This window comes from Vicia villosa, linkage group LG6 (genome assembly GCF_029867415.1).
Source record: "Vicia villosa cultivar HV-30 ecotype Madison, WI linkage group LG6, Vvil1.0, whole genome shotgun sequence".
NCBI classification, from domain to species: Eukaryota; Viridiplantae; Streptophyta; class Magnoliopsida; order Fabales; family Fabaceae; genus Vicia; species Vicia villosa.
Genome location: NC_081185.1, coordinates 157,940,460 through 158,012,548, shown reverse-complemented (window position 1 = coordinate 158,012,548; position 72,089 = coordinate 157,940,460). Strand labels below are relative to the sequence as shown.

General features: G+C 33.8%; 2 protein-coding genes, 1 non-coding gene and 1 pseudogene across 5 annotated transcripts; all 4 read right to left on the bottom strand.

The window, feature by feature from the left end:
* The window catches only part of LOC131615120 (glutamate receptor 2.9-like), a 6,657-nt pseudogene extending 3,238 nt beyond the window's left edge, over window positions 1–3,419 (bottom strand).
* Window positions 3,420–37,152: 33,733 nt separating this feature from the next.
* Window positions 37,153–37,237, bottom strand: TRNAM-CAU (transfer RNA methionine (anticodon CAU)). Its single transcript is given in 2 exon segments — window positions 37,153–37,188; window positions 37,200–37,237. It is a non-coding gene; the product is annotated as a tRNA-Met (tRNA).
* Window positions 37,238–38,919: 1,682 nt separating this feature from the next.
* Window positions 38,920–47,520, bottom strand: LOC131610771 (probable protein S-acyltransferase 12). 3 transcript variants are annotated; one of them, XM_058882814.1, is made up of 7 exons: window positions 47,122–47,520; window positions 46,775–47,021; window positions 46,068–46,159; window positions 45,573–45,708; window positions 45,380–45,465; window positions 44,865–44,930; window positions 38,953–39,869 (listed from the first exon to the last, which is right to left on the bottom strand). In XM_058882814.1, the coding sequence occupies exons 1-7, from the start codon at window positions 47,305–47,307 to the stop codon at window positions 39,753–39,755; spliced, it is 930 nt and encodes a 309-aa protein (XP_058738797.1). In that variant the 5' UTR covers window positions 47,308–47,520; the 3' UTR covers window positions 38,953–39,752. The 3 variants fall into 3 exon arrangements, with proteins under 3 accessions (XP_058738798.1, XP_058738797.1, XP_058738799.1); XM_058882816.1 differs by lacking the exon at window positions 38,953–39,869 and adding an exon at window positions 39,876–44,527; XM_058882815.1 differs by lacking the exon at window positions 44,865–44,930 and having other exon boundaries at window positions 38,920–39,869.
* A 7,789-nt stretch (window positions 47,521–55,309) lies between these two features.
* LOC131615119 (uncharacterized) lies at window positions 55,310–57,297 on the bottom strand. The gene is made up of 2 exons (XM_058886620.1): window positions 56,463–57,297; window positions 55,310–56,079 (listed from the first exon to the last, which is right to left on the bottom strand). The coding sequence occupies exons 1-2, from the start codon at window positions 57,295–57,297 to the stop codon at window positions 55,310–55,312; spliced, it is 1,605 nt and encodes a 534-aa protein (XP_058742603.1).
* Window positions 57,298–72,089: the final 14,792 nt, after the last annotated feature.

Here is a 72,089-nt window from a genome sequence, read left to right as displayed (position 1 = left end):
AATTTTTCATTAATGAAAATATTGTAAATTATACAATTTTAAAACTATTTTTATGAGTCAGATTAGCAAACAAGTTTTTTTTTTTCAAAACTATTTTTTAAATTTGATTTACAAAATAATATTTAATTTAAATATAAAAAACTAAAACTCATTCAAACAAACCCTAACTCTTTTTTTTCAGGTTCAAAATGAAAGGGAGATGTTTTTCTATGCTAAGTAGTATTATTTTTGCCACATGTATGTAATCATATATGTCACTTTCTGAAATCCTATTTCATTTTATATTTCCCACTTTCTTATTTTTAATTACTGTCAAAAAAATTCTAACTAACTCTTTAGTTTAATCGATCATATATGCCCCCTCCTTAAACATGTCAACAAAGGAGGAGATAAGGTTGCGTGAGTTAATTGAAATGATGTTTGTAAAGTAAAAAAAGGTAGGTGGTTTTAAGGTGAAGGATCATATATTTGTTAATCCTGCCTTGCTAACGAAGCGAAGGTGGATGGTTCGTTTTAATATGTTTTTTGTTTTGGAGAAACTTTAGCTTGGCAAATTAGTATGATTCTCAGGGTTTCGCTTCCTCTATTGGGGGTAGGGAAGGAGGATTTAGGAGGGTGTGTCTCTTTGGTGGAGACGGGTTTCTGTCCTTAGGTCTTCAACTTATTAGAAGACTAACTGATTTGCCACTTGTGTTTAAGAAGGTGGGGGATAGTGAGAAGACTAGGTTTTGACATAATGTATGGGCGGGGACCGCCCATTTTAATTTGTGTGTCTCTTTTAATAGACTTTTATCTTTTCTATAAGAAAAAGTCTCTGATGGTAAGTATTCGGGGTTCTTGGGATGTTGATGTTTAGGTGTGGATTTTTTTTGTGGAGGCAGCCTTTTGTTGTTTGAAAGGATGAGCTTTTGGAGGTTTCACTCAACCTTGTTTTTTGGGTGGTTAGGCGTGGTCAGATAAATTTTTGGGTTTGGAAACTTGATTTGGATTAAGGATTTTCAATTATATCTACTTATGGTATCCTTTTGGAGTTGGCTAGGGGTAGTGAATTTATGTCTGAAAGGGTGTTGGGGGGATTTCTATGGTTTGGAAGTGTTGGGCGCCTTCTAGGGTGGCTGTGTTCTCATGGCAGTTGCTTAAAAATAGGTTGGCAACTAGGTCATGGACCATGCCACATTCGATTCTAGAGGTGTTTGGGTTGTTCCACGATCTAGGTCATGGGAAATAGGCGTCTTTAGGCTTGACTTTGATCTAGCATTTTATTGTCTAGACAATTAGAAACATGCGTAGTAAAATTAATTTTTGTCGGGTAAGCTTGGTCATTAATAACGAGATGTATGTGATTATCAGCTTGGTATGGAAGTGGATTTCTGCACATGCTCTGGGATTTAATGTTTCTCTGACTTATTGAGAACAAAACCCGCTCAAGTGGCTAGGTATTTAGGGTTGTGCTGGGTGACCATTTGCCCTACTTTTATTTTGTACAGAAGGTCGTATGTACCTCATTCCAACTCGTTCTCTCTAGAAGTTTGGTGAACCCAAATTTTTAGGATAAATTCTACATTCAAACGACTCGGACGCTATGCAACAAATTATCATAATCAATATTTTCAATAATTTTGTTTCATATTTCCTTTCTCTTTTTTTTAATATTTTCAAAAATGTTAAATCTTTATTATTTTATGAATGGAAAAAATTCTACATTCGAACTACTCAGACTCTGTAAAAAATCATCATAGTTAAAATTTTCAATAATTTTGTTTTATCGTTCCTTTTCTTTCTTTTCTTACTCCAAATTTAATGATATAACTTAATGGTTTGAGGAATAAAATACAAATTTTATATTATATTGACTTACATAAGTGGCATAATTATATTTGATGTGACATAATTTAAATAATATGAACAAGAATTCGCGACTCTGATTATATAGATGTGGTTAGAAAATAACTCACCTCTTGCAATTCAAGCATCATTTTTGTTTTTTTTTTCATTTTCAATAAATAGTAAATTTATTTAAAATATAAAAAATTCTTTTGTCTTTTATATATATTTAAAAATTGTGCAACTTAATTCTCTATAGATTCAACTTAAAGGCTATGATTTAGAGTAAATTAAGAAAATTTACTCTTAGAGTAAGTTGAACCTCTCTCTCATATATATATATATATAAAATAACGATTTGCAACAATTAAAACGGTCGCGACAAAATGATATATGCAGGTGTCAATATCAATATTGTTATTCATCATTTTTATGTTAAATAATAAATTGTGGTTACTTTATATTGTGACGACCGCAATCACTATCGCGATCGTGATACCTATATCGATTAAAGTCGCAAAAGTCTTTACGCAACTGAAATTCGACCGTGGCCGTTTTATAAAACCTTATATATATTATTCGACAATGTACTCGATCTCAACTTATAAAGATATGTTAAAGCCATATATTATTTGATTTGGAACTCTCAACATACACACTCAATCCTTATATTGTACACTTGGAGCATGAAAATAAATGATGGGTCACTCTCTTACTTTATTGCGGAAATTTGATAGTTGGTGATCCACCGAATCTTAAACTATACTTTGATACCATGTTAGAAAATGTGGTTGCATTGTGTCTATCTTATTTCTACAAAACCGACTTGTAGAGTGAAGATTGTTCTCACTTATAAAGACATGGTCATGTCATATATTATTCGATGTTAGATTTTTTATTGTTTTGTGGATTTTTTATTGTTTTGAGATTTCAGCAGTTAGACTTTATATATATATATATATATATATATATATATATATATATATATATATATATATATATATATATATATATATATATATATATATATATATATATATATATATATATATATATATATATATATATATATATATGTTTGTGACAAGACAAAAAGCTGGAAAGGAGGATAATTACCACTTGAAATTACTTGAGCAGAATTTCCATGCGAGTCTTTTATTTGCAAATCCATCTTGGAAGAACTGAATTGGTTAATGTTGAACTCTTCCACAGCAATTTCCATTGCTATCTTCTGTTGCTTTCCCATTAATGAAACCAAATCAAGCACACCACCTATGCTAATATTAGTAGACCTTTTTAACAGGGCGGAGCCAAGGCCCAGCTAGCCCGGGCAGGCGCCCGGGCTCAACCCCTATTTTCTTTGTACTCTCCCTAATTTAGTAGTCGATTTTTAGACAAAATCAGGGGCAAAATTAGTAAAAATATGGTGTAAAAATTAAAACAGATGAATAATCAATGGTGTAAAGTTTTTGCCCAGGCTGCCTAAAATTCCTGGCTCCGCCACTGCTTTTTAACCCCATGCAGTGGCTTGTTTGCACTCTTGACCATGCAACCAAGTACAGGATAATGAGTTGCAATGAAAAATTCCTCTCCATTCCAGAAATATCTAGGTAGGGACAAAGATAATGTAGAATACAAAACCTAAAAAATTTGTATAGCAGAAAAAGTGGCAAATTGAATTTTATAGGGCAAAATCTAAATCTTACATAAATTAGTTAGAAAGCCTAAAACTAATTACAGATAGTGATACTCTTTATTTTATAAATTAATTTTATAAAGATAAGATAAATCTAATATTATACAGAGTAGTTTATTATGTACATGAGTTGAAACAGTTACTCTAAGTAAATTATTTTTATAACAAATAAACTTCAATGTTTGAATAACGAAAAGTCAACAGAAGACTATGCATGAGTAATGCTGTTCAAAATTCTGATCAGAGCAATCACATAGAGATTTCATAAGTTTTAGCTCATTCTTGTTAAAAAAAATTGACTTGTATATTAAAAAATATCATTTCCAGTACAAGTCTCTTAAGACTCTTATCCTTGCAAAATAAACTTGTAAGGAGAATTGACTATTATCTATAAAAAAATCTTTTCAAGTTTTACATCTTTTCGAGGAACCTTAGAACTAAGTTTTCCCCCAATAATATTCAACTTTCAATTTACTGTCAATTTGAAGTGTCAATGACATGCATGCATATTGGAGTTTAATATTATAAACAAAGTAATGTCAACTTTATTAAAAAAATTGTTATTCTTACACCATATTCCTACACTTATTATATCGTATTTTACTATTCACGAGTACGGTAAATAGTGAAATATTATAATAATAATAATTTCTTTTTTAATTATTTTTATTTTTTATTGTTTAAATTTTTTTAAATTCAACAAGTACAACAACAAAATTATGTAATTAACCAACTTCATAATTTCATTAACTAGCATTTTAAATTTTATTAATCAATTTCATAACAACTACAAATCTGGGAAGTCTATTAACCATCTTCATAACTTTATTAACCAATATTTTATATTTTATTAGCCAACTTTATTTTACTAAAAATTATTTTTAATATCTAAGTATTTATTAAACAACTTCATCACTTCATTAACCAATTTTTAATATCATTAACCAACTTTATTTTTCCTTTAAAAAATATTGTTTATATACTATTTACGAACATTGTTCATTAGCACTGTTCACGTACTGTTCCTAAAATATATATTTTTATTTAGAAAAAATGTTGTTCACGATATAAATACGGTGATCAGTGTTTAGTATAAATATATTGAGTGTAAAGTTTGGTGTAAAAATAACACACCTCCTTTATTAATTCGACGGTATAATAAGATACATTTATAATGACATTAGTGTTCACAATAGCTTATGAAGAGTATTAAAATTGAGGATAGAACCACTCTAAATGAAAATAGTTTGAGTAACCACTAATATGAATAACATGTTTATTTTGGTTGGTTAAAGTGTTTTATTTCGGTTTGTTGAGGGAGGTAAAGAAGGGTGTTACGGAAAATACGCTATATTTTCTTTTGGTTAGAGTACCAACTAAGAAGATAAATTTATTGGTCATGGATCTCCAGCAACTGGTTTTTTTTTTAAAGTGTGCACAACTTTATCTCTTGATATTTTTAATACTCGAGGAAAAAAAGTTAGTATTTACCTTGATTGGCAAAAACTATTTTTTAAAATTACATCATTTTCATTTGGATATATATATATATATATATATATATATATATATATATATATATATATATATATATATATATATATATATATATATATATATATATATATATATATATATATATATATATATATATATATATATATATATATATATATATATATATATATATATATATATATATATATATATATATATATATACTCCCTCCGTTCCTTTTTAAGTGTCATTTTAGCAAAAAGCTCTCCAACCAAGATAGTGGATTATTAGAGTTACTTTTCCTATCATACCCTTATTTATTTTTCTCTTTCTAAATAAATTCATTCATACATTCTCTTTTTCCAATAACTAATTGAAAAATGTGAGGTAGAGTTATTGAGAAAATAAGGGTATAATTGACAAATTATAACATTAAATTATAAAACGACACATAAATAGGAACAAAAAAATTCTTCTAAAACGACACTTAAAAAGGAACGGAGGGAGTATATATATATATATATATATATATATATATATATATATATATATATATATATATATATATATATATATATATATATATATATATATATCCAAATGAAAATGATATATATATATATATATATATATATATATATATATATATATATATATATATATATATATATATATATATATATATATATATATATATATATATATATATATATATATATATATATATATATATATATATATATATATATATATAGGGAGCATATCAAGTGAGAGCATTTTTTAAATGAGAGATGAGAGAAATATATATATATATATATATATATATATATATATATATATATATATATATATATATATATATATATATATATATATATAGAGCATATCAAGTGAGAGCATTTTTTAAATGAGAGATGAGAGGAAAAAATATCAACCATTGGATTCATCAAGAGAGAGAGAAATTAATGACCTCATTAATGTATTAACATTCTCTCTCTTGTTGAATCTAATGGTTAATATTTCTTCCTCTCATCTCTCATTTGAAAATGCTCTCACTTGATATGCTCCCATATATATAGGGAGCATATCAAGTGAGAGCATTTTTTAAATGAGAGATGAGAGGAAGAAATATCAACCATTGGATTCATCAAGAGAGAGAAATTAATGGCCTCATTAATGTATTAACATTCTCTCTCTTGATGAATCCAATGGTTAATATTTTTTCCTCTCATCTCTCATTTGAAAATGCTCTCACTTGATATGCTCCCATGAGAGGAAGAAATATTAACCATTGGATTCATCAAGAGAGAGAAATTAATGGCCTCATTAATGTATTAACATTCTCTCTCTTGATGAATACAATGGTTAATATTTCTTCCTCTCATCTCTCATTTGAAAATGTTCTCACTTGATATGCTCCCATATATATAGGGAGCATATCAAGTGAGAGCATTTTTTAAATGAGAGATGAGAGGAGGAAATATCAACCATTGGATTCATCAAGAGAGAGAAATTAATGGCCTCATTAATGTATTAACATTCTCTCTTGATGAATCCAATGGTTAATATTTCTTCCTCTCATCTCTCATTTGAAAATGGTCTCACTTGATATGCTCCTATATATATAGGGAGCATATATATATATATATATATATATATATATATATATATATATATATATATATATATATAGATATATATATATATATATATATATATATAGACATAACTTATATTCACATGTTGTGACACAACCTATATACACATGTTTTCAACAGGCAGCATATCAACTAGACAACAACTTTACACATTTTGGACAAATACCTATGTACACATTTTGGACAAAAACCTATATACACCGGCATCACATATACATTATTTACATTCAAGTCAAAATAGCACACATATATATCTACATCATACTTATATAGGTTACTAAGCAACACCTGAGAAATTAAGGAAGCAATCAGCCCAACGTTAACATATATTATCTATAACTTTTTCTGTGAATGATGTTTCATCGTTAAACTCTTATAATTTGAACAAAATTCAAATTATGTGAATACAACAACAATATTTAACTTTCAATATCCACAACAACAATAACGTACATAAACATTTTACTAACTAACAACAGCATTAAGTTAACTTTATTATAAATAAATTTCATACATATGAATAAAGTGATTACCTTAACCCATGAGTCTGTAATGTTTTCGGAGACATTATCTAACATATATTTCATAACATAATATTCACACTCATGAGTTTGGCCGTTTCTGCAACTACAAATAATTTGTATATAGTAATTTATATGCACAAACCAAAGTAATATATTAGAGAACATTTAAAGAATGTCAAAAAAAATATCACTTATTTTGGGAAAATAAATTTGTCTTTTTACTTCTTATATTTCTACATATAATATTGTATGATTTGTATCCCTCCATACATCTACATGTTAAAAAAATTACACTAAATAAAAAAAAAAATCAAAAGTAAAGTAACTTTGTAGTATTACAAAGTATATTATTTACGAGTTAAGAATTGCTTTCATCTTTGGATCAAGATTGTGGTGTCATAGGCATAGCATAATTACTAAACTTTTTTGAGAACAAATAATTATAAATTTTGCCAATGATCACAGCATAAACATCCAGAATAGTTAATAATTGTTAAAAATTTAAATATTAAAAAAAGATAAAACGTAAATCATATATACTTACAAATTGAGAAACAGTCCTAGTAATAATCTCTTTTCTCTTCAATTAACTTATTTTGTATATACATTTGTTATTATTTGATGAATGTTGGACAAAATAAATAACGAACGGATCTAATAAACCATACTTTTGTAAACTTATGTGTGCATAAAACTGATGCATGTACTTAAATGATGTTAACGTAAAAGTTGACATTAAAAGTAAATTATAACAATGAATAAATTTTGAAATTACCATAAAAAATGTACTTACGTACATCATAATTGAAGTACGGTTATGTCAAGCCAACAAAAACCCTCCACAATTTCCATAGTACAATCCTTTGCAATATAAAAATGATTTTCTGGATCATGTTCTAGTTATATTTGGAAGGACTCTCCAAGATCAACTATCATGCTTGTAAATCTTTGCAAATGGATCTAGTTGAGACTGTAGGGTCTCAATCTTGTTAAGAGGGACTGAAGCTGAACCTAATTTCCTTTATATTATGAAATCGTTATGTGTGTGAACTTATTTGATTGTGCAAAGTGCTTATTGCTTTATCTATCGGACAAATAGATTTTTGATTTACGGTTAAGGGTTAGGTCGAACAAACCACCTTATCGCTGTTTGCACAATAATATTACGGTTGTTATTGCTTAGGAATGAGGATTCTCCGTAGTAACCGTAATAATCTTGATAAATTATATTGCGCTTGATCACTTCTTGAATTGCTAAGGAATTAGGATACAAGACAATATCAAAAGGTTTTCCGCTAAGGAATTAGGGAAGATAACTCTTGAGATTTGGTAATAGTTCATGTACACTGATATTTCGTAAATAAGGATTAAAGGTTGTTGCAAGGCAATTCATACACTTTACCCTAGCATAATTTCTCATATTGTTTTAAAGTCATTTTTACGCTTTCTATTAATTTGTTATCATCTATCGTTATCTCCAAACAAACAACAAAACCCCCATGTTCTTTTGTTCAATTGAATCGTTGCGATAACTTATATTTCCTACGCAGTCCGCGAGTTCGATACTTGGGGAATTTACTCTATTATTACTACATCGGTAAAAATAGTACACTTGCTATTTTACCGGTCAAGTTTTTGGCGCCGTTGCCGGGGACTGCCAAATTATAAGTTAAAAAATAGTTCAATTGAATTTTTGTTGCTCTGCAACTAAAATTTTTATTTTTATTTGTCTGGTATTTCATTTGCTTATTACTTATAATCGTCTAACCTTTGTATGCGAGGTAAAGCCTCAGCAGAATTTATTTTTGACGCAGAACCAGAACGATCATTGCGAGCTAGGCTTCGAAAAGCGAAGCAAGAACGACTGGAAGCATTAGAAGACATTCTGACAGCTTCGGAATCTGATAACGAGGAAATTCTCTCTATTCATTTTGAGCATTCAGATTCGGAGGCTGAAACGATGGCAGCTCCCGTAGAAAGGTTGTTAGGTGATTATGGTGGAGCAAATGCACCAGCTGGCCGGATGACAATTGTAAATCAACCGGTCGATGTTGCTCACTTTCAGCTACACCCAGCAACGATTCGACAGCTGGAGAAGAAACCATTTTCAGGAAGAATAAATGAAGATGCTAATAAGCATTTACAAAGGTTCCTTACTATGACAACATCTCTGAAGATAGAAGGACACTCTGAAGAAGCCAAGAAGTTGGTTATGTTTCCATTCACGTTAGCGGATGACGCTGAAGAGTGGTTCTACTCATTACCTGCAGGGAGTATTACTACATGGCAACAAATGGAGTCAACCTTTCTGAATGAGTATTTTCCCGCTGCTGTTTATATCCGTAAGAGGTATGATATTGTTAATTTTAAACAGAAGGAAGGAGAATCACTTGGAGATGCTTATAAGAGATTCAAGAGGTTGTTGGTGGCATGCCCAACTCACAACATGGATGTCACTGAACAAATGCAGAATTTTCTGAATGGTCTTAAAATGAAGACTAGGCAATTGATTGACACAACAGCTGGTGGCTCATCCAACTTTTCAACAGCCACTGGTGTTAAAAAAATCATAGAAGCTATTGCGGCCAATGAACACTTGGAGTTATATGACCGTAGTGTTAGCCAACCTGAAGGATTAGTGGATATGAAATTGTCAACGCAAGTTGTGAAAATAGAAGATCAGGTAGCTGCGGAAGTTGAACGGAGATTGAAACAGATGGGTCTTGAAAAACAAACATTAGCACAGGTTCAACCGGCTCAAGCAAGTCAACTGGTGGGGTGTGAAATATGTGGAGGACCTCATTTTACTGTTCAGTGTGTTGCTACAGCTCAGCAAGTGGAGGAAATAAAGTTCTTGAAGCAAAACAACCCCTACTCAAATACCTACAATCCGGGGTGGAAAAATCATCCAAATTTTTCATGGAAGGATCAACCAGGGAATGCTCCTAAACAAGAGGTTATTTCATATCAAGGTCAGCAGTCGCAGCAACAGTATAGACCTCCTCAACAACATTATCAACAACCTCAGCAACAGGCCCCCAGAAAAGCAGATTGGGAGATTGCCATCGAAAAAATGGCAGCTCAAAGCTCTCAGTTTCAAGAAGAAACAAGGAGTAATTTTCGAAACACGGGTGCATCCATCAAAAATCTTGAGGTTTAGATGAGTCAGATAGCACAAAAACTCGCCAATGCTCAACCACAAGGTGCCTTACCTAGTGGAACGGTTACAAACCCAAGGGAGCATCAGAATGTGAATGTCATCTCAACAAGAAGTCTGAGGAGATCAAAACCAGAAGAAAAAAATGAAACCGAGTATGATGATATCATCGAAGTAGATCTAAAAGTGAGAGAAAATCCGAAAGAGCCTGAAATAATGATATCACCGGTTAAGTCGCTGGAAGAGAAAAATAAGAAAGAAACTAAACCGGTGGTCAAATTACCATTCCCCTCTAGAGTGGCCAAGAAGGATTCCAAAGAGAAGGATTTTGAGAAGTTTGCTGCAATGTTCAAGAAGTTAGAGATTAACTTACCTTTCTTTGAAGCACTTGAGAATATGCCTTTGTACAAGAAATTTATGAAAGAGGTAATTTCTAAGAAGAAACAAGTGGGAGATGAGCTGAAAGTTAGAATCGAAAAGTGTGGTAGAGTCTCGCCAGAAAGGAGGATTCCAACCAAGAAGAAAGACCCTGGAGCAGTGGCAATTCCTTGCACTATCAATGATAGAACGTTCAAGAAGGTGCTAATTGATTCTGGTTCTAGTGTAAGTTTAATGCCATTGTCTATTTTCAAAAAGCTTGACATTGGAAAGATAAGCGAAAGTGAGACAAAATTGAAATTTGCTGATCACACGATTAAGCAGTCATATGGTATAGCTGAAGATGTATTAGTAGAGATCGGTAAGTTTATCTTTCCAGTTGATTTCCACATCATGGACATTCTCGAAGATGAAGAAACTCCTATCCTTCTCGGTCGACCATTTTTGCTTACTAGTCGCTGCAATTTTGATATCGAGAAAGGGACACTGACGGTAAAGTCATTTGATGAAGAGGTAACATTGAAGGTGTTGGAAGTCAATAAGCATAGTGTAGATGGAAATAATAAACTTTCGGTTCGCACAATTAAAACTGAAGGAGAGAGCAAAGGTCCAAAACCTCTCCTACCAAAAGTCTCAAGCATAGTCTCTGAGGTGACCTTATCGCATGCATCTGTCATAATTCCTAAGTTCATTCAGAAGGTCAAGAAGAAGAAGAAAGAGGAAAATCAAGGTGAGGAGATGAAGGTGGGTAATGATTTGAAGAGAAAAGTGGTCCATGCTTTTTGTCTTCCTGAGTTCGTGGTTGCGGAGGTGACAAGCAACCAGGTTTGGAGGAGGAAGTACCCTCCCTAATAAAGGATAATGGACCGTCGAGCCATGCGACGTTAAACGAAGCGCTTCGTGGGAGGCAACCCACGGGATTTCTTTTTAATAATTATTATGTGTTTTTGCATTTTATTATGTAGGTACAAACTGTGTGTCTCTTGCGAAACGAGAAGCGAGTTGAGAAAACAATTCAATTTGGAGGAATTCAGGGGTCTGACACGGGCACCCGTGTCCTGTGACACGGCCGTGTCACAAACCCTGGAGGATTTTATTTTTGAAACTCATTTTTGGAAGGAAGGCAGAGTCCTGACACGGCCACCCGTGTCACGTGACACAGCCGTGTCAGGCAGGGGCGCTGATTTTTGGTGAAATTTCATTTTCTTTGTGGTGAGCCCCCTATCAACCCTCCACCTCCGCCTCAGTGAGCACTGTAAGTCTCCCTTATGCTTGCTTATACATTGAGGACAATTTTAAGTCCAAGTGTGGGGGAGGTTCTTTCATTTTAAGTTATTTTATGTTATTTCCGTTTTTGTTATTTCCTTATTTTATGTGTGTTTTGAGTTTTCTGTGCACCAGGATGAATGTGATTCCAGAGGAAAGTATCATGGGAATTAAGGTGACAAAGGGAAAAGACGCATCTTAAATTGGCATCCGGGACACCTGTGAAAGTTGGCACAACTGGAGAAAAATGCTAGACGCAACTTGATGGTGCCAAGTGAATGAGTTTAGAGCAACCCGAACCGGACATGAAGTTGTACAAAATGGAGACCATTTTTGAATCTGTATGCAATGCCAAACCTGTGAGGATATATAAAGCCAAACACTTCAATTCATCATGAGAGAGCATCGGGTATGGCATCATCACTCTAATTTTGCATTTGTTCTTCATATAGTACACACATCGATCACACACACTGAGGCATTTATTTTTTTTCTCTTTAACCCTGAGCCTTTCGCACCCAACCTTGTTGTTTATCATCCTTTGTAACCATCTAAAACCATCATCCATGTTTTCTTTTTCGTATTCACAATCCCTTTTGTTTCCTTTATTTTTGGTGTTAACTATAAGTCCGAGTCCAATAGAAAAAGTTAAGTTTGGGGTAACCAAGTCCGGTGACAAAAGAATGAGGCAAGTGTGAAAAAGAAAAGAAAAAAAAAAGAACACATGAAAAGAGATGTGTTGTGAAAAAAAAAAAGAGAAAAAAATGATTTCGATACACACTTGCCATCATGTAAAGAAGTTAAGAGTCCGGAAAGCGAAAAAAGCGCTAAACACCCCAAACATGATGTAATGTGCAAAAAGATATCGGACTAATTAGTTAATACCGAACCATAAACCATAGTACCTACTTTCTTTGTTTATCCTACCTACCCCAAGCCCCGTTACAACCCATAAGTCCTCTAAAAGTGTGTGTTGTTGATATTGTGGAAGTATGTTAGAATGTTTACAAAACAAAGAGTAGATATGTATGTCTTGATGAGCGAGTGAAACACTTAACCCCGAGAGAAGTTGTGAGAGTGTGATTGAGCTTGCAGGTAAAAGAATGAGTCAAAATTGAAGTACAACGGAAAAGTTCGGGGAGGGGGATCGAACACTTTGACACGAAGTAATTATCAAGTGTGGAAGCATCAGTTGTGTTGTTAAAAAGTGTGGAAGCATCAGTTTTTGCCAATGATCACGGCATAAACATCCAGAATAGTTAATAATTGTTAAAAATTTAAATATTAAAAAAAGATAAAACGTAAATCATATATACTTACAAATTGAGAAACAGTCCTAGTAATAATCTCTATTCTCTTCAATTAACTTATTTTGTATATACATTTGTTATTATTTGATGAATGTTGGACAAAATAAATAACGAACGGATCTAATAAACCATACTTTTGTAAACTTATGTGTGCATAAAACTGATGCATGTACTTAAATGATGTTAACGTAAAATTTGACATTAAAAGTAAATTATAACAATGAATAAATTTTGAAATTACCATAAAAAATGTACTTACGTACATCATAATTGAAGTACGGTTATGTCAAGCCAACAAAAACCCTCCACAATTTCCATAGTACAATCCTTTGCAATATAAAAATGATTTTCTGGATCATGTTCTAGTTATATTTGGAAGGACTCTCCAAGATCAACTATCATGCTTGTAAATCTTTGCAAATGGATCTAGTTGAGACTGTAGGGTCTCAATCTTGTTAAGAGGGACTGAAGCTGAACAACTATCTTTCGTACCTACACCACCTAAAACAACTTTCTCACATATGTCTAATCGATTTGAATTTGGGTGGGCGGGTACATCCATCGATCTTAATTGGTGCATCATAAAAACTACAATAACACAATAAGTAATTTTAAAAACACAAACAACAACAACAACACATAACACATATGTTTAATCAAAAAACGAAAAAAGAAAGTTTATAAACCAAACTTATATTTACCTCAATCACATCCCGAGCCGCGGTGTTCCGCATTGTTAAACGACCTTAACTTATCTAGAGGGCGTGAATAGATCCCCAAAATTAAATTTCTGATTTTAAAGGTTTTGAAAACATTTAAACTACGGCGAGCAGAAGTATTGTGTTTAGATCGAAAGTCGTCTAAACCGAACATGTTATTGGAACCTCAAATATGCGCACAACCCTTAGTATATGATAACAATGATACAAATGATTAATGAATTAAATTCTCAACCAATCGTTCTAATTTGATCACTAAGCAACCAACTCCAAATGAAATTTAACACAAAAATTCAAAGTGTTAAATTATCGAACACTTGGTGTGCGATAGATTTTTTCATATTTTCCTTTAAGTTTGTTGATTTAAAAAGATTCACCTACAATCTAATTGATTGTAAGGCAATCAAGAAATCAACAATGCTTTAAACAATTAACGGAAGATCATTACGAATCTATCGCTCAATCAATGTGTTTAACAATTTGATAATGAAAATTTAAATTGCAAGAGATAAAGAGATAGAGAGAGAGGACATGAGGAGTCTTTTAGGTAGTTCACTGACTGTCCTTGCTACGGCTATGTCTTCCCCCAATTCCAATTTAGAAATAAGATATCAATCTTACTATGCAAAAAATTGTTTGCAAGAGATGTGAAGCAATCCAACCATATGTTTGATGTTAATCCTTGCACTTCTCTTCCCTTGATATGAGTTTGATCAAGTCACCCAACAAACACCAATTAATTCACCATCTCGCGCTACTCGTTTGCAAGAAACCACTTTTCTTCTAAGCCTTCACTCGCTCGAATCCAAATTGCAGGTTATTGTCATCCAAGATTACCAATTAATTCACTGTCTCACGCTACTCCTTTGCAAGAACCACCCGTTCTTCAAATATTTTCACTCGATCAAATTCAATTGAGTAACTCTTATCGAAAACCCCTAAATCAGCACCTTGATCTTTGAGTAAAATGCCTCATAGTTTTTACGATGAAACCCTATATGATTCTAAGCCCAACATTAGGTTATAACCAACCTAAATTGAACGTTATCAACCGTCTAGATGGCACCCAAACAATGAATGATTATGTATACTTTGTTTGTCTGTATGCATAGATGCAAGGTTGAAGATGATGAACAATCTTAGTATGTGTTTATAGTTTCATCAAATTGAAAAATATGCATGTATGATGTATTTTTAGTTGTGCAATTGGGAGGAAAAAGGGAAGCCTAAAAATATGAAAAAGGATGCAAAAAATTTAAAAAATAGCAGCATGTGCTGACACATGTATGTCATGTGTTGACCTATATTAATGCATGTGTCTACCTGTATCAGGTCATGTTTCGACAAATACAAACAGAATCTATTGGCTTTAAAATTGGAGCACACGTGTCAACCTGAAAAATCGTATGTGTCGACACATAGAAGTAATTTCTTCAGTATGTATCAACCTAAAATGATGTATGTGTCGACAAATTCAAACAGAAGCTACAGGCTTAATTCTTGCAATACATGTGTCGATCTATGAAAGATATGTGTCGACACATACACTTGTGTTTTGAACAATAATTGATTTTCAAAACTTACAACTGATTTTTAATGCTATGTAATTCATTTTTTATGCATGATTCCTTTTCCAAACATGTTCTAGGTGTATTCCAAGATCCCTAATGCTAAGGTGCACATAATGACTCAAAGATATCGTTCAATGTACAGAAATGCTAAAATTTTCCTAGTTTTGACATTTTTCAAAACATCTAATGGGCAAGTGCACTCACACGCATCTCTTAAGTCACCTTCTCCTACGCCTCCTTGGTCACACTATCTTACATATCCTTGGTTATCCTGTCCTCTACATCCTCTTGTACCTCTCTGTTCAACCTATTCTCCACCTCTTGGGGCATACTCTCTCGAATCTCCTTGGTCTCGCTATCCTTTATCTCCTTGGACACCCTTTTCCACACCTTCCAGGTCACCCTCTTCTCCACCTCTTGGGTCATAATCTCCTGCATAACTGCCCTCTCATTTTTTAATGTTTCCGCTTACGTCTGATCTACTAGCTCTTCAATATGGTTTTTACGCATATGTCACACATTGACGATGATCCATAAAGAAATAAAAACATAAATTTGATTGTTTAACGAGTGCTTTTATAGTAAAATTTGATTATTCTATCCCTTGGTTATTACGGAAACTGAAGGGGTAGATCATTTAGTTTATACTTATAAAGAAATAAAAACATAAACTTCAACAACTGGGATTTGAAGCATGTCCTGAATTATTTTTCCCCCGACTTGACGCGTCTTGGCGTTATACCTCGATTTTTTGTTAGGTGATGTAAAAGTTTTGTCATGAAATGTATTATTTGTAGTAGTGAAGGAAGGAAATGTACGTTGATGTTCGAAAACTTATGTGTTTTAAGGGATGTTTTTTTAAAACAATTATGGACTATGGTTTAAGATGTTAGGGAGCTTGGATGGAGAGGATGACGATGAATATCGCCTAGGGTGTATTTTCTGAAAAGACCTTTTGGTTTAGTAGGAGAATGGAGATGAATGAGAGTTGGAAACTAAATGAATAGTTAGAGACTATAGTTTTGTGAAATACATGCAAAATATATTTCATCTCACTTGAACAAATCAACTGAGGGAATGGATGAATTTTAAATTAAAAAAAAAGAAAAAAACACTTTTTAAAATAGATAATTAATATTACCTTCGGTTGTTTAAACCAATCGGAAAAATATATTTATTTGAAATAAAAAAATAGTAAGGTGCCAATTTAAAAAAAAAAGATAAATTTTAATTATAAAAAAAAAGGCGCTTTTTCAAAGTTAAATAGATACATTATAAAAAAATATGAAAGTAAAAACTGCAAGAGTTTAGATTTGAAGTGTGGCCCCTTCACTACTCCAGAAAGGACCATTCGTAAAACAATATTACAACGGCCTCCATGTTAATGGTGGTAATAACTTGTTTTTGGAGCTTTTTTGTATTTACTAAAAGACATTTCACTACGGTCATAGTTATAACCCATAGTGAAATGTACCAGGAGTTACAGGGTTCGAATCCCAGCTCCTACAATTTCCCATTTTGTCGATTTGTCCTTGTATATCACCATAGTTCTTTTATTCAACCGTTGTGTAAAGTTCAATCATATCATCATGGTTCGTCTTATCAACCATGGTGAAAGGTCATATTTATTTATATATAAATGAAGTTATCTCTCATTCAGTACATAACATTAGTTTCTATCAAAATAAAAACCTAACATATTTCACTCTTCTCTCTCAAATCAAAACCCTAACATCTATGTCATTCATCTCACCTACGGCAACCTTTAGATTCATCTTCACCAAACTAATACAACTATGTCATCTTCTTCAAACCAATGGCTACCTTCAGGTTTGTTCATTAAACTTATGCAACAATGTCATATATGTTCATTGTTTATGTTTCAAACCCTAAAATATAATGCTTAAATCTTATTTATAATTGTTTTTGTTTCAAACCCTAACATATAATGTTTTGACTTATTTATGCTTCTGTTTATGTTTCTGCTACATGATACATACAATCACCCCTTACCTCACAATGGTTGGTCATCCGTTGTGGTATCTCTTTTCCAACCGTTATGGTATCTCTTTTCCCTAGTAGTGCTTCACCATATTTCCTCTCAGCTGGATGTAACAACAGGCAGCCACTAGCTTTAAAAAAAATTAATAAATAAGGGGAGATCTGCTGCTTACTGCTCACGGAAACATTCGAGGGAACAAGTGATAATTAAAAACAAATTTTAAATTAAGGCACCTAATTGAATGATCGTACCTCGGTTTGTTAGAGCACCGAGTTAAATATTTGTTATGAATTGTAGTATTTGTAGTTGTGAATGAAATAAATATTGATAAATTTATATTCATTGAACTACGTCATTCAGAATTGTATTCAAAATGAGTCGTGAATCGGTACGCTTTCTTTAAGACGTTTCGCGGTACTGCCCAAATTAGGCAAAGCAGCTCTTAATAACCACGACGCCTCCAGGATAAAACAGCCCAATTATATACTATACGATTACTACTTGCACGGTAGATAATCGGTTCAGAAATACACCCTCAGATGGTACTAAGACCATTCAAATATGGTATACATACCATCTTAGTATCTGGTATAACGACCAGTCGTAGTAATTTCTCAAACCAAGAGAAATTTCAATAATTCTCTAAAGAGAATCCAAGAAAAAATTATACTTGATAATTTCTCAACTCAAACGAGGAGAAATTAACATTATTCTCCAAGGAGAATTCAAGAAAGTACTCGGAAAATTCAAAGAGTAGAAAGAAAGGGGGAGAAGTTGGCGCTTCGACAATTCGAAAGACACAGAGTTATGAGAATGAGGAAGGAAAAACTCAAAATAAGTTTTTGGTGTGTTTTAGAATGAAACAAGTGACTTCATTATATAATGAAGTAAACTAGCTAAGATTTATAATCTAAGCGATGTTGGACTAAGGAATTTTTCTAACTAATACACAATGTGGGACTTGACTTAAGAACTTTTTCAATTCAAACAATCCCCCACTTGAATTTAAAAAATGTTTCAGAAGTAACGTCAAACGTTTCTAAGATTGTGCATAAGCAAAGGTGTCTACGACTTGAACCTTTGCGTAGCAAGTAGGATTCTGATTCAACAAGAGTGACACTATTGTTTTGAACTCTATCTCAGACATCAGACCCGCACACAACCTTTTCTTAAGGTGTATTCTTCATAGCCCGTGCTTTTAATGGCCCTGCACGTGTATCCCGGTTTAGTGAAGGCTTTGGGAATTCTGCCTCGAAATTCCATAGGAACCGGCCTCAGTTCCACAATCACATAGGTGAGTTTATCAAGAGTACTCCTGTAGCCTAGGTACTCCCTAATACAAAGTATAGATCTCATTAAGAGTTTCTATTATCTCATCCTCTTATTACTTCAGGATTCATGCTTCTTTTATTTACTCTAGCATGATCGCCTCATATTACTCACAACTTGTTATTACCCATTGAACCTATTTCTTGGGATCTCCATTCATTTAGGTCGGGTTACCATCATGAGCAACTCATTTCTGTATAGGAATTAGTCCCATCTTTTTGGATGTATTATGGACTTTCTCTCTAGCTAATCCTTTCGTCAAAGGATCTGCTAAGTTTTCATCAATGCGTACATGATCCACTCTTACAGCTCCTTTAGAGATACAATCTCTAAAGGCATTATGCTTTCTTCTTATTTGACGTCTTTTATCATTATAATAACGGTTCTCAATTTTTGCAATAGCCGCGGTACTATCACAGTGGATCAACACAACTGGCATCGGTTTTTCCCATAAGGGAATCTCAGGTAGCAAGCATTTTAACCAACTTGCTTCTTCACTAGCATTTGCCAATGTTATCATTTCAGACTCCATCATGGACTGAGCCAGGATATTCTCTTTCTTTGATTTCCAAGATACAGCTCCTCCAACTATGTTGAATACATAGCCATTAGTAGCTTTGGAATCACCTGACAAGGTATTCCAATATGCATCACTGTATCCTTCAAGTACAGCAGGAAATCACTGATAAAGTAGCCTGATATCTATGGTCCTTTTAAGGTACCTCAGACTCGCTCAATAGCTTGACATTGCTCGTTACTCGGTCTACTCGTAAATCTGCATATCAATTCTACGACATATGCAATGCCGGGTCTAGTACAATCAGTGGCATACTTAAGACTGCCAATGATGCTCGTATACTTTGTTTGTCTTACACTTTCACAAGTGTTCTTAAACAATTTCACACTTGGATCATATGGTGTGCATACAGGTTTACAATCAAAGTATTTATATTTCTTTAAGATCTTTTCCACGTAATGTGATTGATCCAAAGAAATTCCTCGTTCGGATTTTGTGTTCTTGATGCCAAGAATCACACTCGCTTCTCCGAGGTCTTTCATAGCATTAACGGCGTGAATGTTTGATCCAAATATGAGTATATCGTCTACGTACAGATATATGATATTGCAAATGTGATTCTCATATTTGTAATAAACGCATTTGTCACTTTCATTCACTTTGTACCCATTTGATATCATTAAGTTATCAAACTTTTCATGCCATTGCTTAGGAGCTTGTTTTAATCCATACAAGGACTTATCTAACTTACAAACCTTGTTTTCTTGTCCATGGATCACAAAACCTTCCGGTTGTTCCATATAGATTTCTTCTTCTAAGTCACCGTTTAAAAAAGTTGTTTTTACATCCATTTGGTGTACTATCAAATTATAAATAGCAGCAATTGAGATAAGTACCCTAATGGATGTAATTCTAGTGACTGGAGAGTAAGTGTCGAAGAAATCTACATTTTCTCTTTGTCTAAAACCCTTGGCTACAAGACGAGCCTTGTATTTATCAATAGTTACATCAGGTTTTAGTTTCTTTTTCAAAATCCATTTACAACCGATTGGTTTGCATCCAGGAGGCAAGTCTACTAAGTGTCAGGTCTTGTTAGACTCTAGAGAATTTATCTCATCATTAATAGCTTCTTGCCATAAGTCTGCATCTAGAGATGACAAAGCTTCTAGAAGATTTATTGGATCTTCTTCTACATTATAAGCCGCATAGTCAGGCCTATAGTCTTTAGAGACTCTTACTCTTTTACTTCGTCGAAGTTCTGTTTCTACATTGTCGTTGCTTTCTGTGCTTCTTATCACAGGAATGTGACTCGATTGAGTGCCCCCACTATTTCTCGATTTGAAGGGAAATTTGTATTCATAGAAATCAACATCATTTGATTCTATGATCACTTTTGCATTTAGGTCATAAAACCTATATGCCTTACTGTTTGCTGCATACCCGATGAGTACACATTCATATGCTCTACTAGCGAGTTTAACTCGTTTTGGCCAGAATTCTGACATAAGCTAGACATCCCCAAGTTCTCAAATAAGACAAGTTTGGTTGTCTTTTCTTTAATATCTCATATGGATATATATTACTTTTTGACTTGGGAACTCTATTAAGGACATAACAAACAGTCAATAAAATTCCCCCCACTAGTGAGGTGCAGCACTAGAATTCATCATAATTGCAACAACAAGTTCAGTAAAAGTTCTATTCTTTCTTTCTGCTTTACCATTTATTTCAAGGGAATATGGAGCAGTCGTTTCATATACAGTTCCATGTTTATAAAAATTATTAAATAAACTAGAATCATACATACTACCTATCAATACAAATTTTTACTGAATTATTTTCAAATTCTTTACAAATTTTAAAAACTTATCAATTTCATTCACAAAAATATCATTCTTTCTGATGATGGTGTACAAAACTACCCCAATAAACTGACTAAATCTTGCCTTATTTAGAAGAAGGAAAAAAACATAAACATGATTCTTTTTAATCTCGGGAGCATACATGACATCCTTCAAGATTGAAGTCTTTTCACAGGTGGACCTTGTTCCACTTCTCCAATATCGATAACATTAGTGGTGTGGATATCTCCCAACAACACTTTCTTATCTTTAGTAGTATGTTTTAAACATAACACGATTATAACAAACACGACGAGAGACACATGTGTTTATCCACCAACCATCAGATATATCAACCATGTTGATTTCAATGATCATATGAATAAATTTTCCATTAGCCAGGTTAACCCGTGCATTACGGGCTACACCAAGTTCAAGCATTACAAGATACATTTCTTAGCCATATGACTTAGTTTTCCATAATTGAAACAAAAGAAAACAACGTCATTTCTTTGAGGTGGTGGTTGTTGTCTAGTTGGAGCAACTAGGGCCATAGAAGGGTTCCCATTCTTAATTCGGTTCACAATATTGCGGTTCTAATTCTTTAATGATTTGCCATATGGCTTCAGAACCACACCGAATTTCTTTTTGTTGTTTAAAACAACCAAGACTTTTATATTTAATCATGTCTCTGATATTCTTCTTTAATGAGAATAATCAGTCTCTTAAAAAAAATTATTTTATTTTGTAACAAAACATAATTCTTAAAAACTTTCAAACCAGGGGCAATTTATCAATAATAAAAGAAATTTGAATTGCTTATAAATACATACCTTCAGTGATGATCTTATGAGCAATCTTTTGAAGTTCGTGACTTTGAGATTCTACGGACCTTTCAACTACCATCTGATACTTCACGTAGTTGCTAAAATCATTCTTCTGTTCTCCAGCTTCTTCAATGTCATACTTGTTTTTCAGAGCCTATTAAACATATTTTGAAGTATCACAGTTAATGTAATAGTCATACAGATCATTTGTGATTCCATTCAGAATGTTATAATCATTCTTTCTATAAGGTGATTTCTTTCCTAAGCTGTAAATTGTTCGCTTTAACCTGTGCAACAGATTCAGCTTCAACACTATTACGTGTTCCTTTTGATCCTCAGATTTGTTACCGTTAGTTTGTTCGGTTGATCCAAAAGGAGCAACAAAATGTTCTCGATCAAAAATGTTAGCTATCTTTTTCAACATTAAGAAGAAAATCATCATTTGTTGCCAACATTTGAAGTGACATCTCTCAAACATGAACGGTTTGTGAAAGAAAGTATCCGCAGAAGTACCAATAATTTCTTCAGTAGCCATGGCAATTCGAAACGTCTTAAAATTGTTGGATCACGATTTTAACAAATTTGCCACCGAATAAATTAATGGGTCGAGTCGCGGATCGGTACGCTTTCTTTAAGACGTTTCGCGGTACTGCCCAAATTATGCAAAGCAGCTCTTAATAACCATGACGCCTCCAGGATAAAACAGCCCAGTTATATACTATACGATTACTACTTGCACGGTAGATAATCTGTTCAGAAATACACCCTCAGATGGTACTAAGACCATTCAAATATGGTATACATACCATCTTAGTATCTGGTATAACGACTAGTCGTAGTAATTTCTCAAACCAAGAGAAATTTCAATAATTCTCTAAAGAGAATCCAAGAAAAAATTATACTTGATAATTTCTCAACTCAAACGAGGAGAAATTAACATCATTCTCTAAGGAGAATTCAAGAAAGTACTCGGAAAATTATACTATAGTCTTTAGAGACTCTTACTCTTTTACTTCGTCGAAGTTCTGTTTCTACATTGTCGTTGCTTTCTGTGCTTCTTATCACAGGAATGTGACTCGATTGAGTGCCCCCACTATTTCTCGATTTGAAGGGAAATTTGTATTCATAGAAATCAACATCATTTGATTCTATGATCACTTTTGCATTTAGGTCATAAAACCTATATGCCTTACTGTTTGCTGCATACCCGATGAGTACACATTCATATGCTCTACTAGCGAGTTTAACTCGTTTTGGCCAGAATTCTGACATAAGCTAGACATCCCCAAGTTCTCAAATAAGACAAGTTTGGTTGTCTTTTCTTTAATATCTCATATGGATATATATTACTTTTTGACTTGGGAACTCTATTAAGGACATAACAAACAGTCAATAAAATTCCCCCCACTAGTGAGGTGCAGCACTAGAATTCATCATAATTGCAACAACAAGTTCAGTAAAAGTTCTATTCTTTCTTTCTGCTTTACCATTTATTTCAAGGGAATATGGAGCAGTCGTTTCATATACAGTTCCATGTTTATAAAAATTATTAAATAAACTAGAATCATACATACTACCTATCAATACAAATTTTTACTGAATTATTTTCAAATTCTTTACAAATTTTAAAAACTTATCAATTTCATTCACAAAAATATCATTCTTTCTGATGATGGTGTACAAAACTACCCCAATAAACTGACTAAATCTTGCCTTATTTAGAAGAAGGAAAAAAACATAAACATGATTCTTTTTAATCTCGGGAGCATACATGACATCCTTCAAGATTGAAGTCTTTTCACAGGTGGACCTTGTTCCACTTCTCCAATATCGATAACATTAGTGGTGTGGATATCTCCCAACAACACTTTCTTATCTTTAGTAGTATGTTTTAAACATAACACGATTATAACAAACACGACGAGAGACACATGTGTTTATCCACCAACCATCAGATATATCAACCATGTTGATTTCAATGATCATATGAATAAATTTTCCATTAGCCAGGTTAACCCGTGCATTACGGGCTACACCAAGTTCAAGCATTACAAGATACATTTCTTAGCCATATGACTTAGTTTTCCATAATTGAAACAAAAGAAAACAACGTCATTTCTTTGAGGTGGTGGTTGTTGTCTAGTTGGAGCAACTAGGGCCATAGAAGGGTTCCCATTCTTAATTCGGTTCACAATATTGCGGTTCTAATTCTTTAATGATTTGCCATATGGCTTCAGAACCACACCGAATTTCTTTTTGTTGTTTAAAACAACCAAGACTTTTATATTTAATCATGTCTCTGATATTCTTCTTTAATGAGAATAATCAGTCTCTTAAAAAAATTATTTTATTTTGTAACAAAACATAATTCTTAAAAACTTTCAAACCAGGGGCAATTTATCAATAATAAAAGAAATTTGAATTGCTTATAAATACATACCTTCAGTGATGATCTTATGAGCAATCTTTTGAAGTTCGTGACTTTGAGATTCTACGGACCTTTCAACTACCATCTGATACTTCACGTAGTTGCTAAAATCATTCTTCTGTTCTCCAGCTTCTTCAATGTCATACTTGTTTTTCAGAGCCTATTAAACATATTTTGAAGTATCACAGTTAATGTAATAGTCATACAGATCATTTGTGATTCCATTCAGAATGTTATAATCATTCTTTCTATAAGGTGATTTCTTTCCTAAGCTGTAAATTGTTCGCTTTAACCTGTGCAACAGATTCAGCTTCAACACTATTACGTGTTCCTTTTGATCCTCAGATTTGTTACCGTTAGTTTGTTCGGTTGATCCAAAAGGAGCAACAAAATGTTCTCGATCAAAAATGTTAGCTATCTTTTTCAACATTAAGAAGAAAATCATCATTTGTTGCCAACATTTGAAGTGACATCTCTCAAACATGAACGGTTTGTGAAAGAAAGTATCCGCAGAAGTACCAATAATTTCTTCAGTAGCCATGGCAATTCGAAACGTCTTAAAATTGTTGGATCACGATTTTAACAAATTTGCCACCGAATAAATTAATGGGTCGAGTCGCGGATCGGTACGCTTTCTTTAAGACGTTTCGCGGTACTGCCCAAATTATGCAAAGCAGCTCTTAATAACCATGACGCCTCCAGGATAAAACAGCCCAGTTATATACTATACGATTACTACTTGCACGGTAGATAATCTGTTCAGAAATACACCCTCAGATGGTACTAAGACCATTCAAATATGGTATACATACCATCTTAGTATCTGGTATAACGACTAGTCGTAGTAATTTCTCAAACCAAGAGAAATTTCAATAATTCTCTAAAGAGAATCCAAGAAAAAATTATACTTGATAATTTCTCAACTCAAACGAGGAGAAATTAACATCATTCTCTAAGGAGAATTCAAGAAAGTACTCGGAAAATTCAACGAGTAGAAAGAAAGGGGGAGAAGTTGGCGCTTCGACAATTCGAAAGACACAGAGTTATAAGAATGAGGAAGGAAAAACTCAAAATAAGTTTTTGGTGTGTTTTGGAATGAAACAAGTGACTTCCTTATATAATGAAGTAAACTAACTAAGATTTATGATCTAAGCGATGTGGAACTAAGGAATTTTTCCAACTAATACACAATGTGGGACTTGAATTAGGAACTTTTTCAATTCATCTCCCTATTTTGAAATAATGACATAATGTTCCAACAATAACTATAAGTGACCATGCATTAAAGGAAGAAAATGTTCCAAGTATTATTCAAAAAAGTTTAAAACAACAACTACCAGTATTGACGATGGTTATCCATTCTATTGTCATCGAGATTATGGTTTATTTATTGAAAAAAAGAGTTAAAATGGATAAAAGAAGTGTTGTCCCTGATAGTCCAATTATTTTGATAAAGTATAAAGGACACATCAATACTAAAGACTTCAATCTATCCAATTCCATCAAATATTTATTTAAATATGTCAATTAGGGTCTTGATGGATTTATCATTGACTTAACTAGTGATTTTGATTCTTCTAGAAAGAATGTGTTATCAATGAAATAAAACAATACTATGATTGCAACTATATCTCACTATGTATGTGAGGCTATTTGGAGGAGGACTTTTCCTTTTGATATTCATAAAAGATGGGCACCGGTTCAAAGTTTATACTTTCATCATCTGAACGAGTAGTGAAGATGTTGTTACAATATTGAAGATGTTGTTACCAATAATAAAGATCTATCGGCAATGTTTTTGGCTTGGTTTGAGTCTAACAAAGTGTATGAAGAGGGAAAACATATAAGTTATATTGAACTTCCAACTTCATTTGTTTATTTAACCAAAGAAAACAAGGTTTCTCCATTGGACGACTTATTTATATTCCAACGGGAATAGGTGAATTATATTATATAAGGATATTATTGATAATACAAAGACGTTGTATTATCAATAATATCCTTATATAATATAATTCACCTTTTACAGGAAAGGGTGAAAGAATCAGTGATCTTGTGGGTCTGATCCATACTTGTGTGTGTGGACCAATAAGCACAAAAGCTAAGGGAGGGTTTTGATACTTAATGACTTTTATTGATGATTTAATTAGATATGGATATGTCTACTTAATTAAGTATAAATCAAAATCCTATGAAAAGTTCAAAGAGTTCCGTAGTAAAATCCTACATCAACTTGACAAGACAATGAAAGCACTACGATCTGATCGTGGTGGTGAATATTTGAGCCAAGAATTTGATGATCACTTGATGATTTGTGGAATTCTATCACAACTTACTCCACTGGGTACATCGCATATGAATGGTGTGTTTTAAAGAAGTAATTGAACCATATTTGATATGGTTCTATCAATGATGAGTTTTTCCGACCTTATGTTATCCTTCCGAGGATATGCTCTCGAAACTGATGCTTTCACGCTTAATAAAACTCCATCAAAGGCAGTAGAAAATACGCCATATTATATATGGAGTAGAAAGGTTTCATCTTTTGTCTAAATGGATGAGCAGTGAGCTGGAAGAGTTTAAAACAAAGCATTGTCGCTGATTCTACAACATAGACTAAGTACATTGTTGCAGTAATGGAAGTTGTTTCGATGAAGAAGTTCACTTCTGAGTTAGGTGTATTAGCTGGTGTTACATATGGAATTGTTTTGCACTATGATAATCATGGTTCCATAGCTTATTCTAAGGAACCAAGATCACATAGTAATGTTGTAGATATGTTGACTAAACCATTGGTATTAGACATATTGTGAGTGGATTTGATTGTGTACTATTTACTTTTAATTAGTACACAATTACAAAAACACTTGATTATATTTTTTATACTTTTATCAATAAAGTTATGATCTTATATAATCTTGGTTTAGTATTAAATAATTTGTCCAAAGTATTTATAATGTTTGATAGGATTTTCAAATACGGGATTTGACAAATGAAACCCTATCTAGTGAGCAAGAGTTATAATGTATTTTAGTCTCTGGTCCGAATCATTAAGTTGGGCATAAATGATTCAATTTCATGGACTAGATTGTAAGTTGATTGATAGTGCAGTTTCATGGGCTATGGGGACATGGAGATGTCTAGTCAATTACTTAGGTATGTATAATTGATACATGCCGGCCAGACCCATTAAGAATTCACCAAAAATATTTTGAGAATTCATTATTATATTTAGTTGATTCCTTAAACATGAGTATGAAGTGGAATTTTAACAAGAAAATTATTACATCTATTAAAATAGAATCTAATTAAATTGATCATTTAAATTTATTTGTTAGAAGTGGAATTTTAACAAGCAAACAGATCATCAAGAATAGTATCACTACACCCTCGGATTTTGTGTTAGTGTTTGTTATTTTGCATATTTCATATGAATTAATTATTGGATGTACATAGTAGTTCAAATGTGTTGGATAAGCTTCTGGAAGCAAACAGGTGTGAGCAACTTACCAAATAAGCACTTCTGGAAGTTGGAAATTGGTTTTATCGAAACGGTAACTGATTACATAACATAGTGTAGCCTGTTACAGCAGGCATTTTTTAGCTTCTGGGTTTCTGTTTGAGTAGGCGTATCCGAATACGGCATTTGGCGTAACAGGTTATGAACCCGAGTTTAGGCTGTTTAGCTTATTTTTTAAGTTGTTTTGTATTCCACTTGTTTTACCTAGCTTGTATAAATACCCTTTGTATTGTAACATTTGAGTTTAATGTCAATTTCTCTCCTCATCTCAATTACTCTCTCTCTCTCTCTCTTTATCTTTATTATTTTTCTCACTTCGGCTTCTCCAATTATCACTTTTCTCCATTGATTCACCAACATAGTTTATGTATGTTCAAACATTTGGCATCAAGAGTCCGATTCTGAACCATATTCCGCCGCAAAGATGACTAATGTCTCTAACGATCGAGTTCCCACTAATCTTTCATCCCTTGATTCGAAGAAATATGATAAATTATGCAAACGAATGAAGGTATTTTTTTGGCTATCAAGATGTTCTTGAAGTGGTTGGCAATGGAGTTACTCCACTTAGGGCAGATGCTACAGATGCTCAGAAGGCTACACACAGGGAAGAAAAGAAGAAAGATTACAAGGCACACTTCTTGATTCATTATTATGTCGATGGTGACAACTTTGAATAAAGTTGGCGATTGCGATTCGGCGAAGCAAGCTTGGGAGATCTTGAAGAAAGCTTATGAAGGGGATGATAAAGAAAAGTTGATGAGGTTACAAAGTCACAAGCAACAGTTTGAATTGGTTCAAATGGAAGAGAAGGAGACAATCAATGAATACGTAACGCGAATTATACGTTTTATGAATCAAATCAAATCTTGCAAGGAAACTGTTTTGGAGCAAAATGTTGTGTCGAAGATCTTGCATTCTTTAACATCAAGATTTGACAATATTGTAGTGGCAATCAAAGAATCGAAGGACCTTTTGACATTGAGCAAAGAGGAGCTTCAAATCTCTTGTGAGGCTCATAAACAAAGGATGGATGGAAGAGGAAATGACAAAGCTAAAACGGAGATCATGTTGCAAGCACGGTTCAAGGAAAAGAGTAAAAGATTGAAAGGAAAATGGACTTCGGAAGGAAAGTCAAATTTCCAGAATTTTGGTGGAAAAGATTCACAATATTCGAAGGTTTCGATGGGGCAAAGAGGTGAGAGCAGCTCCAAAGGTAGTGATCAAGGAAACAACATCAAGAGAATTGACAAGAGTAATGTGAAGTGTTACAATTGTCATAGACTTGGTCATTTCACAAGAGATTGTAATGCAAAACCAAGGGAAAATCAAAGCGATGAGGCTAAGGTTGCTCGATAGGAGGTGTACGATGATAACACGCTTTTAGTGATGATCACATAGGATAATAACGGCACTAATAAGTTGTTGATAATAAGTTACTGGACATCAGTTGCAGCAGTTTGAAAAATGTTGCAGAAAACGCATTTGGAGAAAAACGTAATGGTAACGGTTCGAGATGGAGTCCAAGGCAGTGATGAGTGGTATTTGGATTCTGGTTGTTCAACACATATGACATGTAGAAAGGATTGGGTTTTCAAAATCAATCAAGCCACAAAGAATAAGGTGAAATTCGCGGAAGATACCACTTTAGTGGCCGACGGGGTCGATGATGTTTTAATCATGAGAAGAGCTGGTGGGAATTCGTTGATAAAATATGTGTTATACATTCATGGAATCAAATTTAATCTCTTGAGTATTATCTAATTACTTGAGATGGATTACATGATTCACATGGAAAACAAGATTTTGCGTGTTTTGAACCAAAACGGTGTTTTAGTCCTTAAAGCTCCTATGGCTGCCAATAAGACTTTCAAGACAGAGTTGAAAGTGATGGAGCATAGTTGTCTCCTCTACAGATGCAAGTCGAGAAGAGTGGTTGTGGTACTACTGTCTTGGACATCTCAATTTTCGAGACCTCAATGCGTTACAAAGGGATGGTATGATAACCAGGTTGCCAAAAATCAATATTCCAGCTGAGATGTGTGAAGAGTGTGTGCAAGGGAAGTTGCACAAGAGTAATTTCAGCAAGGATGCAGGTCATAGGACCAAGCATCACCTTGAGGTGGTATACTTCGATGTGTGAGGTCTAATGCAAGTCAACTCGTATGGTGGCAATCGGTACTTTGTCACTTTTATCGATGAATTTTAGTAGGAAACTACGGATATACCTAATCAAGAGAATGGATGAGGTATTTGATGCGTTCAAAAGATTTAAATCCATGGTTGAGCGCCAAGCATATTGATATGAGGTTTCATTACTTGAGAGATATGGTGAGTGAAGGCAAGTTGAGGTTGGGATATTGTCGAAGTGAAGAACAAGTTGCGGATTTGTTGACAAAAGGGATCACAAATGTTATGTTCAAGAAGTTGGTGATAAGTTTGGGCATGAAGAACTTGGACCATTTGAATTAAGGTGGTATATTTGATGTACATAGTAATTCAATATGTTGAATAAGCTTTTGGAAGCAAATTGGTGTGAACAACTTACCAAATAAGCACTTCTGGAAGCTGGAAATTGGTTTTATCGAGGCAGTAACCGGTTACAGAAAATAGCGTAATCGGTTCCAACAGGCGTTTTCAACTTCTTGGTTCTGTTTGAGTAGGCGTAACCGGTAACAGTAGGCGTTTTTCAACTTCTGGGTTTCTGTTTTAGTAGGCGTAACCGGTTACAGCGTTTGGCGCAACCGATTACGAGCCCGAGCTTGGACTTTTTAGCATATTTGAAGTTGTTTTGTATTCCACTTGTTTTACCTAACTTGTATAAATACCCTCTGTATTGTAACATTTGAGTTTAATCTCAATTTCTCTCCTCATCTTAATTACTCTCTCTATTATTTTTCTCGCTTCATCTTTTTCAATTATCATTTTTCTCCATTGATTCACCAATATTTTAAGTAAAGTGCATAATCAATAGAATTCCAAATTACCAATATAGTTAATCAATAGAATTCTAAATACCATAATTATGAGAATTTTCTCATCAACCGAATTCAATTAACTTCAAGAATACATATAGTAATATTTAACATTCAATGACGTGTAGATGGCTTCAAACATGAAACTAGTCTTGGAAAAAATCATAATTTTATACTCCACATTTGCCAATTTGCATTTCCAAATAGTTGAATTATTGGATAGCAACGTTTCATCATCACTTGACAATAAATACATATTTCAATGACGGTTGGAGATTGTTTAGTCTTACTACACATGTCTAGTCAAATATCTCGGCCAATTGGATTTGTTAAAATGATATCATATGGGGAAGGCACCATCTGTAACTTGCCTACCCCATGCATGCCCCATCCAGATAGGAAAATAATGTTAACAATATTATAGTATTCTTTAACATAATAATTAACATTTTTTTATTCATTTAATCAATACTAAGATAGATTACTGAAATTCAGTTTTGATGAATGTTAATGGATACATCCATATCCATTATTACACAAGTAAAACAAAAGGTAAAAGAATGAGACAAAATAACTTATACATGGCTGAATCATTTGTTTGTGTTGGAAAGTGAATCCTCCTCCACTTGTTTGGAAAAACATGGATCAGAAACAATTAGAGAGAGCAAAACAATGATAGGAGTGATGAAGAGAACAAAACCAAATGGAACCATCCAAAGTTGCTTATTTGTTGGATGATATTTGTGTAGCCACCATCCAAGAACAAAACCACCAACTATGCTTGTGAATATGGATGTGAATAAAGTTACTAAGTATGGAAGCTTTGTAATCCACTTACTTTTCTTGTAGTTTCCATTTTCTTCTCCTTCATTTCTTCCCATATTTGATTGGAGCCCTTAGAAAGAAGACTTGTTTTTCATTTTGCTTAAAATAAGGGGCATGCAAAAATTGGCATAATGTATGAGAGTTGAGGTAAATTTGCCTACGACTGTTGTTAAGTAGCAAAGTCGTGGAATATGTTTGTGCAAATTCGTCGGCTCGTTGAAAATGAAAGAATGTGAAAGAGGTGGGGACAAAACAAGAGCATTAAAATATGAAAAATGAGGAGTGCATAGATAAAAATCTATGCACCATGCATAGATTATTATGGACCATTGAATCAAATTTTAGACATCAATTGTTATTATTCAATACTCAATACTCAATACTGGATTAAAAAAACATGATTCAATGACATATGTAGGCTTATGCATGGTGCATAAGGAAAATCCTTATGCATATTAGCCAAAGCAAAAAATGAGTATGTAACACTAGACGTTGTTTTGAAAATTGTGTCATATTTAAGATTTTTCTAACTCTTTTTAGATAGAGGTGAATCTCTAGAGAGAATAATTTAGAGAGATAATGATCCGCTGTCGTGCACGGATCAAAAACGAGTGTTTTGTAAAAACTGTAGTAACGACGGAAAGGTGACTCGAATATCGTCTCTCAAGGACTCTTAATTATTACTAACTGAAATCGAAATTGGGGGGGTTGGTTGGTCGAATTTTAAAAAAAAGTTCTTAAAATAAGTGATTCTAAAAATAAGCTGTTTTGAAAATAAGTGATTAAAAGGCAAACGAATTCACTGCTTCGGGTTCTACTTATCATCAATTGATACAACTACGACCTCTATCCTATTCGAACACAATATCATCCAACAAGCGTGATCGACATCGTAAGATATATATTCCTATTGCCGGATTAAGCATACGGTTAAAGATATCGCAATTTAACGGTTAAGCACTGTCGAATTGCGATCAAAAGTCAAGAACATGTATCAATTCAAATTTAATCAACAATATTATACGGAAATCGAATTAAGCAAACAATGATCATATAATATTATTGAAAGGAATAGAATTATATTTGTAGTTATAACAATTTCAAAGTATTGAACCTGAATACAGTAAATTCGTCCGGAAGGTTTAGTTCTCCATAGCAAAACGTGAAAGCTCTCAAAATTCGTGAAAAAATGGAAGATAGATGATACAGCCCGCGGCTGCCTAACCTAAGGGGAAGAAGAATGACCCGTTTTACAATCCATCTGGGTCAAACATACGACCCAGGCCCAAAACCAATTGACCCGAAACTTAACTAAAACTAGTGCTGCAACTTCAACGAATATTCTGGCCCTTCTACAGTCCGATTCTGACTTCGACTCAAACATAAGAATTGTAGCTCTTTCTCTTAGCTTTCCGGCGATTATTAGAACGCCTCAATCGGACTCCTGAAACTCCAGATATGATCGTTTCCGTGCAGACTGTTATTGCTGAAAAATTAATACGAAAAACAAATAAGTGCAAAAAATAAAATAAAATATAAAAACATATTAAAACATAAAAATAAATAAAACAAACCGAAGAAATGCTTGAGTACAAACATGGAAGAACGTGCATTAAAATGCACTGATCAGATAAAAAGAGATTATTGAAATTTTAAAGCTTAAAAATTAAAAGATTATTGAGAAACATTTTTAAGTATTTTGAGATTGTGTTTGATTCATGTGTTATGTGTTGAGAAGAGAAGAGGGGAAATTGAGTCACAAATGAGTACACATTGTGAAATATTTTTATTAATTTGTTGATTAATTTCTTATAATTTATTTCTCTAGTTGAATTTATTGTTGAGAAGAGAGTTTATTTGTCTTTCAGAATAGGTAAACAAATTATGTGTTATTGTTCTTTCTTCTTTTTTGATATTATAGTTTTGTTTGCACTAGTTGGGATATTATTATTGCTCTGAGGTTGTTTAGATTTTGGTTACCCGTGTTCTTTGTCTCACATATGTATCTTGAATGTGTTTGAATTCTTATTCATTTTAGAACAAGTGACACCCACCATGTGACAAAGATTTTGAATTAAAAGCGAGCACTGTGAGTCCTAAATGGTATATCAAGAATTTTTATATAGACAACAGTTTGGATTGTAGAAGGTGAAAATCAAAGTAATTTTGATTCAAAAAAGGTGTGCAAAAGAATTGAGATGTGGAGCATTGATGTCGATCAGCTTAACAAACGCCAAGAAGACCGAAATGATGGATAAGGCTAGGAAAGCCATTATTTTGTGTCTCAGAGATAAAGTTCTAAATAAAGTCGCAAAGGAGGAGACCTTGAAGGAAATATAGCTAAAGCTTGAATCGTTGTATATCACCAAGTTCTTTGCTCGTAGATTATGTATGAAATAACAACTCTACTCATTTCAGATGACGCAGAACAAATCCATTGTGAAAAAATTGACAGAATTTCACAATATTATTGATGACTTGCACAATATTAAAGTGAAACTCGATGCAAATGACATGTCTCTATTCTTTTTTAGCTCATTACTTAGATCCTTTAAAAATTTCGAGGATGTCCTTCTTGATGGTAAAGAATAAACTTCAATTTGGATGAGGTTCAATCAACGATAAGAACTAAGGAGTTAAATAGGATGAAAGAGCTGAACATTGATGATAGTAATTAAGGCTTGAATATTTCAAAATGGGGGTGAGATTTTAAGAAACCAAAAGGGGGAGAAATACGAGTCTAAGTCCAAGTCCAAGGGGCAGGACCGGCCCAAGGGCCAATCTACCCAAGCTAGGGCTTTAGGCCTCAAAAGTTTGGGTTTAAAAAAGCCTCAAATTTTTTTTATTTAGTTATAAAAATATATAATGACATTTAAGTTACATATATTATTGTACTTGAGTTGGTAAAATATAGGTCTCTTTTTCTTTTGGTCTTGAGTTCAACTCTTAGCAACTACAAAATTAATATTTTAAAATATATTTTAAAGACCTTACCTTAAAATTTGCTTTAAGCCTCTAAACAGATTGGACCGGCTCTGCCAAGGGGTTTGAAAATTCAAAGTAAAAACACTTCATTTTCATAAAAGAGACATTTAAAAAAAAAAAGGATTGTCTCAAGAAGGAAAAATTGGCGATTCTACTTAAATTATGGTTGCCTCATATAAGGGTGGTAATGAGAGTTTTTATGTGCTAACAAGTTTAGAGATGGGGAATAGTTGAGTCGTGGGATTTGGATGCTCTAATCACATGTTTTCAAAGAAGGAGTAATTTTATATTTTGGAGCTAAAATAAGAGGGAGTTGTTTGATTCGGTAACAATAAAGCTTATATGGTTTATGATATGAGTATAGTTAGACTCAATATGTTTGATAATTGTGAATTCCTTTTATGCAACATGGAGTATGTTCCTGATAAATTTATTTTCTATAAGCATTTTCTATCATTTATGCCTTTGCATTAGAATTGAATATGGCATGTTGAAACCTTATGGTTCATTGATAATTTCTAAAAGTTCTAAGATGTGGGGTAGAATGTTTTGGATGGTTCTACTATTATTGGTTATCATTATTAGCTAGTCAAGAATATAATGATAATCTAACTATGACTTTTAAGATTAGGACATGTTTGTGAAAGAGATTTGGTTGAGCTAGTTGCAAAAGTTTTGCAAGGAAGTGAGAAATTAAACACAATAGAATTTAGTGATCATTGCATACTAGAAAAACAACATAGGGTGAAGTTTAGGAGTGATATAAATAATTCTAATGAACCATTTGAGTAAGTTCACTCTGATTTTTTGGAGTTAGAAAGGGTGGAACACATTAGGGGGTTTATATTTTCTCAACGTAAGTGATGATTTTTCTATAAGAGTATGGGTTCACATTTAGAAACATAAAAGTGACACCTTAAAAAAATTAAATAATGGCATAAGTAATCAATTGAATTAAACTAGAAGTTGTAAGAACACTTATAAAAATAGCACGGAAACTTCTTCAATATATTTTTATTTGACAAAATTAGAGAAATATTAAATTATCAACAAAGTAGGATGTCCTTATGTTATCTAGAGAGTCAGAATTCTTGATTTCACTTATATAATTTTTCCATCCTTCTTTTCCCATGTTCGGCATCTTCTACACTTAGATATGGTTCTTCTTTCTGCTTATTACCTTTGAACAAGACATTCTTCGTTATTAGGTATTGGCATTGTTACAGTTGCATCGTAATTGTTGGGCCTTTATAAGATATTTTCAATTCGTATGTCGATATTTGAATCAAGAAGCTTCTTTAAGGATTTTCTAAGTTTCTTATGAAGGTTTTGCACGCCCCTATGGCTTAGTCCATTTCAGCAAATCCCCTAAAATGTTTGAATTTTTCTACAAGAATCTAAAAAAAGTACAAGTTTCGTTATGTTATGATTAAGCCTCTACCTGTCGAGTATGACTTGACATATAAGATTTTGAGGAGGAGGTTTGTGTTGCAGTCTGTAAACCTAAATTCTCTCGGTGTTGGAGTCGAGATATCATAGCTTAAGTGAAGGAAGACCTTTCTTACAAAGTATTAGATCTTTTCACAAGTGGAAAAGGAAAGTATAGTCTTCATCCAATGTTTAGTTTATAGTTTTGATCAAATCTCATTTTATGATTGTAAATCACCATCGCACAAGATGAGGTATCGGTATGTCAATACGTGGTATTTGGTTTTAGCAATCAATTGGATTGAAGCTAGAGGGTTATCGAGTGTGTGTGACAACTTTCGTCTTCTTTCTTTATGTTTTTAATCTTCTCAAATAGATTTTTAATCTTTTTAATTTATTTTATTCTTGTAGATAGCATGCCTCTTGGTGATAAACTTAAGTCCTACAAGAATTTTTGGGCCTAGCTTTTCATGACAAGTCAATTTAGGTTTCCCTAATGTTACGACCGTTCAAAACTAAGAAAAACAAATTACCTTTTTTTTTACATGTCAGATCCAAACCAATGACCTAAGGATATTTATTGAGAAAGTTGTTAACTAGAGTCATCTATTCTACTCTATCAACTGATCTAAGACTTGTTGATGACAATATTTACAAGTGAATAACATATTAATTAAGAGTTATCATATATTCAATCAAATAATACAATGTCATTGTTCGCTATTTGTTATTTTGAGGTCAAGTGTTGGTAATCAAGTGTCAACAAATAAATGTATTTTGAAATGAAACAATGGTTGTAGGTTTTTATCGATAAGAAATTAAATAGTAGAAAGAAAAAGGAAAATGTAGTTGAAAATCCAAAAAATAATTTTTTTTGGGGTGAGAGAGGCTCGAACTCTCGACCTCAGGATCACTCAATAGCTATGAGACCTACGCGCTAGCCAACTGCGCCACCACCCCAATTGATGTTTGAATTTTAAATAAATAGTTATTACCTTCAAGATGTGCATTTTTTGTTTTAGTATTAGCAACCTACTCGCGAGTTTATAGAATAGATTTTTATTTTTTACGTGTATAAAAAAATAGAAATAAAGGAAATAAAAATACAAAAAAAAAATAGATGGAAAAAAAATCATAGAACAAAGAAATATCTAATCTTTATGATGTTCCTCGTAAAGTTGTAATTGCAATAATTTATAAGTTTTATAATTAAACAAATAGAACATTACAAAATTATGTGATTTTTTTTATTTAATAGAACATAGCTTTATTTATGTCAAATCATATATTTTTCTACTAGGTTTAGACATATCTTTTGAACTCGAAAATTTAAAGTTCAATTATTTCTAAGGTGGGCCTCATTTTAATTCAACCTACTCGTGAGTTTATAGAATAGAATTCAACGATATTTTCAACATGAAATCCCTAACATTTCGCCTTACTTGTTGAATTATATCATTAGTACTATGATTCTTATTTACCATAATCACATCACATCTCAAGGGTAAATATGGTTTATTCGAATAGGTTTGAATTAGGAATTTTTTAAGAAATTTAATTATCATCACCTTTCTTGGGATTGTCAAATAAGTTAGTTATTCTACCCATTTGTCTTACAATGAGTTATACATGACTATTATGTTTTCGATCACATAATTATCTCATTATCAATATGATGTGTAATCAAATTCATTATTTCATTATTATTGTTATCAATTTAATGCCTAAATATTGCAACATGGTATTGATAATTGGATAGTACATTTGATGCTCAATATGTCCATGGAAGAAACCAACATTGCTAATTCCTTCATGGTGTATTCGAACCAAAATATCTTGTGTGATATGGGACTAAGAAACTATTGACCATAGCAGGAAATGCATGAATGCCTTTTAGGTGGAAAAAAAATATTGGTGACAAACCATGTGAGAGTACTGTTGTATTGAGCATTCAAACATGAATTTTTATTATTAGTGTTAGTGTTAATTTGACTTATTATGGAGTTCGGAGACAATTTCCATTTTGGTATAAGATCTAACCCCCGAGCTGGTTGTCTTAGGTGGTAACGGGGACGGCTCTTCTTATTCTCTTCCAAAATTCTTCCTGATTATGGGGACCTTGTACTACTAAGGAAGTACAATTTCTTTTTTATTATTATTTTCCTTCTTAACAATTCTGAATTTCTATGTGCGAGTAATTTTCGATGCTACAACTTTGATTTAAGATGTTACATCAGTGGATAGAGTAACATTTCTATTTCTTGATCAACAACATTGTTTTTGAGGAAATATAGGAAATTCCATTCTATTTTTATTCCACAAAAAATTCACCCTCACTCCTAATAATATTCAAACTCCTTCATGTTATCCATATACCACTGCATATTAAAAACTACACGTGTTCAAATTTTTTAAATTAATTGAATTTGGTAATTGAGAAAGTAGTTTTTGTCACATAAGTACTTGAAATTCTATTGATTATTTTTTATTTAAATTGAATTGTCCTTATTCAGTGGCATGAGTTTTTTTTTAATTTGCAAAATATGTCAAAGATTTAAAGTGGACAATATGAACACCCGTTCGGTATATATTAAAAGAGGGGATATACAAAATTTGCAGTAGTAATTTGTAATTAGCGTGAAATTAAACACATGTTTGATAGCTATTTGTAATGGTAAAGAAACTTTTGACTGTTCATAAAATTTTAGGGGAAAAAAGACCAATTGAAGCAAAGTTGAATTTGTGACCCAATTATATTTTTTTAAAATGGAAGGAATCAAAAGTTGCATATAGAGAATACTTATTATTGAACCTTCAAACTTTGTTCCTGCTATAAGATGAAATTAAACTGCACCGCACATATCAGTTTCATAAATTGTTTTGCGCTGAATCAAATCTTAATACCATGGCTTCTGCTATAGCAACCTGACTTGTTATCTAGCATCATATTTCTCTTAACAAAAAACAAGACTTAGTTGAATGATAAGATCTGACCATCAATAAGAATGGAACACCAAAATTAACTTCTCAATTACTTGATGCCGGTTTATCACCACCTGTTATCATCAACAGTTCCATCTAATATTTGGATAAATTATAATGTCCAAGTCCCTGATGATATCACTGAGTACAACATAGAAATCAAATTAATAATGCATTGAATGATAAAAGTGAAAGTTCCACTCGGATCAAATAACTCCGAATGCAAAAAGCAAATATACTTTGTATCCCCTTCAGATGGAAGATTCTTAAAAGTGATGTACAAGAATACTTGATACAAATTGAATATCAGATTACATACATACATAAATCTGCAATACCATTCTTTCAGTGCAAACACAATATATGACTAACTACTACAATACAATATTTCCATGCCCTATGTTGAACCAGAGTGAACTAAGAAGAAAATGGTATATCTTTTCTTATAAAAAAAAACTAAGTTCAAACCTATAACTCAGAAGCTCCCTGTTCTTCAAACATCAACATCTGAACGTGTTGGGAACTCGATGCCCCTTAGTGCAGGTATGTTGTCTAAATCCTCATCTGAAAACAATGGAAGCAACCATAGGGACTTCTTTGTGCCAAAAACCTATAAAAGAGATCAAATAGATTTCAAACAACCACGTAAGTGACCGCATTCACAGGCTATTAGTTGATTTGGAGATGATGTAGTTACAATTTATTTTCTATAAATGCTTCCAGCATTATTTCCAAGTAGAAGACTTTATTCAGTGTTAAATTACATCAAATTTGATCGGTCCATGATAGAGAATATGGGCCCTGGTGGAAAGCCCAAAGTGTGGAAGGTCTATGAAAAAAAACCAAAGGGAAAGGCGACAAATGAGCTGCGTGAAAAGGGGGTGGCATGAGTGAATTTCTGTTATAAGTTAGAGGTAGTGAATGAGGGCATCTTGTGGTGAGATCATTATTGTAGTCAGAGAAAGTGTATTTTCGCTGTAGGACCTCAGCTCATGGATCAGTTACAATCATACCCTGCTGCTAGTTCCCATTTTCATTAACAAAACACCTTTCCACCAAATCTGTTTCTTGCATATTCTGCTTTATTATCCATTTATTTGTCTCACCACACTCAGGAATGCATCAAACTGGTCTGACCTACCGGATTGCATTACTGAGAAAGACAACTCAATCGGAATCACTGTACTAAGGAGTAGCGAATGCCCTCGAAGAAGATGGACTCTAAGATTGCAACGTTAGAGAATGAAGTGTCGTTGCTCGAGCTCGAATTTGTTGAACAATTTGCTGAGATATGTGCTCATATCATAGAGGATCCGGACCATCTAGTGTCACTTATCACCCAGAATAGAGACACGGAGGAGGGCGAAAACTCAATGTAGAAGAAAGGATAAGGTGATGAATCCTTAGGTGTCAAGGTCAAGAAATTACTCCGGAGAATCAAGGATGACACGATGGATGAATCGCGTCTATCGGTCAAGAAGATCGAATTGCCAATGTTTAACGGCAATGATCCTGCAGGATGGATCGGGCATGTATAGAGAGAAGAACTATAAATTTTGTTATAAGGAGAGTAGATCAAATGGAGAATAATCAAACAACTAGAGGTAGATGAAGACCTAGAAAGACTATAGGAGAAACTATAAAGAAAGATCTTGTGATTACCGAATTGAATGGAAACATGGTCTTTAATAGAACATTATGGCGTAATTTGATCCATGTAGCCGACCCCTCTTAGTGGAATAAGGATGGGTTGTTGTTGTTGTTGATCATGCAGGGTGGATCACGATGTGCATAGATTTACTTCTGCGTCCAGGATGCGAGACTTCAAATGCAGCTAAGGTTGGCTTAATTGAACACGAAGGGTCCTATGATTCACTGATTCAGTTTTTCAGAGCCTTGGCTGATGACGATGTCGACCTGGCATGGGAAAAGTTGAAGGAAGCTCTATTGGAACTCTATGGGGAATTGCATAAAGGAACCTCCCAGAGCAACTTTCCGTTCAGCACCAAGAGCGTCCTGTGGAGTATATTTGTGAACTGGAGAAGTTGGTGGCACAGATGGATAGACTTCCAAATATTTAATTCACTAGCTATTTCAATTGTGGCTTGAAGGAGGGAACTAGGGATCAAGTGCGCACTTGAAGGCACTAGGTCCAATTTCAGGCACCAAGATGATGAATCTGGCCAGAGCAGTGGAGATCAAAGTGAAAGAGAAGAAGAGTAGAAATCAAAGTGAAAGAGAAGAAGAGTGGAAGGATTAGGTCAAGTGGAAGCATCTTTAGGTCCAATCCTTCATTTGGCTCCGGGTCGAGTCCAAGGGAATGATTGGTAAAAGGGAGCAAAGAGAATCCAAACGTATTGGAAATGGGCCTCCAATAAAAAGTGGGCCCAAAACAAATAGGAAGGGAAGCACTGCACGGGATAGAGTTGTGAAGCATCTCTCCTATCACGAGAACACTTGACGAAAACAGAAGGGGCTTTGTTTCAAATGCGGTGGTCAGTTCCACCCACGTCACCAATGTCTGGAGAAACAATTGAAATCGTGATTGTTGAAGATGACGACACTGGTGACGGTGAGGCACTGGTGTTGGCCGTCAAGACTGAGGGAGATGATTCCGAAGGAGAGATGAGTGTAATGACAATGAACGGTGTAGATGCAATTATGGGTATGTCCTGGTTGGAATTAATTGGGGGTATGTGGATAGTTGGGTGAAGAAGAGTATGAATTTCAAAGTGGAGGACGGGTGGATTGAATTGAGGGGGGAAAGGGGCATGAAAAGGTGAACCGTGCGGCCCTCCAGAGTCTGTTTACAACTTGAAACAGAGGGCAGTTCTTTATTAATCAATGAAGGAGATTTGAAACTAGAGGTAAGTAGGAATCAAGGCAAAAATCCCAAGACTATAGGCAAATTTATTATTGAAAGTGATGCCTCTGGGAACGGCCTTGGTGCAATTTGGTCCAAAAGGGGAGGCCGATCGCGTTCTTTAGCAAAGCTTTTATAATAGAAACTTGACAAATTACTCCTACGAAAAGGAACTGAGGGCTGTGGCGCTTGCAATTCAGCATTGGCAGCCATACTTTTTAGGAATGAGGTTTACAGTGTGTACCGACCAAAAGAGTCTTGAATAGTTACTGCTGCAGGAAGGAGTTTTATTATACCATGGCAGACTTGTGGTGTCAGCAAAGCCATCATGGATTCCCACCTTGTTGAGGAAATTTCATGCCACTCCACTAGGTGGACATTCTGGTGTTCAGCGCACTTTCCGACGTGTGGCAGCAAATTTTTACTGGGTAGGCGTGAAGAACTCGGTGTTGGAGTTTGTACGAGGTTGTGATGTCTATCAAAGACAGAAGTATGCGGCCACGGCTCCGGGAGGATTTTGCAGCACCTTCCCATCTTCAGTCCGGCCTGGGAGGACCTCTCGTTGGACTTCATCACAGGGCTTCCTAAATCCCAGGGGTTTGAGGCAATATATGGGGTGGTGGATTGATTGACAAAGTACAGCCATTTTGTTCTCTTGAAGCATCTGTAAACAACTCACAGCCTGGAGGTTGGGATGTCTATCAAAGACAGAAGTATGCGGCCACGGCTCTGGGAGGATTTTGCAGCACCTTCCCATCTTCAGTCAGACCTGGGAGGACCTCTCGTTGGACTTCATCACAGGGCTTCCTAAACCCCGGGGGTTTGAGGCAATATTTGTGGTGGTGGATGGATCGACAAAGTACAGCCATTTTGTGGTGGTGGATGCATCTGTATACAGCTCACAGCCTTGAAGTTGTGATGTCTATCAAAGACAGAAGTATGCGGCACGGCTCCAGGGGGATTTTGCAGCACCTTCACATCTTCAATCAGATCTGGGAAGACCTCTCGTTGGATTTCATCATAGGGCTTCCTAAATCCCGGGGGTTGAGGCATTATTTGTGGTGGTGGATCGGCTGACAAAGTATAGCCATTTTGTTCTCTTGAAGCATCTGTATACCGCTCACAGCCTGGCTGAAATTGTTGCTAAGGAAATCATTCGCTTACATACATGGAGTGCGCACATCCATTGTGAGTGGTAGGGATCCCATCTTTGTGGGTAATTTTTGGAGGGAGCTCTTCAAATTGCAGGGTGTGCAGTTACGGGTGAGCGTGGCTTACCATCCTCAAACTAACCGCCAAACCGAGGGGGTAAACCAATGTTTTGAGACATTGCTTTATCGAAGATCAGCCTAAGACATGGGCTCTCTAGTTACCAATGGCCAAGTATTGGTACAACACCAATTTTCACGCTTCAATTGGCTCGACTCCTTTTGAAGCAGTATACAGAAGACCACCCCTCACTATCATTTGTTTTCTGCCTGGAGAGACTAAAATGGAAGCTGTTCGGCGTGATTAGATGGACAGGGATGAGGCACTGCGGCAGCTTACTTACCACATGCAATGTGCTCAGGGTCGTATGAAGAATCAGGCTGATCATAAAAGAATAGAAATGAATTTAGGTAGGAGATTTGGTGTTTTTGAAGTTGAGGCCACGTGTACAGCAGTCTGTTGAGGTACGCATCCTAAATTGGCTCGCTCCTCGCTATTATGAACCCTTTCAAGTGCTTGAGAAGGTTGGGGCTGTTGCTTAAAAGATCCAGCTTCCGGAATCCGCAAGGATTTGCCCCGTCTTTCATGTATCTTTGCTGACGAAAGCTGTGGGAAATTATAGGGTGGAGAAGGAGTGTCCTAAAGGGCTGGCCAGCAATGTGGCTAATTCTTGAAAATCTGTGAGCCAGCTGTTAATCCAATGGAAAGGGAAGGCCGTTGAGGAGGTTACTTGGGAGAAAGGGTTCACAATTCGCAGTCAATTCCCTAATCTCAAACTTGAGGACGAGTCTCTTTTTCTAGGAGAGGGCAATGACAGGTCCATGATAGAGAATATGGGCCCTGGTGGCAAGCCCAGTGTGTGGAGAGTCTATGTAAGGAAAAACAAGGGGAAAGGTGTGACTGGGGAGCTGGCAAAGAGAAAGTGTGGAAAGGAGGTGGCATGAGTGAATTTCTGTTATAAGGAAGTTAGAGTTAGTGAATGAGGACTATCTACTTGGTGTCTTTCCTTTCTCTCTCCAAATAGAGCTCTCCATTTCTTTTGAGAAATGGACAGGATTCTAACCCGTATGGAATAGCATTTTTATACTTTACATTATGTCATTCATTCTCTATCTCCCTCTCGCTTTTCCTTTTCTCTTGGTTTAAGAATCCTCTGAAATGCCAAGTTAATCTTGTAACTTGTAAGCACAGAAAATCTGAAAAAATAGGAATTGAACATTATATCATTACTTTACTTCTGTTCCCTATAACTTCATTCATGGAAAGAAACCTCTAAAGTAGCTCTTGAAAGTTGAAACAATGTTACATTACTCCTCACTTAACTAATTCTTGCTTAGTGTTCATACACTTTCTTTTTACGAGTAGTGTTCATACACTTGAGCCAGAGATATTTAAAGAACACATTTTTTTTATTTTACTTTATTAAGTTTTAACTCACATATATAATAAATAGTTAAATATTGTGAAACAATTTTACTTTGTTGTTTCACCATCATTTTGAATAGTCTTTGGCTACAAAATATTCGATATTACCTGCTCAAAATTTTTCTTCCTTCCCAAGTCATACCTCCACCTGATTCCTTTTTTCTTTTCATGAACCTAAAACATTATTTTCCCAAATGATCTTTTTAGATAAAAGAAAGCACTGAGCTGCAGGAAGAATAATTAAGATCGTACAAGGCTGATATCTTAGTTTTTTGAAAATAATGCCATATTGTTTTGAAAATTACCTAGAAGTTACTGTACCAGACTTTTGTAAAGGTCAATATCAATGAGCCAACAACGAACAGATAGTTGAACAAATAACTAAGTTAAACAAAAAATAGCCCCCAAATACTTAACCCGACCATGTCGTCAACAAAGATGACAACGGTTTTGATGATTCTGTTGTAAAAGCCTAAAATAAGCATTGCATGATTTCTACGTCAATAGAACAAGAATATGTTGGGTCTGAGGCATAGTTTGACGATATTGGTGCATAAACAATAGCATAAGCCCTATCCAATTTAAAAGAGGTAAATAAAAAAACAAAAAAATGTATTGATTACCTCTACTGAAGTTGTGTTGCTTAACAGAAGAGATAAATGCATAACTACGAAACAGAGAAGACTCAACGCAAAAGCTAAATTGAGAACTGCATCAAGGCAATCAATCTGTAAGGAGCAATAACAGTCACGACAATGCAATAAAAAGCTAGACTGAGTAACTTGGTTTATATACAAGAAAATTACGTATACTTACTAGAAGTCAAGAAAATAGCAGAAAAGGCCCCGGGAGACAATTTATGAGTCTTGGTTGAGTTGGTTCCCCCAAAGAATCTAATAAAATTAGGTATCAGAGCTAAGCAAACCAGTGTTGTCTCGAGGAATGTATACAGCTACAAATGGTGGGGGCAAAAGTTAGGAATAGCATACTAGAAGTAGCAAGTCAAGTCATTCAACTTCTTCTAACAGAATTGCTTATACTTTTTGTTCGTGTTAGCAAAGGATATATAATCATTGAATACTGATATAGCAGTTCTACTAATGTAAAAACCCACAAATCTCTTAGTAAAATTTCAGTATTATATGCCAATAACTTTAAGATAAACAAATGTTTACCTAGCCATTTCAATGAATAGATTCACAAAAGCAATGGCTTAAAGAATTGACAATTGAAAATTTATTAGAACAAAAGAAACAAATGCCTACTACAATTACATATGGTATTAAGGGATAAAAAGTAAGAAAGATTTACCAAGAAGAGAAGAAAATACTTGTAATTTCGTGCCCCAACACAGTTCACCACCCAAATACAATGATGATCCATCTTAAGAACACACCTTTGACCTAAGAAAAATTAGCAACACATTTCATATGACATGTTCGTAATAATAAACTAAAAGAAAATAGGATATGCACTAACAACCAATCACCGACGTATATTCCGTCAAATCATATTTATATTTTTAAATTATTTTGATGCAACAATATATTGTTGGTTTTTTATTGGACGATAGGTGGGGTCGGCTACATGGATCAACTTTTGCCATAATGTTTTATCAAGGACTATTTTTCTATCCAAATCATTTATCTCGAGATTTTCTTAATAACTTCTCTTGTAGTCTTTCTAGTCTTCCTGCAATTGTTTGTCTTATCTCCATCTAGTCTACCCTCCTTACTATGTAATCTACCAGTCTTCTCTCCACATGCCCAAAGCACCTAAGTCTATTTTCCACCATCTTCTCTATTATAGGCCCTTCCCCAACACTCCCTAATATTTTCATTTCTAATTTTATCTTGTCGAGTTTTACCACACATTCACCACAACATCGTCGTAAACTAATTAATGCTATATTAGTAACAAACTAAGGTGAAACATGATTGATTGGAAAAAAAAAAATGAAGAGCAAAACCTAATTGATTTAAACAACAAATTTAGAAATGAAGAAAAAAAAAAGTTACAAATAGAGCAGTGATGACAACGCGGCGGCCTGGCGCTTTGGCATCTACTACAGTAACCGACGGAGGATGTTGCTGTTGTTTCCGCCGCCTCCTCGAACTCTCCGGAAGGTGGCGGAACTGCAACATGTAAATTGCGGTGATCATCTACCTCCACCTGTAAAAACTGTTGATGCGGTCTCCAATTTTGAGGAACAGAACCTGGATCTTTGAGAACCGCCATAGAATAAGACCAAGTTAATAGCACAAGCTACAAGCAAATTATCAAATTAATCACTTAATTAATTGCTTAATTAATCGAATTAGAGAAATTAATTAGAATCGATGTGAGAGAGAGTGAGGGAGTTTACGAGAGTGTGAAAGATGAGGAGAATGAAGAAAGCTAAGAAGGAGAAAGAAGGAAAGAGGAGTGGGCCCCATGTGACGAAAACGACGGCGTAGTAGGTGAGAGAAACGATGGCGGCGAACAAGAGGATCATGGAGTAGCCGAGGATTCTGAGAAAGGAGCAGAACTTGAAGAGGTTGATGTTGAGCATTGTTGGTAATGGTGGAAGAATTCGTCTACTGGTTCTTCGTGCTGGGAAGAGGCGTTTCCATGTATCTGAAGAAGCCAGGATTGGTTGATAGATTGGTATGCTTCTTTGGGTTTTCCCTCGGTGGTGGTGGTGAAGAAGTAACTACTTTGGGTTTTGGGTTTGGCTTTCGATTTCCTTTCTCTCAACTCGAGAAACTTTGCTTTTAGAAGACGGGTTACATGTGGGTCGAGTAGGATCCAAATCACAAACAATTAAATCTTGTAGAATACACGTGTTGCTCCAACAAAAATACAGTGTGATATGTGGTAGAGGTGTTTGTTGTGCGGTTTTGATAAAAAAATATCCGAACCACAAGAAAAAAATTCGTGCGATTTGATTTGGTTCGGTTGACTTTTAAAAAAAAAATTGAACCAAACCAAATTACTATGGTTTGGTTTGGTTCAGTTTTTTATAAATATTTTATTGAGTCAAAGCGTAAATAAAATCTCCTAATGTATTCTCCTCATGTCAAAGCATAAATAACTTCCTTAGTTTGCCTTTTAACAAACTTAACATATGAGATCATATGGTGAAATGCTAACAAACATATGCATTCATTGATAATAACACTAAAATCGAGCTTAAAGTCCACTTCAATTAAGATCAAGGTCATGTACCCATTTGGGGACTAAATGAAGGCATAAGACCTCCCCCATATCAACATATGTGTATGAGAAAACCACTCATTTCAAGCTAACACAAATTGTCATTCTTTATCTCATATACATGTTTCAATTCTACCTTATTATGAGTTGGGGGAAAGATGTGTTGGTGTTACATTTAAAACGACCTACAAAAGATTTTGTCCAAGAGATATGTGTAGGGTTTTGAGCTTTGGTTGTAGGATTCGGCTAGGGTGTTATGTATTTCTCCATTCCAACAAAAGGAAATATGCGTGATCATAAATAGTGTTTGTTGATTTTTTTTATTTGGTTCCATATGTAGTTATTCCTACACTTTCAAATACTCCACAATATGGGTGACAATAAAGCTTTTTGGTCCTAATGTAGAACTCGTAAAAGAAAAAAACGGTATTGTTGCAAAAAGGTATAACTCGTCGTCTATTGCATGATAGGTCTAAGTATCACTTTCTTCCAACACTTGACACTCTTACGAAAAATGCAAGAATAAATGTTTATCATATTCAATCCACCTCAACACATAGACCATAATTAGTTGGACATTGAATGCCTTTGTCTACGAGATTTCTTTTTGTCGACGCACAATTTCTAAGCAACATTTAGAGAGAGAAAATTGACCCTTAGAGGGATCTTTACACTCCAAATTAGTTGTCATTTCCTGCTAACACGTAAATGAATTGTATCAATAGTCTCATTTGTGCAATAGCGATATACATTACATACCGAAAATTTGTCATTATTTTCAAACTTCAACATGACTTTGTCATCCTAACCAACTTCAAACAGTGGGGTTTGAAGTATTTTCTCTGCTTCATTTCCTCCAAAGAGAGTATGAACAAATTAGTATTTAATTGTTTCTTCATTATTAAGAATGAGATCAAAAACTTTTGACTTGCCTATTATAGGGTTGGTTTGGCACGAGTTAGTCATCAATGTACTATCGTAGAGCTATGGTTGACCCCAAACCGAAAAAGATTTTTTAGATCCAATGCTCGATCTATACACACCTTTAACAACAAACTTGAAACTCAAATGCTATGTCCCACATGGTTGGGGTTGTGCCTAATGACTGACTTGAGAAAGTCACAACTAGGAAAATATTTTTCCTTGAGAAGAGACGTGTGATCAAGTTACCTAAGCTAGTCATAAACTTCTAATATTATTTGTCAAGCACATCATAGCTGAATTGTAAATTTTATAAACACATGCCTCCCTCATTCTTATGCATAGACAAACTATCCCAAGAAAGTCATTGAATACTTTTATCTTGCTCTTGGTTGACATAAAAACTTAAAATCTGATAATTAAGTTATATTTGAAAACCAACTTATATAAATCAATGTTTTCAGATTACTTGTATCTCAATTCATGAGCTAGCTAAAGAATAATATTGTATATCATGTAATGAGGTTATATAATAGCAAATCCTAATAATAATGTTGAATTAAAGTATGTGATGATGTTCGGATATTAGGATTGTTGATGGAATAGTAAATTTTATTCCTTTAATAGATACATACTAGTAAATTGATAAAAAAAATTCAATGCATTAAAAGCCTCTCACAACATTTATCCTATCAATGGAGTTGGATACATATACTTGACATCCTTCTGATAAATCACATGCCTAACTTTACTCACTATCTATTTTTAAGAATAGTTAATAATCTCATATAAAAAGTATTCTTACATATTTATGTTTGCAAATAAAAAAAAGTATCCTTACACATTCATGTTTGCAAATTAAAAGAAGATACTTATGACATGTGGTGATGATATATATATATATATATATATATATATATATATATATATGTGTGTGTGTGTGTGTGTGTGTGTGTGTGAGGGTGCGCGCGTGTATCTTACTTAATTTTTTTAATATCTTTTAAAAAAAATGTAAAAGCGCATATAATTAACACTCGATGGAGCAGTTTTTGTTATATATTTTACTTTACCATAGTTCTACCGAACACAATTCCCTCCATTCAAAATCATGTAAACAAAAACAATAAAAGTGTTGGTCTCTCTCGAATCCTTAAACTACACTTTCAAATTCTACACTTCTTTCCTACTACATGCAACAAAGAAATAGACACGTCAATGGAGGAGCTTTCGGCATGGGCGGAATTTTTAGACAAAATCCAAGGTGGTTGGTTGGATCGGTTTAATTTTCTCATGCTTTTAGATTTATTTTCATTGTATTTTTTGTCAAGTGTTAGAACGGTTTAATTTTCTCACTTCTAACCATGAGGTGCGTCACAAAATGTATGTTTTTTTTTTTGTTGCATGTATTTGTTGTGTTGTTGTTGTTGTTGACAAATGTTCTTATCAAAATAAGAATAAGACATTGCTAAGTTTCAAGAAAGAGGCTTCTTGTGACTTACCAATATTTTATTCTTTAAATTATAATACAGGTTTACAGTAGATGAAATTTAGTTTATTATATGATATGTAGATTGTTTGTTTCATTAACATTTTACTGAAAATACATTCATTTAAAATGACATAGAAACTTAAAATCTGAAAATTAAGTTATATTTGAAAACCAACTTATATAAATCAATGTTTTCGGATTACTTGCATAAAGAAGTAAATTATTTGTATAAAATTATATTGAAATATTTATTAGTAATTTTTTAAATAAAATACATTTATATATATATATATATATATATATATATATATATATATATATATATATATATATGTATCTTACTTAATTTTTTTAATATTTTCTTAAAAAAATGTAAAAGTGCATATAATTAATACTCGATGGAACAATTTTTGTTATATGTATTTTACTTTACCATAGTACTACAGAACACAATTCTCTCCTTTCAAAATCATGTAAACAAAAACAATAAAAGTGTTGGTCTCGCTCGAATCCTTAAACTACATCATTCAAATTCTACACTTCCTTCCTACTACATGCAACAAAGAAATAGACTCGTTAATAGAGCAGCTTTCGGCATGGGCAGAATTTTTAAACAAAATTCAAGGTGGTTGGTTGGATCGTTTTAATTTTCTCATGCTTTTAGATCTATTTTCTTTGTATTTTTTGTCATGTGTTGGAACGGTTTAATTTTCTCACTTCTAACCATGAGGTGCGTCATAAAATGTATGTTTTTTTTTATGTTGTTGCATGTATCTCTTGTGTTGTATGTTGTTGATGTTGACAAATGTTCTTATCAAAACAAGAATAAGACATTGCTAAGTTTCAAGAAAGAGGCTTCATGTGACTTACCAATATTTTATTCTTTAAATTCTAATACAGGTTTACAGTAGATGAAATTAAGTTTATCATATGATATGTAGATTGTTTGTTTCAATAACATTTCATTAAAAATACATTCATTTAAATTGGCATAGAAACTTATAATCTGAAAATTAAGTTATATTTGAAAACCAATTTATATAAATCAATGTTTTCGGATTACTTGCATCTCATCATTTATTTCGCGCTCTTTAGCATTTATAATATGATTTAATGACCTGATTCCTTGAATACATCGATATCTTCTCTTATAGTTTAATTTAAATAAAATCTAATTATTGGTTGGGTCTACCTCATTGTCGTCGCTTATCATAGTGATTGTTATGACGACAAGTTATCATAACAATCACGATGATAAGCAACAACAATGAGGTAGACACAGTCAATAAATTGATATTGTTCAAATTAAACTAGAATCGAAGGAATCGATGCAATGAAGAAATCATACAATTGAACCACATTTTATGTGTTAAATAGCAGAAAATGAATGGTGAGAGACATGCAATTTGGAAAACAGTGGTTTGTTTAAGCTGGTTTTCAAGAATAGTTTAATTTTAGATTATATACTTCTTCACTAATTTAAATGGTTGTATTTCTTTAATGAGGTGTCTGAAAAAACAAGCAATCTACATAGTATATAATAAATTATGGGTACTTACCACAACAATTACCTAATGCAACTGTGATGAATTGTAATTTATGTTCTAAAATGTTGCTGCTGAGAATTGAACCAGGACTTCTAGGTCTATCACAACGGTTGATTTAACTAACATTTGCGATAGTGCGTGCACTTTCCAATATGCTACAACGGTCTCAGGATCGTGATCATTGTAACACCCCATATTTAGAATTTATATTGTTTTGATGAAGTCATTGAATACTTTTATCTTGCTCTTGATTATGTCATGTTTCTTTGAATTATGTGTGCAAGTATATGCAACCAATATAATAGCAAGTGATAGGAAAAATATCAATCTCACGAGTAATGAGATTAAAAGTTTTCATAAATCATGTGAAACATGCAACACAACTCATGAGCTAGATAACGAATAATATTGTATATCATGTAATGAAGTTATTTAATAGCAAATACTAATAATAATGTTGAATTAGAGTATGTGGTGAAATTCGGATATTAGGATTGTTGATAGAATAGTAAATTTTATTCCTTTAATAGATACATACTAGTAAATTGATTCAAAATTTCAATGCAGCAAAAGCCTCTCACAACATTTATCCTATCAATGGAGTTTGATACAGATACTTGACATCCTTCTGATAAATCACATGCCTTGCTTTACTCACTATCGATTTTTATGAATAGTTAAGAATCTCGTATGAAAAAGTATTCTTACATATATATGTTTGCAAATAGAACGAAGTATCCTTACACATTCATGTTTGCAAATTAAAAGAAGATAGTTATGACATGTGAGGTAGTTTCAAAGTCATATATATATATATATATATATATATATATATATATATATATATATATATATATATATATGTGTGTGTGTGTGTGTGTGTGTGTGTGTGTGTGTGTGTGTGTGTGTGTGTGTGTGTGTGTGTGTGTGTTTAATATTTTCTATAAAAAAAATGTAAAAGTGCATATAATTAACACTCAATGGAGCAGTTTTTGTTATATATATTTTACTCTACCATAGTACTACCGAACACAATTCCCTACATTCAAAATCATATAAATAAAAACAATAAAAGTGTTGGTCTCTCTCAAATCCTTAAACTACATCTTTCAAATTCTACACTTCCTTCATACTACATGCAATAAAGAAATAAACACGTTAATGGAGCAGCTTTCGGCATAGGCATAATTTTTAGACAAAATCCAATGTGGTTGGTTGGATCAGTTTAATTTTCTCATGCTTTTAGATTTATTTTTTGTATTTTTTGTCAAGTGTTGGAACGGTTTAATTTTCTCACTTCTAACCATGTTCACCATTAAAGGAGGGAAGTACATGATGGAATACGAATGACTGCAACTTTTGTGTATTAATTGTGAAAGATTTGATCATTAAGAAGAGGGATGTTTAGACAAACTCATCCATCAAAAAAAAGTAAAAGAATGTCATTGTATGTGAAGCTCAAGACGGGCGAGGACAATTGATCATAACTGAAAAATAAGAATGATAGGTCGTGGACTGTAGTTCAAAAGTCAATAAGGGTTAGAAAGCTGAGAGAGAAGGAAGTTGCAGTGGTGATAGGTGATGAAAGCAAATTGTCAGTGATATTTAATGCATATACTAATTCAATCACTACTACAAAACGCATAAACAACAACGTCGTAGTCACCACGATTTTTCACTATACCATGGTGACATCTCTAAAATAAGGCGCTACCATATTATTTTTGTTTTTTGATTAAAAATTAATTGTATATAGCAACGGTTGAGCAACTAATTGTGGTAAAACCATACAACTTTCATGGGTTCGAACCTCAGCACCAACATATATATTATTTCTTTAATGTTAAGGCGCGTCTTTTCTTTTTATTTATCTATAACTATATATAGAGGGGATAGAGCATTTTGGATTGGCCTATTTTCATTCCTATTTTACCCTTTTAAATGCAATTTATTTAATTTTTAAAATGAAATAATAATAAGAAGATGCAGTTTTTTTCCAATATGTGTATAGTAATTAAAAAAAGACGTGTATAACTGCAGAGTTGGTTTTTTCAAACATTTTTTTATAAACCTCTCCATGTATAACTTCTTGAAATTCTGGACTCAGACACGTGATGTCTAACAGGATGTCACGACATTACTATCTGAACGTTTTTAAACAAAAGAACAAAGAGTAAACAGATAAACAACACAGGAAAGTTGTTAACCCAGTTCGGTGCAAACACACCTACATCTGGGGGCTACCAAGCCAGGGAGGAAGTCCACTATAAGTAATATCAATTAAAGGTAATACAAATCAAGATTACGCCTTTCACTTAATATCTACCCAATGCAACTTCAATCTAAACAACTTAGACCAGAGATCCTACTCAATCCCCCTCAATCACAGCAGTGATGAAAACTAACCAGCGAATAACAAAAGAAGACACTCTTCAAGGACACAACTTGATCTTGCTTAAAAGCTTTGATCAAGTACAATAGTACTCTTGCTTAAAAGCTTTGAGTACTTCTTACAACTCAAAAACAAAACTCCTAGACCAAGACAATCATCATGATGATTGTTTGGCTTACAAGAAAGCTACAACGAAAGACTTAAAAACAAAGAACTCTAAAAGTTTCTCAAACAAAAACCCTAACATCAACAGCAGCACATGCGTGGAATAAATAGCCTTCATACAATACAGCAGCTGGGCCTTGGATCCACAAAATAGTTTTAACCCTAATAAAACTAATCTCCATAAATCAAGGAACTAATAATAATAATCATCTAAGACATCCTTGAAACAGATCAGAATCCATCATTACCAAATAAAGCGCATGGGATCTTATCAGATCACATAACCATAAATAGTAATAGAAAAGAACGAACAGCTGCGAATGTCATGACATCGGCCTTGACATCAGGTAAAGGAAGGCCTGCATAAGGAAAGACTTCACAACAGCAGAATGCATGTCATGACACCAGTTTTGACAAGATAGAACCACAACTAGTTTTACCAAAAATTACAGCCAATCAACAACATCTACAAACTCCCCCTTTGGCAAATTTTTGGCTAAAACACTAATAGATGTAAACAGATATCAGAGCATACACAGCAGCCAACAACAGAAAAATAAATTCTGTAACAGAAAAATAAATTCTGACAGCAACTTGATTAATCACCAGAAAACCAGAAAACATCTACTTAATCAACTGTTATAGAAACCACTTGTCATTGTCAGGGAGAACCAGAGAAAACCCAAAAAAACCACAAAACAACCATGTCCAAAAAAAACCAAAAGATCACCAAAATAACAGAACAACCATTACAACAAAACAACCACTACCACTACACTACCACTACCAATTACTCCCCCTTTTTAGCCACAAAAGGAGCCAAAACATATTCAGCTCAGCAGAGCTAATCATCAGACCCATCACTGTCTTCGTCACTAGAGCCACCAGGATTGTCATCACTTGAGCTACTAGTCCATTCAGCAGCATCACTACTCCCACTCTCAGCACCCTCAGCCTCTTCCTCAGCTTCTTCCTCAGCCTCTTTGTCTTCATCCATATTGTCACCACCCTTTTCACCAGCAAGATCATCATCTGTAGACTGCTCAAGACTGTGGATGAGATTTTCAAGTTTCAGCTTCCTGTTGTCCAACTCTTGACAAGTCTCTTTTAGCTCAGCAATAAGAAGAGCTTTGTTCACAGATTTGCTGGGTTGTGATGTCCCAGCAGATGTCTTGTCATCAGACCTCTGCAGCAGCTTATAGTGAAAAGACAAAGCACTCTCCCTCTTACATACAGAATCTTTACTTTTTAGAATCTCAGGGTGTCGCTTGAGGATTATTCCACATATCAAAGATGGGAAAGCAATGGGAAGCTTGGTAGCAGAGGTACCAACATGCCTCATAGTTTGATCAAATATGTAGGTCCCATAGTCAAATTTTGTCTTGGTTCCCACAGCATATATGAATCTTCCTAGGCCAACAGCAATGGTGGAAGTGTGATTGGTAGGCACCCAGTTAGCAGCACCAATTTTGTGCAGCAATGCATACCTGACATTAAGAGAACTAGCAAACAGTTTGCTCTTTATGGGCCACTTCTTAACCTTACCACCAGTGATTACCTTGCAAACCTCATTATCAGTCACTTCAAGCTCAGGTTGAGCCTCAGCATCTCTACCTAGATATAGGTTGATAACAGCAGGGAAAAATCTATACACTTTCTTCTAACATACACCTTATGAAAATCATCAGTTGTTCCATCACCACAATCTTGAGACAAATTCACAATAAATTCCTTCACCAGCATTTCATAACACTTTGAAAAATGAGTAACAGTTTTAATCAAACCTGCAGCCTTGATGAGCTTCATGACCTCTTGACATTCCAGAGCATCATTTGCTAATTCTCTTTCCAGAGCCAGCCTTCTTTGATAGACAAACTTCCACTGGATAGCATTTGAAGCATAGTGCAAGTAAATGTTATCCAAAGGAACATCACGAACCTTTGTGGAGGACTTTGTGACAGCAATCTTCTTCTTAGATGGGATGTCAGGGACATCACTTAAGACATCATCTTCTGGGACAGAAACACTTCTTTCCTTCCTCTTCTTCACAGTAGCCTTGCTCCCTGTGGTTGAAGGTTCAGCAAGGACCTTCTTGACCTTCTTTATAGTGACCTTCTTTTGAGGAGTAACCTGAGGTTTGGAGAAATCTTGATCACAAGCCTGTTTGCCCTTACGAGTCTTGACTCTATGAGAGATGCTAGAGATGAGTTCATCATCAGCAATGTCAATAGAATCATCCAGATCATCCAGATTCACAACATCATGCACAGTAGGACCTTCATTAGGGGTTTCTTTAGAAGCAGCAACAGGAACCTCTTCAGCTTTCTCAGGCTCAAGAACTTCAGCATCTTTAGTACCAGATGTTTCAACATTAATAGCTTCAGATGTCTCAACTTCTTTGGCACCTGGGTTCTTCTCATCAGTGTTATCAACCGATGTCTCAACATCACCCTGATCTTTGCTAGCATCATCTTGACCATCTTGATCATCTTTGCTGTTCTTAGAGGCAGACATCTGGGCTAGAGGAACAGATATCCCATCAACCTTGTGCCCTTCATTCAAGATTCTTGTGACAATACCTGCGATCGCATTGTGAACATAAGCAGAACCCTCTCTACCTTGAACAGAAAAGGTTTCAGGAACAGATCCCCCAGTTGATTTTCTTGCATGCATCTTTCTTGGTGGATTACAAACAGTATCGGTAGCAGGAACAGAGTTCAAAGGCATAACATCCAGCACAACATCTTGATCACTCACAACATTTGGTGCCCTAGAACCTGATGCTATTTCAGAGGTAGGAGAAGATTTCTTTGAGGGAGAACTCTGAGACATGGTGAGAGAAAGTGGAAAGCTGGGTAAGGGATTGTGAATGCAGCAACACAGAGAGATAGCGTGAGTGTGGAGGAGAGGTTTAGGAGGAATGGAAACCGTTTGGGTAACTTGTAAAAGGGGGGGAAATACACTTTAATGTGTAATGATATCAAAGATTTGGAGAGAGAAATATTGCTGGCCCCACACCCAATTAATTGCTATAATCCTTCACAAAGACAAATGCCTAGTTTGCTTCTTAGATTTTCAAATTGACTTGCATCCAAGGCTTTTGTGAAAATGTCAGCCAATTGAAGGTTTGTAGCAACATGTTCCAAGGCAATTATTTTATCTTCAACAAGATCTCTAATGTAATGATGTCTAATATCAATGTGCTTGGTCCTGCTATGCTGAATGGGATTCTTTGAAATGTTAATGGCACTTAAGTTGTCACAATATAATGTCATGACATCTTGTGTGACATTGTATTCTGTTAACATTTGTTTCATCCAAACAAGCTGAGAGCAACTACTTCCTGCTGCAATGTATTCTGCCTCTGCAGTGGACAAGGACACACAATTTTGTTTCTTGCTGAACCATGAAATAAGATTATTACCCAAGAAGAAACATCCTCCTGAAGTACTTTTTCTGTCATCAGCACTTCCAGCCCAATCTGCATCACAATATCCAGTGAGAATAGGTTCACACCCATGAGAGTAGAGCATTCCATATTCACAAGTACCATTCACATATTTCAGGATCCTCTTGACTTGGTTGATATGGCTGATCTTAGGATCTGCTTGATACCTAGCACACAGCCCAACAGCAAAAGCAATATCAGGTCTACTGACTGTGAGATACAACAGACTTCCTATCATGCTTCTATACAAACTTTGATCAACACTGGTTCCCTTTTCATCTTTGGACAACTTTAAGTGAGTAGGAGCTGGTGTTCTTTTGTGAGAAGCATTTTCCATTCCAAACTTTTTAACAATGTTTTTAGCATACTTACTCTGAGAGAGAAAGATTGAGTCTTCCATCTGTTTAACTTGCAGCCCAAGAAAATAAGTTAATTCTCCAACTAGACTCATTTCAAATTCTGATTGCATCTGATCAACAAAATGTCTAGTCATCTTGTCTGACATCCCCCCAAACACAATATCATCCACATAGATTTGAGCAATCAGGATCTTTTCTCCTTCATCTTTAACAAAGAGAGTTTTATCTATTCCTCCTTTCCTGTACCCATTACCAGTAAGAAACTCAGTTAGTCTCTCATACCAAGCTCTAGGGGCTTGTTTTAGGCCATAAAGAGCTTTTCTTAGTTTGTACACATAGTCAGGATGATTTGGATCAGCAAAACCTTTAGGTTGCTCCACATAAACTTCCTCACTCAGGTATCCATTCAAGAAAGCACTCTTCACATCCATCTGATATAGTTTGAATTTTAGAATACAAGCAACTCCTAGCAGTAATCTAATTGACTCAAGTCTAGCAACTGGAGCAAAGGTTTCATCAAAGTCAATTCCTTCAACTTGAGTGTATCCTTGAGCAACTAGCCTTGCTTTGTTTCTGACAACAGTTCCCAGTTCATCTGACTTGTTCTTGTAAACCCATTTTGTTCCAATGACATTAGTACCTTTAGGTCTTGGTACCAGCTCCCATACTTCATTCCTTTCAAACTGGCCTAGTTCTTCCTGCATGGCATTAATCCAGAACTCATCTGTTAAGGCTTCCTTGACATTTTTAGGTTCAATTTTTGACACAAAACAAGAGTTTGAAACCACTTCCCTTGACCTTGTAGTAATTCCACTGTTGAGATCACCTATAATAAGTTCACTAGGATGATTTTTTTGAACTCTTATTGATGGACTCTTGTTAGGAAGTTCAGTCTCAGATTCTGTGATAGTAGGACTGCAATCATCTTCTCTGGTAGATCCTTCAGCTGTAATATCCCAGAATGTTCCGACATCTTCTGTGACATCCGCTTGATTGTGGTCATCATCAACCACAACATTTATGGACTCCATTATTATTCTGGTTCTTGAGTTGAACACTCGATAGGCTCTACTGTTCGTAGAGTAGCCCAGAAAGATTCCTTCATCACTCTTGGGATCCATCTTCCTTCGGTGATCTCTATCAGCAAGAATGTAACACTTACTACCAAACACATGGAAGTATTTGACAGTGGGTTTTCTTCCCTTCCAGATCTCATATAGGGTGGTAGAGGTTCCTTTTCTTAAGGTAACTCTATTATGGACATAACAAGCAGTATTCATGGCTTCAGCCCAGAAGTAGATAGGAAGATTCTTAGCATGGATCATGGCTCTGGCTGATTCTTGAATAGTTCTATTTTTTCTTTCAACAACCCCATTTTGCTGTGGAGTAATAGGGGAAGAAAATTCATGATGTATTCCTTCAGAGGAGCAGAAATCAGCAAACTTTTGATTCTCAAATTCCTTTCCATGATCACTCCTAATTCTCACAACACCATTTTCTTTTTCTCTTTGAACTCTTTGACATAGGTCCTTGAAAATATCAAACACATCTAATTTTTCTCTGATGAAATTTACCCAAGTGTATCTGGAGTAGTCATCTACCACCACATAAGCATATTTCTTTCCTCCAAGACTTTCTATTTGCATTGGTCCCATCAAGTCCATATGTAGCAGTTCAAGAACTCTGGAAGTAGTCAGATGTGTAACCTTTGGATGTGACATCCTGGTTTGTTTTCCTACCTGACATTCACCACATATTCTTCCTTCATCAATCTGTAGCTTAGGAATTCCTCTCACAGCTTCCAGAGAAATAATCCTTTTCATACCTCTTAGATGAAGGTGACCAAGTTTTTGGTGCCACAGCTTTGCTTCTTCTTCCTTAGAGCATACAGTAGAATAGCTGGATTCATGAGACACCCACAAGTAGCAGTTATCTTTGGATCTGACACCCCTCATTACTACTTCCTTTTCTTCATTAGTAACCAAACACTCAGCTTTAGTGAAGTTGACTTGGTATCCTTGGTCACAGAGTTGACTGATGCTTATAAGATTAGCAGTCAGGCCTTTGACCAACAAAACACCTTCTAAATTTGGCACTCCTGAACAGTCTAATTTTCCAACTCCTTTGATTTCTCCTTTAGCTCCATCACCAAAGGTTACATAACTAGTAGAATGACTCTTGATATCAACAAGCAGATTCTTGAGTCCAGTCATGTGTCTGGAACATCCACTGTCAAAATACCAGTCTTCTTTGGCTGAAACTCTAAGAGATGTATGGGCTATTAAAGCCATATTTTTAGGTTTCCATTGTTGCTTCTGGATGGGCATGATCTGCTTAGGTTTGTAGTAAGGAGCTTGATCTGGGTATCCATATAATCTGAAGCAAAAAGGCTTAATGTGTCCAAATCTCCCACAGTAATGACATATCCATCTTTGAAACTTTCATTTCATTTCACTTTTCTCGTGATGTTGAGTCACATATTTTGACATCGGTTTCAACATCTCAGCTTCAGGTTTAGTTCTGCTACTATCTTGGGAATGTTTCTTTGCACTAACAAATCCTATACCAGACATATCTCCTGAACTTTTTCCAACCTGCAAAATCTCCTCCAACATATCCGTGCCACTGTTCAACATTTTTACAGATTTTGACATCTGATCAAGTTTGGATTGTAACATGATAATTTCACTATTCAGTTCAGATATAGTTTCACTAAGCCCTTTGTTATCAGCCTCCAACTGAGCTATGTATTTCTTCTGCTTTTCACCTTGTTGACACACTTCAGCACTTCTGATACACAGCTTTCTGTAGGAGGTTGCCAGCTCTTCAAAGGATAGCTCATCTTCACTAGAATCTTCATCAGAATTGCAAACTCCAGTAAGGGCTGTGACATGTTTGGCTGATTCTTCTTCAAAATCACTCTCAGAATCTTCATCAGACCAGGAGACTGACAATCCTTTCTTTTGTTTCTTGAGATAAGTAGGGCATTCAGCTCTAATATGTCCATACCCTTCACATCCATGACATTGAATCCCTTTGCTGTGATTGTACTTTTCTTCTGGTTTAGCTCTTCTGCCAGAGTCATAAGATCTATTGATGTCAGATGAGATGTTCTTGGCATTAGGTCTTGGCTTCTGATCCATTCTTCTCATAATTTTGTTGAATTGTTTGCCAAGCATAGCTATAGATTCAGATAGATTCTCTTCTCTACTTTCCTCTACTTCTTCTTGAGAGTTGGACACAAAAGCTATGCTTTTGTTCTTCTTTTCAGAATTTTTATTGATTCCCATCTCAAAGGTTTGAAGAGATCCAATTAACTCTTCTACCTTCATTTTGCTGATGTCCTGTGCCTCTTCTATAGCTGTAACTTTCATATCAAATCTCTTAGGTAGGGATCTAAGAATTTTTCTCACCAGCTTTTCATCAGACATTTTCTCTCCCAAAGCTCCTGAGGTATTAGCAATATCCAGTATATTCATATGAAAATCCTTAATACTTTCATCATCCCTCATCCTTAGATTTTCAAACTTTGTAGTTAGCAGTTGAAGTCTTGACATCTTCACTTTGGAGGTGCCCTCATGAGTAGTCTTGAGGGTATCCCAGACATCTTTGGCTAGTTCACACTGGTGCACCAGTCTGAAAATATTCCTGTCAATTCCATTGAATAAAGCATTTAAGGCTTTAGAGTTGCCAAGCGCCAATGCCTCTTCATCTTTGTCCCATTCTTCCTCTGGTTTAAGAGTTTTCTTGCCATCTTTATCAGTAATAACAGGATGTTCCCATCCTTTGTTCACAGCTCTCCATGCTTTACTATCCACGGATTTCAGAAAAGCCACCATGCGAGGTTTCCAATAATCATAATTAGAACCATCCAGAATGGGTGGTCTAATCACAAATCCACCACCTTCTTTGTCCATAGTACCAGAAAATACTGTCCCTAGATCTCACCCAGTAAAAACAGGCAGGGTGCCTGCTCTGATGCCAATTGAAATTCTGGACTCAGACACGTGATGTCTAACAGGATGTCACGACATTACTATCTGAACGTTTTTAAACAAAAGAACAAAGAGTAAACAGATAAACAACACAGGAAAGTTGTTAACCCAGTTCGGTGCAAACACACCTACATCTGGGGGCTACCAAGCCAGGGAGGAAGTCCACTATAAGTAATATCAATTAAAGGTAATACAAATCAAGATTACGCCTTTCACTTAATATCTACCCAATGCAACTTCAATCTAAACAACTTAGACCAGAGATCCTACTCACTCCCCCTCAATCACAGCAGTGATGAAAACTAACCAGCGAATAACAAAAGAAGACACTCTTCAAGGACACAACTTGATCTTGCTTAAAAGCTTTGATCAAGTACAATAGTACTTTTGCTTAAAAGCTTTGAGTACTTCTTACAACTCAAAAACAAAACTCCTAGACCAAGACAATCATCATGATGATTGTTTGGCTTACAAGAAAGCTACAACGAAAGACTTAAAAACAAAGAACTCTAAAAGTTTCTCAAACAAAAACCCTAACGTCAACAGCAGCACCTGCGTGGAATAAATAGCCTTCATACAATACAGCAGCTGGGCCTTGGATCCACAAAATAGTTTTAACCCTAATAAAACTAATCTCCATAAATCAAGGAACTAATAATAATAATCATCCAAGACATCCTTGAAACAGATCAGAATCCATCATTACCAAATAAAGCGCATAGGATCTTATCAGATCACATAACCATAAATAGTAATAGAAAAGAACGAACAGCTGCGAATGTCATGACATCGGCCTTGACATCAGGTAAAGGAAGGCCTGCATAAGGAAAGACTTCACAACAGCAGAATGCATGTCATGACACCAGTTTTGACAAGATAGAACCACAACTAGTTTTACCAAAAATTACAGCCATTCAACAACATCTACACTTCTTAACCCACAAGTATGCGACATTATTCTTATAATAATTTTTCTTAAATGGATGTGCATTAGTTAATATTATTTAACTTCAGACTTTCTTCACCACCATTTTTCTAGCAACAGAGACAAATTGGTAACATGGATGTATCAGTAAACTCTATCTTTTTTTTCTCATTTGAATTAATTCTCTCAATTGAATTGCGTTGAAAGATTTGTTCAATTAGCTTTGTGATTTTGATTTTTTGAAATATTTTTGTTGTGTTGAGTTTCTATTTATCATTTATCTATTGATAGCAGTTTTCTTTCAACGCAAAATTAATAGTTGCAAGCCATTAATTTCAATGTGTTAATAGAAAGATTTGGCATTTAGAGAATGATTTTGGGCTGACCTATTTTTAGTCATATTTTACCTTTTAACTATTACTTTAAAACTAACTAACCACATATATCAATTACACCCACTAAATAATAACTGCTCAATTCTTAATTTAAAACTGCCACATTTATCAACCCTCTTCCTCATCTTTCATTTACAGGTCAATTCTCTCAATTTCCTTTTCTTGCAAATTAACTCCTTTTCTCTCTCACTTTGTCAGTTCCTACGTTAGGGAATTTATGTTTCACTTGCATTTTTGCATCACTTGATTGCTAATGAAATTACATTAAAATCAACAATATGCATCATAATTATGCACACTTTCTTTTCACATATATTGAATCATATAAACAACCGCAATCCTTAATTGAGAAGTATGAATATATGTTTAATTTTTGAAAATTTGATTACACATCGACAAAACCTTTAACACTAAATCATAGGAAACCGCTGCATGCTTGGTTATAGAGAATGAGTTTACTATTTCTTCTTTATACATTAAAAGAAATTCTTTTAAAACTATATATGAAAGAAAAACAAATTTAGATTTCCACTCTTGCTCAGCAGAACTTCAATTTTTTTTTTCAAACTGTGATTCTTTTTATTTAGATTTTCTTTATTAAATTTTATACTTCTAAATTTTCTATTCAATTTTTTTTATATTTTGGAAGAAATGGTATGGTGGTTACGTTACAAGTAACTAAACCAGACATAAGGTAATGTTTTTGTTCTGTTTTTGCACTCAAACAATTTTACGTTTATTTATTCGTTACATCCAATTCAAACAAATTTATTTTATTTACTTTGTCAATTTTTTTTTTAATTTCAATTATTTGTAAACAATCAATATTGTGCTATTATAAGTTTCTTTTTTTTTTTAGACTATAGTTTTAAATATTTCACTAATCGAAAATTTTAATTTCATCTAATGCAAATCTTTTGAGTCTCAATTTAAACATTCATGCAATATTTTTTTAAAGAGTGAAATAGTATGAAATTATTTAGTGAAATAGTATGATAAATTTCAATTATAAAAGTCTAGCCTTTGCTGACTTTTTTTCTTTAAAGCACAATTTTTTTCCGCTCATTTTGATATGATTTTTTCTTTCAAATGTATCATTTGCTAAATGCAATTTCTCAACAAAAAAATATCATGTAACTAATGCTCCGATTAAAAATGTAAAACCATGTCATAATACAGATTATCAAGAAAAAGAGAGGATGAATTTGTTTCCCACGATCTTTTTTGAACGGAAGTTGATTCTCATATTTAAAAAATCAACTGTAACCAAATCATCTCTCTAAACAGGAACGAAGAAGGGTTTTAGGGAATGAAAAGTGAATTGAGGAAGAAGCTAAGAAGACAAAGAAGGGTGGTTGTTCATAATGACACATGTCTTCAACAGAGACCATCACGTTTCCTTCTTCAAGAGCAACATGAAATGGAGGTTGCAGAAACGTTTTCCATGTAACCTTTTTGTAATGGAGACTTAACATCATGGACGGAAACTAAAGGGATATAGACGAAAACCAAATTCCCGCCAACTTACACATATTAATCATACACTTAAACCTTAAAGCAAGCATTTTTAGCCACTTTATAAGATATTGTGCATTTTACAATCCCTTACCTACTAAACAATGTGTACGTGTACCAAGGAAAGTTGATTGATTGAGAGAAAACACGAGAAAGAGAGTGTAAGAAGGTGTATGAATTTAGACTTGATTGAGTGGTTAATTGTTATTGATTGATATGGAGGGACAAAGAGAATGTGTGTTATATAATTTATTACACGTGCAAGCTAAAAAAAGTTAGACTGACGAATATTTGACTGTAAATTACAATGTTTACTAAAAAATTACTCTCTCTGTTTGAAAATGAGTGTCGTTTAAGATTTTTGCACACAAATTAAGAAATGTAATTATAGTATCATAAGACTTTGAACTTTTACTATATTAACCTTATAAATGTGTTGGAAGTAGTTTACAGTAATAATTAAAGGACACAATTGAAAAAATTGCAATCATTACTACATTGAAAAGTGAGAATGACATTCATTTGAAAACAAAATTTATTTGCTAAAACGACACTCATTTTAAAACAGATGGAGTACATGTTTATAATTTGACCTGTGCACGTAATAAAAAGTGGGCAAACGGACACGGGAGTGCCCTTCTGAACCATTATGCCTGTTTGTCCTGTGTTTGAAAAAAGACTGACTGACAAGAGAGAGAGAGAGAGAGAGAGAGAGAGAGAGAGAGAGACCTATGCGTGTTAGCCTAATAAAAAATGGTATGACATATGTAGAGGGAGGTATAGAGTAGAATGCTAAAACATATTGAAACTAAACATTTATCATCTTAATTTTAATTAAATTTATTATATTTAAATAATATTATTTTTAATGGGACATGTAACAAAAACGGAATAAAAGAAGTGCTCTCTTAATTGAGCTTTATTAGTTATCATCTTGATTTTAATTTTACTAATTACGTCTAAATAATATTAATTTTAAAGCAACGTATGATAAAAATCTTATAAAAAGATATACACACATTTATTTTTCTCTGTTGTACGCATTAAAAAAGCGGACAAACGGGCACGGGAGTGCCCATTTGAACGCTAGTTTTTATATAAAAAACTTAAAGGGATATGACTACGGTTGGTACGTTCCACCGTTGTGATATATTTATAATAAATAAATACTTATCAATACAGTTGGTAGATAACCGTTATGTAATAATTTACCCATATATAAGCGAATTAACTCTCACTTATTAATAGTAGCGATGTTTCCTTCCAGGGCCGGTCCCGACTATTTAGAGGCCTTGGGCAAATATTAAATTCTTAAGTTTTAATTTTTATTATTATAAAATAAAATTTAATAATATAATTTTTATAAAATAAAAAGTAATAAAACTAGGCACAAATAATAATATATTATATTTTTTCATATAAATTTAAATAATCAATGAATTTATCATCTGATGAATCATTTTAAATATAAAATAAATATTATTTATATATATTATTAAAAATTTACTTGAAAAGGTTCATATGTGGATGTTTTAAGTTTATATTAGTACAATCTTTTTGAAAGTTTATGAGTTCATAAAAAAAATAAAAAGCTGGAATTGTAAAAATGGCTACATGTTTTATGGGGAAGTTCAAGTGCCATGGTACATAAGTATAATAAGCTACGTTTTTTATTCGTAAGTTCAAGTGCCATGCACATATTGGTATCGTAAAAAAACGCTATACATGAATCGAACACAGGAGCACAACATTTCAAGCGTAACTGTCTAACCGCTAGGCTATGGAAACACTTTGAAAAAATTTAAGCAAACACTATATTTATTATATATTATTTATTAATTTTTTTATCTATTTTCCCGATTTTGAGGCCCCCGATTTTTTGAGGCCCTGGGCCGTGGGCCTGGTTGCCCTGGCCCAAGGCTGGCCCTGTTTCCTTCACATTGAAACACTAGCACCCATTTTTTCTCTTCTTCTTCTCCATTAGCCATAAATCTTGTTCTTCATACGTTAAGATATTCTTCTTCTTACATCTTATTGTTAAAAAGTTCTCCATTTTCTCGTTTGTTGCATATGTTTTTGTTGATTAATTGTTCTCATTTTTTCAGATTCGTCTTCATTTTTTCACACTCTGTTGACAAATAAGTTTGCGTTTTAACATGTTGATAACTTTCATGGTTATTGTAGGATTCAACAAGAACAAAACATTTTAGTTAATAAAGAAACAACAACGACATCAAACTTCATCTACTTTGAGATACAATGAGAATAAATATAAGAAGTATGAAGTTGTTGTGTAAGCTTCTTCCTTCTTATATTTCTTTTTCATTGCTTAACAAACTAGAAGAACTTTAGAATTGATTCCTGTTCCATAATTTGTTTCTATAAAAGGTGTGTCATAAAATGTATGTTTTTTTTAATGTTGTTGCATGTATTTGTTGTGTTGTTGTATGTTGTTGTTGTTGACAAATGTTCTTATCAAAACAAGAATAAGACATTGCTAAGTTTCAAGAAAGAGGCTTCTTGTGACTTACCAATATTTTGTTCTTTAAATTCTAATACAGGTTGACAGTAGATAAAGTATAGTTTATTATATGATATGTAGATTGTTTGTTTCATTAACATTTCACTGAAAATACATGCATTTAAATTGACATAGAAACTTATAATCTGAAAATTAAGTTATATTTGAAAACCAACTTATATAAATCAATGTTTTCGGATTTCTGGCATCTCATCATTTATTTCACGCTCTTTAGCATCTAGAATGTGATTCAATGCACTTTCCAGCATACTACAACGGTCCCAGGATCGTGATTGTTGTAACACCCCAAATTTATAATTTGTATTATTTTGATGAATTATGACGGATAATTATGAATTTCGATGTTTTGATGATGTTTGTTGAGGGTTAGAGGTTTATGTTCTTGTGTTGAGAGGGTATTACCTTTGATTAAGTGGTATGTTGAGTTGATTAATTAAATAAAGTTTAATTAGTAATACTATTGTTGGGTTAAATAATTATTTAGGTATTTTTACTAATTATTGGAGGTTTTTATTATTAGGGAATAATAATAATAATAGAAATAATAGTGTGACTAAGTGAGAGCTTAAGTGGAAATTCATAAAGAGGAATCTAAGGACTAGATATGTAAAACAAAGAGAAGGAGGGTGATATTCATTTTCGTAGAAGTTTTGGAGAGAACGTGAAAGAAAAAGGAGGCTAGGGCAAGAAAAGAGAAGAAGAAAAACTGTAAGAATTCGAGAAGAGAATCAATCGAACAAACAACCTAAGGTAAGGGGAGTTATTGTAATTCTTATAACTGACCTAAGGTTTAGATAATTGTAGGTTGAGTTTGTGTTTGGAATTTTGTGATGAATTTGATGTTCACGATGAATAATGATGATTGATGCTTGGAATATTTGTTTATATGAAATATAATAGTGTGACTAAGTGAGAGCTTAAGTGGAAATTCATAAAGAGGAATCTAAGGACTAGATATGTAAAACAAAGAGAAGGAGGGTGATATTCATTTTCGTAGAAGTTTTGGAGAGAACGTGAAAGAAAAAGGAGGCTAGGGCAAGAAAAGAGAAGAAGAAAAACTGTAAGAATTCGAGAAGAGAATCAATCGAACAAACAACCTAAGGTAAGGGGAGTTATTGTAATTCTTATAACTGACCTAAGGTTTAGATAATTGTAGGTTGAGTTTGTGTTTGGAATTTTGTGATGAATTTGATGTTCACGATGAATAATGATGATTGATGCTTGGAATATTTGTTTATATGAAATATAATAGTGTGACTAAGTGAGAGCTTAAGTGGAAATTCATAAAGAGGAATCTAAGGACTAGATATGTAAAACAAAGAGAAGGAGGGTGATATTCATTTTCGTAGAAGTTTTGGAGAGAACGTGAAAGAAAAAGGAGGCTAGGGCAAGAAAAGAGAAGAAGAAAAACTGTAAGAATTCGAGAAGAGAATCAATCGAACAAACAACCTAAGGTAAGGGGAGTTATTGTAATTCTAATAACTGACCTAAGGTTTAGATAATTGTAGGTTGAGTTTGTGTTTGGAATTTTGTGATGAATTTGATGTTCACGATGAATAATGATGATTGATGCTTGGAATATTTGTTTATATGAAATATAATGTGAGTAATTGCCAAATTGACGAGTATAACATGACCTAGAGTCAAATCCACTATTTTTATGGGTTTGAAGGTCTAGAGTTTTGATGATGAATCTTGGGATTGTGATGGTTGTTTGTAGTTGATGTTGGTAATAATTAATACATGTTAGAACTTGGTTAATATACCTTAAATCACAGGAAAATAATGATTAAAACATGTTTTTGGGAAAAAGTTTGGGACTGGTCTGATGCAGGTCGCACATGGTTTTCTGCATAAATTGCGGACTCCATTTAGCGCGATTGCGAGAAAAAAATAGAAGTCGAGGCAGAATCGAACGCGCTAAGCGTGGGTTACTGGGACAAAAATTATGATTTTTGAAAAATGATTTCATAATATGGAAGCTTATATTTTATTCTAATTTCTGAGAATTTTCCGGAATTTACTGTGCACGTTTAGGTATGTTTAGAAGGCTAAACATCAATAACATGAAACTTATCTATATAATTATATGTATACTCTGCTTGTGTGAATGTTTTATTTTAGATGTGTGTTGAAAAGGAGATTACAAGTATGCTTATGCTTATGGTAATGAGTCATGGTTGTGATGACTTATAACATGATGAGTCCGAAGTAGGTGTTGTGTTGATTAAGATGTTGGTGGTGTTTGTATAACTGAGTTGATTATGCTTTGATATAATATGATGTATGCTTCATATGATGAATTGAAGTCGTTAGGACGAGAATGATCATATGGTGATGATCTCATGATGATTATATGATGATAACTGTACGATGACGATTATGTGACGAAGAATATGTGATGTATTAAATGAAGTGATATTAAGCGTGTCTTAATGTGCATACGTGCTATGTGAAGTATGTGTTGTAATTATGGTTTGTATAATTGCAGGGCCGGCCCTGTGGGTGTGCAAGGAGTGCTACCGCACAAGGCCTCCGATTTTAAAGGGCCTCAAATTCGATAAAATAGACTTAATATAAATAAAATAATAAATATTATATATTTATAACGCCATTTATAATTATGTATTACATCATAGTCGAGCGGTTGCAAGAGTGTTTGGTGCAATAACATTATAACATGGGGTTCGATTCCTCTATGTTATAGCTTTATCTATATTTGATTTTTTTATATGAAAAAAAAAACGCTATATAACCAAACGCTATATGCAAGATAACCAAACGCTATATGTAATTAATTATATGCAAGATAACCAAGTGATATGGGTTGAATTCCTTGTTTTTTCATTTTTTTCACTTGCTATTTAAAAAAAAAACTGTAATCGTTTTTAAATAATGACATGTTTTTGACAAAAATAAATAATGACGTTTTAAATAGAATTATAATTAAATAATTAAACATTTATTATACAACTAATTTATTTATTAGTTTTTCATGATGAAATATTGTATAATATTATTTGTAAATAATATTTTAAAATTTTAGTACATTTTTTTAATTTAAATTATTATTAAATAGATAGTAAATTAATTTATTTCCATGAGTCAAATTTTTACATAATATTTCTATATCACTTTTGTCTCTATATATTTAATTTTATTTACAATTTAAATAAAATATTTTTTTTATTAATTTGTTGTAAGGCCTAATTTTAAACTAGAACGGGACCTCCAAATTGTTTGGGCCGGCCCTGTATAATTGAGATGATGATGATGATATATTTGATGAATAAATGAATGATGATGCCCTTTTGACTAGCCTTGACCGTTGATTTTGTAAAGTTAAGCATCGTGCATTCATAGCATTTGTAGGACTTCGGTACAATGGTGATTTGTAGGACTCTGGTCCAGTGATGTTAGCAGGACCATTGGTCTAGTGACGACCCCCAATCCCATTGTGCGGATTGAGTGCGAAATTATGAAGTACTCTGGTTCCAAGCAGGAATCGTTCCTAAGGTGGGGATCTTTGGAGATAACGATGATTAAATCATCATTGAAGTATTGGTATCACATGCATGAGTCAATGATGCTGCATTGCATTATTTGTGACATTACATGGTTCAATGGTGTTTGGTTAGTTGTGAATTGAATGATGTTTTATTAATTATAAATTGAACGAGGTTTGATTACTTATGCAGTGAATGATGAATCAAATGATAAATATAATTGAATAATGTGATAATGTTGAAAATGGATGATGAGGTGCAGGTGTGAGTAAATACGTGAAGCATGAGGATACACATGTATCTGTATATGTGTGATAGTTGATAACTGTGTGCAACCACTATATTTATTCTTTATGTCTTTTATAATAATTATGAAATACTCACTATTTCTATTTGAATGTTGCCTCTACGTGGGTAACGCGTAGGTAATCAAGAATAGTCCGTTGAAGCTTAGAGGACAGCTTCATGGAGTCTTTTAGCATTTTATTTCGAGTAAATGGAGTCTTGCTCTGATACGTAACATCAGAGTTTAAGATCGATTAATTGTGAATCTCGTGTTCCTTTATCATTAGGAAAATTTGCCTTACTTTCATGACCTTTATCTTTTTTTTCCTTCTGAATTATGAAGTTATAACATATGATATTTGAAATATGTTATAAAGAAGTTTCGAGATTTATTTATTCCGTTGCGAAGTTTGAAAATAGTCTGATTAGAAATGTCAAAGATGTTATTTATGTGTTTTGATGATTTTGCAACCCGTGTTACAGAGCAGGATTAATTGTTATATGATGTTCTATGAGGATGTGACACTCTTATGGTTTATTTGTTTTATTTTTCGTAAAAATACATGCAAAATATATGTTGGTTAGAAGGGTGTTACAATTGTAAGTAACACAATTACTACAACACTTTACATAACAACGCATGAACCCGCGTGA

What these genes read in the sequence shown, in the direction of transcription:
- LOC131610771 (XM_058882814.1), bottom strand. Translation starts at nt 47,307, where the DNA reads ATGCTCAACATCAACCTCTTCAAGTTCTGCTCCTTTCTCAGAATCCTC. An exon ending in TGCTATTTTCTTGACTTCTA is followed by an intron (nt 45,466 to 45,572) that starts GTAAGTATACGT and finishes GCCTTGATGCAG; the next exon opens with TTCTCAATTTAGCTTTTGCG. An exon ending in GCAACACAACTTCAGTAGAG is followed by an intron (nt 44,931 to 45,379) that starts GTAATCAATACA and finishes ATAATGTTTTAG; the next exon opens with GTTCATGAAAAGAAAAAAGG.
- LOC131615119 (XM_058886620.1), bottom strand. Translation starts at nt 57,297, where the DNA reads ATGTCTCAGAGTTCTCCCTCAAAGAAATCTTCTCCTACCTCTGAAATA. An exon ending in CCCAGAAGATGATGTCTTAA is followed by an intron (nt 56,080 to 56,462) that starts GTGATGTCCCTG and finishes ACCTATATCTAG; the next exon opens with GTAGAGATGCTGAGGCTCAA.